The 68,767-nt window shown below is 45.7% G+C and overlaps 1 protein-coding gene and 1 long non-coding RNA gene across 2 annotated transcripts; both read left to right on the forward strand.

Annotated features, from left to right (window-relative positions):
* Positions 1–17,260: 17,260 nt before the first annotated feature.
* LOC144672869 (sodium channel protein type 4 subunit alpha-like) lies at positions 17,261–39,840 on the forward strand. The gene is made up of 4 exons (XM_078534858.1): positions 17,261–17,377; positions 30,994–31,314; positions 38,362–38,620; positions 39,713–39,840. Exons 2-4 carry the CDS (start codon positions 31,051–31,053, stop codon positions 39,838–39,840), a joined length of 651 nt encoding a protein of 216 aa, XP_078390984.1. The 5' UTR covers positions 17,261–17,377; positions 30,994–31,050.
* Positions 39,841–42,116: 2,276 nt separating this feature from the next.
* On the forward strand, positions 42,117–48,508 carry LOC144672868 (uncharacterized). Its single transcript, XR_013574197.1, has 3 exons — positions 42,117–42,207; positions 45,456–45,584; positions 48,399–48,508. It is a non-coding gene; the product is annotated as an uncharacterized LOC144672868 (long non-coding RNA).
* The last annotated feature ends 20,259 nt before the right edge of the window (positions 48,509–68,767 follow it).

A 68,767-nucleotide genomic window follows, 5' to 3' on the forward strand; every position in this document is an offset into this window, starting at 1 on the left:
TGGGAAACAAAGCAGCAAGTTAGCGTGTGGGGGGGTGGATTCAGCCCAGGAGAGGCTATTAAAGTCTCCAGAACAAGTTTGGAAAGGGCTAGGAATCTAACTTCAAGCACATCAGATAAAGGGACGACAATGAGAAAGGGGACGGGAAATACAGGACTGAAGGTGTTGTATCTGAATGCACGCAGTATACGAAATAAGGTAAATGAGCTTGTGGCGCAGAATGAAATTGGCAGGTATGATGTGGTGGGCATTACGAAGACATGGCTGCAAGGGGATCCGGACTGGGAGCTAAATATCCAAGGATATACATCCTATCGAAAAGATAGGCAGGTTGGCAGAGGGGGTGGGGTTGCTTTGTTAGTAAGAAATGAAATTAAATCGATAGCAAGAAATGATGTAGGGTCAGATGATGTAGAATCTGTGTGGGTAGAGTTGAGGAACCGTAAAGGTAAAAAAACCATAATGGGAGTTATGTACAGGCCTCCGAACAGTAGTCAGGATGCGGGGCACAAGATACACCAGGAGATAGAAAAGGCGTGTAAGAAAGGCAAGGTTACAGTGATCATGGGGGATTTCAATATGCAGGTAGACTGGGAAAATCAGGTTGGTGGTGGATCCCAAGAAAAGGAATTTGTGGAATGTCTACGAGATGGCTTTTTGGAGCAGCTTGTGGTGGAACCCACTAGGGAACAGGCAATTCTAGATTTAGTGATGTGTAATGAGGCAGATTTGATAAGGGAGCTTAAGGTGAAGGAACCCTTAGGAGGAAGTGACCATACTGTGATAGAATTTACCCTGCAATTTGAGAGCAAAAAGCTGGAATCAGATGTAACGGTATTACAGTTGAATAAAGGCAACTACAGAGGCATGAGGGAGGAGCTGACCAGAATTGACTGGGAGATGAGCCTAGCAGGAAAGTCAGTGGAACAGCAATGGCAGGAGTTTCTGGGAGTAATTTGGGAGACACAGCAAAAATTCATCCCTAGGAAGAAGAAGCATACTAAAGGGAGGACGAGGCAACCATGGCTGACAAGGGAAGTCAGGGACAGCATAAAAACTAAAGAGAAAGCATACAATGCAGTGAAGAGCAGTGGGAAACCAGGGGATTGGGAAACCTACAAAGACCAACAGAGGACAACTAAAAAAGAAATAAGGAGAAAGAAGATTAAATATGAGGGTAAACTAGTCAGTAATATAAAAGAAGATTGCAAGATTATTTTTAGATATATAAAGGGTAAGAGAGAGGCAAAAGTGGACATTGGGCCGCTGGAAAATGATGCTGGAGAAGTAGTAGTGGGGAACAAAGAAATGGCGGAGGAACTGAATAGGTACTTTGCGTCAGTCTTCACAGTGGAAGACACGAGTGACATCCCCAAAGTTCAAGAGAGTCGGGGGGCATGGTGATTATGGTGACCATTACCAAGGAGAAGGTGTTAGGAAAACTGAAAGGTCTGAAGGTGGATAATTCACCTGGACCAGATGGATTACACCCCAGAGTTCTGAAGGAGATAGCTGAAGAGATAGTGGAGGTGTTAGTGGTGATCTTTCAGGAATCACTGGAGTCAGGGAGGGTCCCAGAGGACTGGAAAATCGCTAATGTAACCCCCCTGTTTAACAAGGGAGTGAGGCAAAAGACGGGAAATTACAGGCCGATTAGCCTGACCTCGGTCGTTGGTAAGATTTTAGAGTCCATTATTAAGGATGAGATTTCAGAATACTTGGAAGTGCATGGCAAAATCGGGCAAAGTCAGCATTGTTTCATCAAGGGGAGGTCATGCCTGACAAATCTGTTAGAATTCTTTGAGGAGGTAACGAGTAGGTTAGACAAAGGAGAGCCAATGGATGTTATCTACTTGGACTTCCAGAAGGCCTTTGACAAGGTGCTGCACAGGAGGCTGCTCAGTAAGATAAGAGCCCATGGTGTTAGAGGCAAGGCACTAGCATGGATAGAAGATTGGCTGTCTGGAAGGAGGCAGAGAGTGGGGATAAGGGGGTCCTTCTCAGGATGGCGGCCGGTGACTAGTGGAGTTCCGTAGGGATAAGTGTTGGGATCACAAATTTTCACTTTATACATTAATGATCTAGATGAAGGAACTGAGGGCATCCTGGCTAAGTTTGCAGATGATACAAAGATAGGTGGAGGGACAGGTAGTATTGAGGAGGCGGGGAGGCAGAAGGATTTGGACAGGTTAGGAGAATGGGCAAAGAAGTGGCAGATGGAATACAACGTGGGGAAGTGTGAGGTCATGCACTTTGGTAGGAAGAATAGAGGCATAGACTATTTTCTAAATGGTGAGAGAATTCAGAAATCTGGAGTGCAAAGGGACTTGGGAGTCCTAGTCCAGGATTCTCTTAAGGTTAACTTGCAGGTTGACGCGGTAGTTAGGAAGGCAAATGCAATGTTGGCATTTATTTTGAGAGGACTAGAATAGAAAAGCAGGGATGTGCTGCTGAGGCTTTATAAGGCTCTGGTCAGACCACATTTAGAATATTGTGAGCAATTTTGGGCCCCGTATCTCAGGAAGGATGTGCTGGCCCTGGAGAGGGTCCAGAGGAGGTTCACGAGAATGATCCCAGGAATGAAAAGCTTAACATATGAGGAATGTTTGAGGACTCTGGGTCTATATTCGATAGAGTTTAGAAGGATGAGGGAGGATCTGATTGAAACTTACAGAATACTGAAAGGCCTGGATAGAGTGGACGTGGGGAAGATGTTTCCATTAGTAGGAGAGACTAGGACCCGAGGGCACAGCCTCAGAGTGAAAGGAAGAGCTTTTAGAACAGAGATGAGGAGAAACTTCTTTAGCCAGAGAGTGGTGAATCTATGGAATTCATTGCCACAGAAGGCTGTGGAGGCCAGGTCATTGAGTGTATTTAAGACCGAGATGGATAGGTTCATGATTGGTAAGGGGATCAAAGGTTACGGGGAGAAGGCGGGAGAATGGGGTTGAGAAACTTATCAGCCATGATTGAATGGCGGAGCAGACTCAATGGGCCGAATGGCCTAATTTCTGCTCCTATGTCTTACGATCTTATGGTCTTATAATTCAGAGTTGCACCCCAATTCAGAGTATGTTCTCAATTCCAGAGTTTTCACTCTAGTTCAGAGTGTTCGCTCTAATCCACAGTGTCAGCTCATATTCAGAATATTTGCTCTAATTCAGATTATGCTCATTTCCAGAGTATTCGCTCTAGTTCAGGGTGAGGGCTCTAATTCAGAGTATGGAATCTAATTCAGATTGTGCACTTTGATTTAGAATGTGCACCCTAATTCAGAGTGTATGCTCAATTCTAGAGTCTTCGCTCTAATTCAGAGTATGAACTCTAATTCAGAGTGTGTGTTATAATTCAGGTTTTTCGTTCAATCTAAAGCATGGGCTCTAATTCAGAGTGTGTGTTCAATTCCAGAGTGTTCGCTTTTGTTCAGCATGTGGGCTCCAGTTGAGAGTGTGCGCTCTAATTCAGAGTGCCTGTTCATATTCAGGGTATTTGCTCTAATTCAGAGTGTGCAATCCAATGCAGATTGTGCACTCTAATTCAAAATTTGGCCACTAGTTCAGTGTACGCTCTAATTCAGAGTGTATGGTCTCATTCAGATTTTTCACTCAATATAAAGTGAGTGCTCTAATTCAGAGTAAGTGCTCCATTACAGAGTGTTCGCTCTAGTTCAGCGTGTGTTCCCAATTCAGTCTATGTGCTATAATTCAGAGTATCCACTCCAATTCAGCGTGGGTGCTCAATTCCAGAGTGTTCACTCTGGTTCAGAGTGTGTGCTAATTCAGAGTGTGGAATCTAATTCAGAGTGTGAACTCTAATTCAAGGTGTCCGCTCAAATCCAGAGTGTTCGCTCTAGTTCAGGGTGTGGGCTCTAATTCAGAGTGTGTGATATAATTCAGAGTGTGTGATATAATTCAGAGTGTGTGCTCTAATTCAGAGTCTGCGATATAATTCAGAGTGTGTGCTCCAATTCAGAGTGTGGACTTTAAATCAGGTTGTGCGCTCTGATTCAGAATGTGCACGTTAAATCAGAGTGTATGACCTAATTCTGAGTGTGTGCTCAATTATAGAGTGTTCACTTGAGTTCAGGGTGTGGGATCCAATTCAGAGTGTGCGTTCTAATTCAGAGTTTGTGCTCAATTCGAGGTTGTTCGCTCTAGTTCAGCATGATGGCTATAATTCAAAGTATGTGCTATAATTCAGAGTGTGCACCCCAATTCAGAGTGTGTTCTCAATTCCGGAGTCTTCGCTCTAGTTCAGAGTTTACGCTCTAATTCAGAGTGTCTGTTCATATTCAGAATATTTGCTCTAATTCAGAGTGTGTGCTCTAATTCAGTTTGTTCTCATTTAAGAGTGTTTGCTCTAGTTCAGAGTGTGGGCTCTAATTCAGAGTGTGGGCTTTAAATCAGATTGTGCGCTCTGATTCAGAATGTGCACACTAATTCAGAGTGTGGGCTCCAATTCAGAGTGTTCCCTCTCTAATTCTGTATGTGGGCTCTCATTCAGAGTGTGTGCTCAATTCCAGAGTGTTCACTTGAGTTCAGGGTGTTGGCTCTAATTCAGAGTGTGCCCTCTAAATCAGAGTGTGCAATCTACTTCAGGGTGTGGGCTCCAATTCAGAGTGTGCACTCTAATTCAGTGTGTGCTCAAATTCAGTGTGTGGACTTTAAATCAGATTGTGCACTCTGATTCAGAATGTGCACACTAATTCAGAGTGTGTGATCTAATTCAGAGTGTGTGCTCAATTATAGAGTGTTCACTCTAGTTCATATTGTGGGCTCTAATTCAGAGTGTTTCCTCTCTAATTCTGTATGTGGGCTCTCATTCAATTCAAGAGTGTTCACATGAGTTCAGGGTGTTGGCTCTAATTCAGAGTGGGCCCTCTAAATCAGAGTGTGCAATCTACTTCAGAGTGTGGGCTCCAATTCAGAGTGTGCACTCTATTTCAGAGTTTGTGCTCAATTCAAGGGTGTTGGCTCTAGTTCAGCATGTGGGCTATAATTCAAATTATGCGCTATAATTCAGAGTGTGCACCCCAATTCAGAGTGTGTACCCAATTCCAGACTGCTTGCTCTAGTTCAGAGTGTGCATTGTAATTCAGAGTGTCAGCTCATATTCAGAATATTTGCTCTAATTCAGAGTGTTCTCTCTAATTCAGAGTGTTCACTCCAATTCAGGGTGTGTGCTCAATTCCAGAGTGTTCACTCTAGTTCAGAGTGTGGGCCCCAATTCAGAGTGTGGTTTCTAATTCAGAGTGTGTGCTCTAATTCAGAATGTGCACTTTAATTCAAAGTGTGGGCTCTATTTCAGAGTGTGTGCTCTAATTCAGTTTGTGCTCATTTCCAGAGCATTCAGTCTAGTTCAAAGCATGGGCTCTAATTCATATTGTGCGCTCTAATTCAGGTGTGTGATCTAATTCAGAGTGGTTGCTCAATTCTAGAGTGTTTACTCTAGTTCAGAGTGCGGGCTCTAATTCAAAGTGTGTGCTCAATGCTAGAGTGTTCACTTGAGTTCAGAGTGCGGGCTCTAATTCAAAGTGTGTGCTCAATGCTAGAGTGTTCACTTGAGTTCAGAGTGCGGGCTCTAATTCAGAGTATGCCCTCTAAATCAGAATGTGCACTCTACTTCAAAGTGTGGGCTCCAATTCTGAGTGTGTGGTCTATTTCAGAGTGTCTGCTCAATTCCAGAGTGTTCACTTTAGTTCAGTGTGTGATCTCTAATTCAGAGTGAGGCTCTAATCCCAGGTATGTGCTCCATTCCAGAGTATTCGCTCCAGTTCAGAGTTTGGGCTCTAATTCAGAGAATGCGCTCTAATTCAGAGTGTGCGCTCTAATTCAGAGTGTGTGCTCAATTCCAGAGCGTTCACTCTAGTAAAATGTGTGCGCTCTAATCCAGAGTGTGCATTCTAATTCAAGGTGTGTGCTCAATTCCAGTGTGTTCACTTGTGTTCAGAGTGTGGGCTCTAATGCAGGGCATTTGCTTTAATTCAGAGTGTGAAATCCAGTGCACATCATGAGCTTTAATTCAATTTGTGGCCACTAATTCAGAGTGTGCTCTCTAATTCGCAGTGTCTGCTCATGTTCAGAACGTTTGCTCTAATTCGGAGTGTGCGCTCTAATTCACAGTGTCTGCTCATGTTCAAAATGTTTGCTCTAATTCGGAGTGTGCGCTCTAATTCACAGGGTGCTCTCTAATTCAGTGTGTGCTCTCTAATTCAGAGTGTGTGCTCTAATTCAGAGTGTGTGCTCTAATTCAGAGTGTGTGCTCTAATTCAGAGTGAGTGCTCGAATTCAGAGTGTGCGCTCTAATTCAGAGTGTGTGCTCTAATTCAGAGTGTGTGTTCTAATTCAGAGTGTGTTCTCTAATTCAGAGTGTGTTCTAATTCAGAGTGAGTGCTCGAATTCAGAGTGTGTGCTCTAATTCAGAGTGTGTGCTCTAATTCAGAGTGTGTGTTCTAATTCAGAGTGAGTGCTCGAATTCAGAGTGTGTGCTCTAATTCAGAGTGTGTGCTCTAATTCAGAGTGTGAGCGCTAATTCAGATTTTCTGCTCAATATGAAATGTTTGCTCTAGGTCAGAGAATGGGCTCTACATCAGAGTGTGCGCTATAATTCAGACTGCGCGTTAATTCTAGAGTGCTCACCGTATTTCAGCATCTGGGCTCTAATTCAGACTATGCGATAACATTCAGAAAATGCACTCCAATTCAGCGTGGGTGCTCAATTCCAGAGTGTGGGCTCTAATTCGGAGTGTAGGTTCTAATCCAGAGTATGGGCTCTAATTCAAAATGTGTGCGCTCAACTGCAGAGTATTCAACCCAAACCAGAGTGTGCACTCCAATTCAGCATGTGTGCTCAATTCCAGAGTGTTCACTTGGGTTCAGAGTGTGGGCTCTAATACAGAGCATTCACTTTAATTCAGAGTGTGAAATCCAATGCAGATCGTGAGCTCAAATTCAAATTGTGGCCACTAATTCAGAGTGTGCTCTCTAATTCACAGTGTCTGCTCATGTTCAGAATGTTTGCTCCAATTCACAGTATGCTCTCTAATTCAGTGCGTGTGCTTTAATTCAGAGTGTGGGCTCTAATTCAGAGTGTGGCTCTAGTCTAGAGTGTTCGCTCTAGTTCAGTGTGGGCTCTAATGCAGAGTGTACGCTCTAACTCAAAGAGTCGGCTCTAATTCGTTTTGTGCTCATTTCCAGTGTGTTCACTCTAGTTCAGTGTGTGAGCTCGACTTCAGAGTGAGGCTCTAATCCCAGGTATGTGCCCAATTCCAGAGTGTTCACTCAAGTTCAGAGTTTGCGCCCTAATTCAGAGTGTGTGCTTAATTCCAGAGTGTTCGGTCTAGTAAAGTGTGTGTGCTCTAATCCAGAGTGTGCACTCTAATTCAAGGTGTGTGCTCAATTCCAGAGTGTTCACTCGGGTTCAGGGTGTGGGCTGTAATGCAGAGTGTGCGCTTTAATTCAGTGTGAAACCCAATGCAGAGTGTGCACACTAATTCAAATTGTGGCCACTAATTCAGAGTGTGGGCTCTAATTCAGAGTGTGGGCTCTAATTCAGAATGTGGGCTCTAATTCAGAATGTGGGCTCTAATTCAGAGTGTGGGCTCTCATTCAGAATGTGGGCTCTAATTCAGAGTGTGTGCTGTAATTCAGAGTGTGGTCTCTAATTCAGAGTGTGGTCTCTAATTCAGAGTGTGGGCTCTAATTCAGAGTGTGTGCTGTAATTCAGAGTGTCTACTCTAATTCAAAGTGTGAGCGCGAATTCAGATTTTTTGCTCAATATAAAATGTTCACTCTAGATCAGAGAATGGGTCGACATCAGAGTGTGCGCTATAATTCAGACTGTGCGTGAATTCCAGAGTGCTCGCTATAGTTCTGCCTGCGGGCTGTAATTCAGACTATGCTCTATAATCCAGAAAATGCGCTCCAATTTATCTTACATTCTCAATTCCAGAGTGTTTGCTCTAATTCAGAGTGTGGGCTCTAATTCAGAGTGCGGGCACTAATTCAGGTTATGCGATATAATTCAGAGTGTGCGCTCGAATTCAAACTGTGGACTCTCATTCAGTTTGTGCTCATTTCCAGAGTGTTTGCTGTAGTTCAGAGTGTGCGATATAATTCAGAATGTGGGCTCTCATTCAGAGTGTGGGCTCTAATTCAGAAAATGTGCTCTAATTCAGACTATGTGCTGAATTCCAGAGTGTTTGCTCCAATTAAGCATGTGGGCTCTAATTAAGACTATGCGCTATAATTCAGACTATGTGCTATAATTAAGACTATGCGCTATAATTCAGACTATGTGCTATGATTCAGACTATGTGCTATAATTCAGAGTATGTGCTCCAATTCAAAAGTCGTAGCTCAATTCCAGAGTGTTCGTTCTAGTTCAGAGTGTGAACTCTAATTCAGATTGTGCGCTCTAATTCAGAGAGTTGGCTCTAATTCACTTTGTGCTCATTTCCAGAGTGTTCACTTTAGTTCAGTGTGTGAGCTCGAATTCAGAGTGAGGCTCTAATCCCAGATTTGTGCTCCATTCCAGAGTTTTCGCTCGAGTTCAGAGTTTGGGCTCTAATTCGGAGCGCGCGCTCTAATTCAGAGTGTGCACTCTAAATCAAGATGTGTGCTCAATGCCAGAGTGTTCACTCAGGTTCAGAGTGTTGACTCTAATACAGAGTGTGCACTCTAATTCAGAATGTGCAATCCAATGTAGATCGTGCGCTCTCATTCAAATTGCAGCCACTAATTTAGAGTGTGGTCTCTAATTTGGAATGTGGGCTCTAACTTGGAGTGTGAGCTCTAATTCGGAGTGTGGGTTCTAATTCAGAGTGTGTACTCTAATTCAGAGTGTGCGCTCTCATTCAGAGTGTGTACTCTAATTCAGAGTGTGTGCTCTCATTCAGAGTGTGCGCTCTAATTCAAAGTGTGCGCTCTAATTCAGAATGTGTACTCTAATTCAGAGTGTGCGCTCTAATTCAGAGTGTGTGCTCTAATTCAGAGTGTGGGCTCTAATTCAGAGTGTGTGCTCTAATTCAGAGTGTGGGCTCCAATTCAGAGTTTGTGCTCAATTCAAGGGTGCTTGCTCTAGTTCAGCATGATGGCTATAATTCAAATTATGCGCTATAATTCAGAGTGTGCACCCCAATTCAGAGTGTGTTCTCAATTCCAGAGTCATCGCTCTACTTCAGAGTGTGCGCTCTAATTCAGAGTGTCTATTCATATTCAGAGTATTTGCTCTAATTCAGAGTGTGTGCTCTAATTCAGTTTGTACTTATTTCACGAGTGTTCACTCTAGTTCAGAGTGCAGGCTCAAGTTCAGACCGTTCACTCCAGTTTAGTCCGTGGGCTCCAATTCAGAGTGTGCACTCTATTTCAGAGTTTGTGCTAAATTCAAGGGTGTTTGCTCTAGTTCAGCATGTGGGCTATAATTCAAAGTGTGCCCTATAATTCAGAGTGTGCACCCCAATTCAGAGTGTGTACTCAATTCCAGAGTGCTTGATCTAGGTCAGAGTGTGCGTTGTAATTCAGAGTGTCTGCTCATATTCAGAATATTTTCTCTAATTCAGAGTGTTCTCTCTAATTCAGAGTGTTCACTCCAATTCAGGGTGTGTGCTCAATTCCAGAGTGTTCACTCTAGTTCAGAGTGTGGGCTCCAATTTAGAGTGTGGTTTCTAATTCAGTGTGTGCGCTCTGATTCAGAACGTGCTCATTTCCAGAGCATTCAGTATAGTTCAAAGCATGGGCTCTAATTCGGATTGTGCGCTCTAATTCAGGTGTGTGATCTAATTCAGAGTGGGTGCACAATTCTAGAGTATTTACTCTAGTTCAGAGTGCGGGCTCTACATCAGAGTGTGGGCTCTAATTCAGAGTGTGGGCTCTACATCAGAATGTGGCCTCTAATTCAGGGTGTGTACTCTAATTCAGAGTGTGACTGTTAATTCGGATTTTTGGCTCAATATAAAATGTTCGCTCTAGATCAGAAAATGGGCTCTACATCAGAGTGTGTGCTATAATTCAGACTGTGAGTGAATTCCAGAGTGCTCGCTGTAGTTCAGCATGTGGGATGTAATTCAGACTATGTGCTATAATTCAGAATATGCGCTCCAATTCAACATGCGTTCTCAATTCCAGAGCATGTGATCTAATTCAGAGTGTGGGCTCTAATTCAGAGCGTGGCTCTAGTCCAGAGTGTTCGCTCTAGTTCAGTGTGGGCTCTAATGCAGAGTGTACGCTCTAACTCAGAGTTTCGGCTCTAATTCGTTTTGTGCTCATTTCCAGAGTGTTGACTCTAGTTGTGTGTGAGCTCTAATTCAGAGTGAGGCTCTAATCCCAGGTATGTGCCCAATTCCAGAGTGTTCACTCGAGTTCAGAGTTTGTGCTCTAATTCAGAGTGTGTGCTTAATTCCAGAGTGTTCGGTCTAGTAAAGTGTGTGTGCTCTAATCCAGAGTGTGCACTCTAATTCAAGGTGTGTGCTCAATTCCAGAGTGTTCACTCGGGTTCAGAGTGTGGGCTGTAATGCAGAGTGTGCGCTTTAATTCAGTGTGAAACCCAATGCAGAGTGTGCGCTCTAATTCAAATTGTGGCCACTAATTCAGAGTATGCACTCTAATTCAGAGTGTCAGGCCATATTCGGAATGTTTGCTCTAATCCAGAGTGTGCGCTCTAAATCAAGGTTTGTGCTCAATTCCAGTGTGTTCACTCAGGTTCAGAGTGTGGGCTGTAATGCAGAGTGTGCACTTTAATTTAGTGTGAAACCCAATGCAGAGTGTGCGCTCTAATTCAAATTGTGGCCACTAATTCAGAGTATGCACTCTAATTCAGAGTGTCAGGCCATATTCAGAATGTTTGCTCTAATCCAGAGTGTGCACTCTAAATCAAGGTTTGTGCTCAATTCCAGTGTGTTCACTCGGGTTCAGAGTGTGGAGTCTAATACAGAGTGTGCACTCTAAGTCAGAGTGTGCAATCCAATGTTGATCATGCACTCTCATTCAAATTGTAGCCACTAAGTCAGAGTGTGGGCTCTAATTCAGAGTGTGGTCTCTAATTCAGAGTGTGGTCTCTAATTCAGAGTGTGGGCTCTAATTCAGAGTGTGTGCTGTAATTCAGAGTGTCTACTCTAATTCAAAGTGTGAGCGCGAATTCAGATTTTTTGCTCAATATAAAATGTTCACTCTAGATCAGAGAATGGGTCGACATCAGAGTGTGCGCTATAATTCAGACTGTGCGTGAATTCCAGAGTGCTCGCTATAGTTCTGCCTGCGGGCTGTAATTCAGACTATGCTCTATAATCCAGAAAATGCACTCCAATTTAGCTTGCATTCTCAATTCCAGAGTGTTCACTCTAATTCAGAGTGTGGGCTCTAATTCAGTTTATGTGATATAATTTAGAGTGTGCGCTCTAATTCAAACTGTGGACTCTAATTCAGTTTGTGCTCATTTCCAGAGTGTTCACTGTAGTTCAGAGTGTGCGATATAATTCAGAGTGTGGGCTCTCATTCAGAGTGTGGGCTCTATTTCAGAGTGTGGGCTGTAATTCAGAATATGTGCTCTAATTCAGACTGTGTGCTGAATTCCAGAGTGTTTGCTCCAATTAAGCATGTGGGCTCTAATTCAGACTATGCGCTATAATTCAGACTATGCGCTATAATTCAGAGTATGCGCTATAATTCAGACTATGTGCTCTAATTCAGAGTATGCGCTCCAATTCAAAGTCGTTGCCTAATTCCAAGGTGTTCGTTCTAGTTCAGAGTGTGGACTCTAATTCAGATTGTGCACTCCAATTCAGACAGTCGGCTCTAATTCACTTTGTACTCATTTCCAGAGTGTTCGCTCTAGTTCAGAGTGTGTACTCAATTCCAGAGTGTTCGCTCGAGTTCAGAGTTTGGGCTCCAATTAAGCGTGTGCAATCCAATGCAGGTCACGCACTCTAATTCAAACTGTGCCTACTAAACAAGAGTGTGCACCCCAATTCAGAATGTGGGCTCTAATTCAGTGTGTGTGCTCTAATTCAGAGTGTGTGCTCTAATCCACAGTGTGTGCTCTAATTCACAATGTGAGATTTAATTCAGAGCATGAGCTCTAATGCAGAGTGTGTGCTCTAATTCAGTGTATGCGCTCTAATTCAGAGTGTGTACTCTAATTCAGAGTGTGCGCTGTAATTCAGTGTATGTGCTCTATTTCAGATTATGTGTTCTGAATCAGTGTGTGCACACTAAATCAGTATGTGCTCCAATTTAGCGTGTGTGCTCCAATTCAGAGTGCGGAATCTAACTTAGAATGCGTGACCTAATTCACAATGCATGCTCAAATTCAGAGTGTGTGCTGTAGCCCAGACTGCAGGTTCTAATTCAGAGTGCATGCTCTAATTCAGAGCTTGGACTCTAATTCAGAGTGAGGAGTCTAATTTAGAATGTGTGCCCTAATTAACAATCCATGCCCAACAACAGAGTGTGTGCTCAAATTCAGTGCGCTTGCTCTAATTCCGATTTTTCACTCAATATAGAGCGCGCGGTCTAATTCAGAGTGTTCACTCTAGTTCAGAGTGTGTGCTCTAATCCAGAGTGTTCACTCTAGTAAAGTGTGTGTGCTCTAAGCCAGAGTGTGTGCTCTAATTCAATGTGTGTGCCCAATTCCAGAGTGTTCACTCGGGTTCAGAGTGTGGGCTGTAATGCATAGCATGCACTTTAATTCAGAGTGTGAAATCCAATGCAGAGTGTGCGCTCTAATTCAGAGTGTCTGGCCATATTCGGAATGTTTGTTCTAATCCAGAGTGTGCACTCTAAAGCAAGGTTTGTGCTCAATTCCAGAGTGTTCACTCGGGTTCAGAGTGTGGAGTCTAATACAGAGTGTGCACTCTAAGTCAGAGTGTGCAATCCAATGTTGATCGTGCACTGTAATTCAAATTGTAGCCACTAATTTAGAGTTTGAGCTCTAATTCACAGTGTCTGCTCATGTTCAAAATGTTTGCTCTAATTCACAGTGTCTGCTCATGTTCAGAATGTTTGCTCTAATTCGGAGTGTGATCTCTAATTCACAGGGTGCTCTCTAATTCATTGTGTGCTCTCTAATTCAGAGTGTGTGCTCTAATTCAGAGTGTGCGCTCTAATTCAGAGTGTGCGCTCTAATTCAGAGTGTGCTCTAATTCAGAGTGTGTGCTCTAATTCAGAGTGTGTGCTCTAATTCAGAGTGTGTGCTCTAATTCAGAGTGTGCACTCTAATTCGGAGTGTTCACTCTAGTTTAACATATGGGCTGTAATTCAGAGTGCGCACTCTATTTTAGAGTGTGTGTTCAATTCAAGACTGTTCACTCTAGTTCAGTGTGGACTCTACTTCAGATTGTGGGTGCCAATTCAGAGTGTGTGCTCAAATTCAGGATGTGTGCTCAAATTCAGAGTGTATGCTCAATTCAAGACTGTTTGCTCTAAGCATGTGGGCTATAATTCAGACTATGTGCTATAATTCAGAGTGTGCGCGCCAATTCAAAGCCAGTGCTCAATTCCAGAGTGTTCGCTCTAGTTCACAGTGTGCACTCTAATTCAGAGTGTTTACTCTGAATCAGTGTGTGGATTCTAATTCAAGAGTGTTTGCTCTAGTTCAGTATGTGGACTCTAATTCAGACTAGGCGCTATAATTCACAGTGTGCGCTCCAATTCAGAGTGTGTGCTCAATTCCAGAGTGTTCACTCTAGTTCAGCATGTGGGCTCTAATTCAGAGCATGTGCTCTAAATCAGAGTGTGCCCTCTAATTCAAGAGTGTTCACTCTAGTTCAGCATGTGGGCTGCAATTCAAAGTATGCTGTATAATTCACATTGTGCACCTTACTTCAGAGTGTGTACTTAATTCCAGAATGTTCACTCTAGTTCAGAGCGTACACCCTAATTCAGAGCATCTGCTCATTTTCACAACATTTGCTCTAATTCAGAGTGTGTGCTCTATTTCAGATTTTTCACTCAATATGAAGTGTGTGCTCTAATTCAGCATGGGTGCTCAATTCCAGAGTGTTCGTTCTAGTTCAGAGTGTGTACTCAATTCGAGAGTATTCACTCTAGTTCAGCATGTGGGCTCTAAATCAGAGTATGCACTATAATTCAGACTGTGCGCTCCAATTCAGAGTGTGTGCTCAATTCCGGAGTGTTCGCTCGAGTTCAGCATGTGAACTCTAATTCAGATTGTGCGCTGTAATTCAAGGTGTGTGCTCAATTCCAGAGTGTACGCTCGAGCTCAGGGTTTGGGCTCTAATTCAGAGTGTGCAATCCAATGCAGATCATGCGCTCTAATTCAAAGTGTGGCAACTAATTCAGAGTGTGCGCTCTAATTCAGTGCGTGCTCATATTCAGAATATTTGCTCTAATTCAGAGTATGTGCTCTAATTCAGATTTTTCGCTCAATATAGAGTGTGGGCTCTAATTCAGGGTGTTCGCTCTAGTTCAGCATTTGGGCTCTAATTCAGAGTGCTTTCTCATAGTCACAATATTTTCTCGAATTCAGAATGTGTGCTTTAATTCTGATTTTTTGCTCAGTATAAAGTGTTCGCTCTAGATCAGAGAGTGTGCTCTAATTCAGGGTGTGTGCTCCAAGTCAGAATGTATGCTCGAATACAGACTGTGCGCTTTAATTTAGGGTGTGTGCTCTAAGTCAGAGTGTGTGTTCTGATTCTGAGTGTGCCTTATAGTTCTTGTGCATGCTCTAGGTCATAGGGTGTACTTTTTGTTTATTTATTCATTCAAAGAATGTGGACATCAATGGCTAGGCTGCTGTTTATTGAGAAGGTGGTGGTGAGCTGTCTCCTTGAACCGCTGCAGCCCATGTGGCGTAGGTACACCCACAGTGCTGTTAGGGAGGGAGTTCCAGGATTTTGACCCAGTGATAGTGAAGGAACGGCGATATATTTCCAAGTCAGGATGGTGTGTGTGTTACAGTGGAACTTGCAGGTGCTAGTGTTCCTATATCTATGCTGCCCTTGTCCTTCAAGGTGGTGGAGATTGCTGCTTTCAAATGTGCTGTCGAAGGAGCCTTGGTGAATTCCTGCAGTGCACCTTGTAGATGGTACACACTGCTGCTACTGTGTGTTGGTGGTGGAGGGAGTGAATGTTTGTGGATGTGGTGCCAATCAAGCGGGCTGCTTTGTCCTGGATAGTGTTGAGCTTCTTGAGTATTGTGGGAGCTGCACTCATCCAGGCAAGTGAGGAGAATTCCATCACACTCCTGACTTGTGCCTTGTAGATGTTGGACAGGCTTTGGGGAGTCAGGAGGTGAGTTACCTCCACAGAATTGCCAGCTTTGACCTGCTCTTGTAGCCACAGCATTAATATTGCTGGCCCAATTCAGTTTCTGATCAATAGCACTGCTCAATTCCGGAGTGGTCACTCTAGCTCAGAGTGTGTGCTCTAATTCAGAGTGTGCGCTCTAATTCAGCGTCTGCTCATATTCACAATATTTGCTCTAATTCAGATTGTGCGCTGTAATTCAAGGTGTGTGCTCAATTCCAGAGTGTACACTCGAGTTCAGGGTTTGGGCTCTAATAGTAAACCCCAGGATGTTGGTAGTGACCGATTCAGCAACGCTAATGCCATTGAATCTGGAATTCAAATTCAAGATCAGACTGTGCACTCTAGTAAAAATTGTGCATTCAACTTCAGTGTATGCATGCTATTTGAGACTCTAATTCAGTGTTTCGGTTAATTTTTGCTCCAGTTCAGAGAGTGTCCTTTATTTCAGTGTGTGCTCTATTTCAGATTGTGCTCTATATTAGTGGGCACTCTATTTCAGAATGTACTCTATTTCGATGCATTCTCTGTTTTAGTGTGTACTCTATTTCAGTATGTACTCTATATCAGTGTGTACTCTACTTCAGGGTGTACTCTATTTCAGTCTGTACTCTATTTCAGCGTGTACTCTATTTCAGTGTGTACTCCATTTCAGTGTGTACTCTATATCAGTGTGTACTCTATTTCAGTGGGCACCCTATTTCAGTGTGCACTCTATTTCAGGGGTTACACTATTTCAGTGTGTGGTCTATTTCAGCATGTGCTCTATTTCAGTGTGTACCCCATTTCAGCGCATGCTCTATTTCAGTGTGTACTCTGTTTCAGTGCGTGCTCTTTATCAGTGTGTACTCTACTTCAGTGTGCACTCTACTTCAGTGGGTACTCTTTTTCAGTGTGTACTCTATTTCAGTGTGTGCTCTATCTCAGTGTGTTCTCTATTGCAGTGTGTGCTCTATTTCAGTGTGTGCTCTATTTCAGTGTGTGCTCTATTTCATTGTGTACTCTACTTCAGTGTGTACTCTATTTCAGTATGTACTCTACTTCAGGTGGGTACTCTTTTTCAGTGTGTACTCTATTTCAGTGTGTGCTCTATTTCAGTGTGTTCTCTACTTCAGTAGGTGCTCTTTTTCAGTGTGTACTCTATTTCAGTGTGTTCGCTATTTCAGTGTGTACTCTATGTCACTGTATGCTCTATTTCAGTGTATACTCTATTTCAGTGTGCGCTCTATTTCAGTGTGTGCTCTATTTCAGTGCATACTCTGTATCAGTGTGCGCTCTATTTCAGTGTGTACTGTATTGCAGTGTGTGCTCTATTTCAGTGTGTGCTCTATTTCAGTGTGCGCTCTATTTCAGTGCGTACTCTGTATCAGTGTGTGCTCTATTTCAGTGTGTACTCTATTGCAGTGGGTACTCTATGTCAGTGGGTACTCTATTTCAGTGCGTACTCTGTATCAGTGTGCGCTCTATTTCAGTGCGTACTCTGTATCAGTGTGCGCTCTATTTCAGTGCGTACTCTGTATCAGTGTGCGCTCTATTTCAGTGTGTACTCTATTGCAGTGGGTACTCTATGTCAGTGTGCGCTCTATTTCAGTGTGCGCTCTATTTTAGTGTGTGCTCTATTTCAGTGTGTGCGCTATTTCAGTGTGTTTTCTGTATTTCTGTGTGCAGCCTGATGCAGAGCCCATGCTCCAGTTCATTGTGCCCTGTTCTAGTTCAGTGTTTACACCCTATTTCAGTGTGTCTCCTGTGTCCAGGATGTCTCATCGCGCTTTACAGCCAATTATTTATTTTTGAAACGCAGTCACTGTTGTAAGGTAGGAAACGCAATCATCTAAATTGCGCACAGCTAGAATAAAAAAGCTTCTGTGTCCCCCGGAGAATTGCTGTATTCCTCTTTGACTAGTATCAAGCCTCCCTTCTTTACCTATGAGAGGCTGAAGATTTGTTAGGATTTGAATGGAAATTGAATGTAGCCTCCAATAATAAATCTGCTTCTTTCTAGTTCCAATGATGAGTCAAGATGGCTGGTTTAGCATCAATAATGTCCAGCAGTGGTGTCGACCTGCTTTTTGCAGGGAGGAGCTGACAATGGTATGAATGAGATCCACAACAGCAAGGTGAATATAGTTTCTAATCTGGATCATTTCTGCATTAACTGCTGGTATAATCACACTGCTTCGAAACTCAGGTGCCTGGCTCATTTTATCGAACAGCTTGCCTGTTCAGAATGTCCCTGTTCAAAGAAAAGGAGGCACGAGCATAATTTCCTTTGTGTCCCCTCCGCATTTCACATCAATGAATTACTGTGGAAGTGTAGACACTCTTTTGTCCTGAGCAACATGACTGTCAATTTTCACACAGCAAGATTTCAATAGCAGCGATTGGAGTGAATCAGCTTTCTGGCGATATTGCTTTGCGGGGTAACACTGGCCAGGGCACTCCCCTGCTCCTCTACAAAAAAAAAACAAGGAATCTTTCCCATCCCCTGATAGCAAAGATGGGACTTTGGCTGCACATCTCCTCTGGCGAGCTCCTCTGGAGCTTAAGTAGAAGGTGACGAACTGAATGTGCGCTGAGATCACTCTGCATTCATCCAAATTTGTGAGACTTGGCTTTTGCCGCTATGATATTCAGGAATGCTTGAATCTAATACAGGCTTCCACAACTCACAGGGGCTGCATACAATCAGGGTGAATTTTCACACTGCACACGAAGTACTAATATGTTCTCCTCCTATCCCATTGCACACGTCCAGTTCTGTGATGCCTCTGACACCAATAGTGATTGCACTGGGTGTACATGAAGCTGATAAAAATCTCATCCCAGTTATGTTTCTTGGAGGGAAGGGGAACAAGTGTCATTTATCACTCATCTGGGCTAGCAGGTCTCCCATTGGTCAGGAGTTAGAGGGATGCTGCTTTCTAACAATCAACAAAACGTGACAGGAAAAATGTTACTGGAAGCAAGTGTGTAACTCGTAAGAAATGCAAGCTAGAATCAAGACTCGTCCCATCTTGTTTCATCGCAACCTATCAAACATAATCCTCTATTCCTGTTCCCACGCTGCTTATCTCTTCCTCTTCCTCTTAAATGTATCTATGCTACTTGCCTCACCCACTCATTGTGATAGTGCATTCCACATTCTAACCACCCTGTGGATAAAGAGGTTTCTCTTGAATTCCCTATTAGATTTAGGAGTGACTATTTAACATACCTCACAAGTTTGAAAGATCCTCCTTTGGTCAAATCTATCCAACCACATTGTCATCTTGAGGCTATCTAGCAGGTCACCTCTCAGCCCCCTCTTTTCCATAGGGGAGTGTCTTATCCTGTTCAATCTTTCCTGATGTTTGAATGCCCTCCTTTCCGGTATCATCCTTATAAATCTTTCTTTGTACTTTCTGCAGCAGTTTTGTATCTTATATAATACGGAGAGAACTGTTTGCAGCACCCTGTGTGGTCTGACCAAGGCCCTCTGCAACTTCAACATGCATTTGGCTCTCCAATCCTACCCCTCTACGCTTTGAATGAACCCCAATGCTTTGTTTGCATTTGTTATGGGTAACTGTTGTTGCTATATCCCTCAATCCTACCCCATTGAGGCTCTTACTTTCCAGGGAACACACATCCACTTTATTCCTCCCGTGACCTCAGGCTTGAAACACACTATCTGGAAATTCATTGGCGTTGACGTGTTCATTCACAAACCCTACCGAACTGAGGAACCACCCTCCTGGTCAGTTGGGCATGAAAGGTTCCGTTATATTACTTGTAGAGGATCTGAAGGTTCTCCCCTTGCATTCATTCCTCAAGGGCAGGATTTTTACCTCAGTGGGCGGGCGGGCACACGCCCGACCCACTCGAGCGTAAGATGACCAGCGCTGACGTCGGGCGAGCGTCCTGACATCGACGCGCGGCTGTGCGATATTTCAGTCAGTGGGGGGCACGCAGGATTCGGCAGCACACCTGCCGCCAAGTCAAAGGTCTATTAGGGTCATTCAAAAGATAATTAACCTAAATCTTTCATTGACCGTCCAACCTTACGGTTGGCGGGCAGGCGAAAAGGCCGCCTTTGCATTTTTTGGAAACCTCATGCATGGGCGGGATGAGGTTTCCAACATCAAAAACATACATTTTATAAAAATGTATTTATAACATGTCCCTACTCGTGTGGCTGAATAGGGACATGCTTTGTTACATTTTTAAAATCTTGATTTGTCATTTTTAAAACTCTTCATCTCCCTGAGGTAGCTCAGCGTGAAGTTCCCCGCTCGCTTCCCTCCCCCGCCCGCACAGGCAGCACTGCCGCTCGCATTTCCTGCTTTTTGTGGACAGGACATACCTGGGCAATTTTCCACATAGCCAGGTAGATGCCAGTGTTGTAGCTACACTGGAACAGCTTGGCTAGGGGCGCGGCAAGTTCTGGAGCACAAGTCTTCAGTCCTATTGCTGGAATATTGTCAGGGCCCATAGACTTTGCCGTATCCAGTGCCTTCAGCCGTTTCTTGATATCACATGATATGAGTGAATCAAAATTGGCTGAAGACTGGCATCTGTGATGCTGGGAACATCCAGAGGAGGCCGAGATGGATTATACACTCAGCACTTCTGGCTGAAGGTTGTAGCAAATGCTTCAGCCTTATCTTTTGCACTGATGTTCTGGGCTCCTCCATCATTGAGGATGGGGATATTTGTGAAGCGTCCTCCTCCAGTGAGTTGTTCAAATGTCCACCACCATTCACGACTGGATGTGGCAGGACTGCAGAGCTTAGATCTGATCCATTGACTTTGGGATCACTTACTCTGTCTATCACTTGCTGCTTATGCTGTTTGGCATGCAAGCAGTCCTTTCTTATAGATTGCCATGGTCACCATCATTGAGTCGAGTTTCATATTCCAGGTTTTATTAATTGAATTTAAATTCCCCCAGCTGCTGTGGTGGGATTTGAACCCATGTCCCCCAGAGCATTACCCTGGGCCTATGGATTACTAGTCCAGTGACATTACCACTACTCCACCCTTTGCCCAAGCACCAGACAGGCAGCTCCCTGGTTGCCTCTTAGAAGCACTTGGCGCCACTAATTGGGCACCGAGCTTGCCTCCTGGCCAATCAGGCCATTCACATTTAACAAAACCGTGTAGAGATAGCGATGCAGTTCAGGCGCAGGTTCAGGACCCAGGATTCATTTGGGGACCGTGTTCCCCTCCCCGCATTAAAAATCCAGCCCTCAATTTGCACCGAATGGAACCTGAACTTACAATTTTGTGATCTTCTGTGCCACTTGCTCTGATTTTGAGGGCACAAAGCAAGTGTCCCTTATGCTGCTGTGCAATGAGTAAATCTCTTTTCCTTTCCCTCACTCATCACTCCGGTTGGGTTAGAATACGACAGATATAATTACTTCAGTGATGCGTTCACTTCACCTGCCCTCCTCAAAGTGCTGTTAGAAGCCAAGTATCTGAGTACTGATGATTCATACTTGTTATAACATTCATGGCTGTCGTAATAATCGATATCATTAAAACCCTAAGCAGTAATCTATTGCAATGCATTATTAATAGTGTACAACACAAAATAGATAATCAATGCCCAGCCAGAAATTACATTCATTTACAAGTTCTCAAGATAGAAGGGCAGCCTTTGACTCTAAAGCATTGTGACATGTACGGTATCTTATCTTACACTACCTGGAATCTTTGCTACATAAATCGATCTGTTTAAGTTCTCTGTGCCGAGGCTAAGTGCAAAAGATTTTGTCTGGACGCAAATAGTTCGGAAGGGGGTGAATTTGAATGTAGCTGCTCAGTCCTGAATGGCAGCCACTCAGGCAGAGAAGGGGAGTTCTCTCCGCATGTCCTGGCCAATATGTATCCCTCAAGCAGCCACGCTTTTGATAAAAGAGCTAATCTCGTTATTATCACTCTGCTGCTTGTGGGGTCTTGCTGTGCTCAAATGAAAGGGGGAATGAAAGAAAGACGTGCCCATCTACGTAGCGCCTTTCCTGACCACATGGCCTCCTAACGTGCTTGACAGCCAATGAAGGACCCTGGCTGCTGCATTCCCACAGTGACCGCACACCAAGAGAGCCTTTCATTGGCTGCAAGGGGCTTGGGGAGGTTCTCGGGGCTGTGAGAGGGGCTATATATAGATACGAGTTTCCCTCTCTCCTCAGCCATTGGCATGGTCAGCTGAGGTGACAGGTGGCTTCAGGTGTTCCTATTGGAGGAACCTGAACAACTCGAAGCCACGGAATTAACAGCTGCTGATCCGGCAGAATAAAATTCCAGAAAGAAAGGAAGACTTCATTGGATTTTGCTCTGATCTGCGGCATCCACACCATTTTGGCTTTGGTTTGTTCATTTTCTTCGTGCTTCACTCCCTCCCCCCCCCCCCCCCCCGCCTACGAGAGGCTCCTTTCGAAATACGGTTATGGAGTGCGACCACATGGGACAGGCAAACAAAAGCAAAATACCGCAGGTGCTGGGAATCTGAAACACGAATGGAAAACGCTGGCAAGCCACTCAGCAGGTCAGGCAGCATCTGCGGAGAATGAGAAACAGAGTTAAAGTCTCGGGGTCACTTGAATAGGACCTTATTGCTGTAATGAAACGCCCCAACTCACTTCACAGGAACAGGTTTGACACTGAACCACAAAAGGAGATACCTCAGGGCAGGTTTTCTTTTTTTATATTCTTATCACGGGATGTGGGCTTCGCTGGCCGGGCCAGCATTTATTGTCCATCCCTAATTGCCCTTGAGAAGGTGGTGGTGAGCTGCCTTCTTGAACCGCTGCAGTCCCTGTGGTGTAGGTACACCCACAGTGCTGTTAGGGAGGCAGTTCCAGGATTTTGACCCAGCGACAGTGAAGGAACGGCGATATATTTCCAAGTCAGGATGGTGAGCGACTTGGAGGGGAACTTCCAGGCGGTGATGCTCCCATGCACCTGCTGTCCTTGTCCTTCTAGATGGTAGTGGTCGTGGGTTTGGAAGGTGCTGTCGAAGGATCCTTGGTGAGTTGCTGCAGCGCATCTTCTAGATGGTACACACTGCTGCTACTGTGCATCGGTGGTAGAGGAAGTGAATGTTTAAGGTGGTGGATGTGGTGCCGATCAAGTGGGCTGCTCCATCTTGGATTTTGTCCCTTCTTGAGTGATGTAGGAGCTGCACTCATCCAGGCAAGTGGGGAGTATTCCATCACACTCCTGACTTGTGCCTTGTAGATGGTGGACAGGCTTTGTCTAGATGAAGGAACTGAGGGCATCCTGGCTAAGTTTGCAGATGATACAAAGATAGGTGGAGGGGCAGGTAGTATTGAGGAGGCAGGGAGGCTGCAGAAGGATTTGGACAGGTTAGGAGAATGGGCAAAGAAGTGGCAGATGGAATACAACGTGGGGAAGTGTTAGGTCATGCATTTTGGTAGGAAGAATAGAGGCATAGACTATTTTCTAAGTGGGGAGAGAATTCAGAAATCTGGAGTGCAAAGGGACTTGGGAGTCCTAGTCCAGGATTCTCTTAAGGTTAATTTGCAGGTTGAGTTGGTAGTTAGGAAGGCAAATGCAATGTTGGCATTTATTTCAAAAGGATTAGAATATAAAAGCAGGGATGTGCTGCTGTGGCTTTATAAGGCTCTGGTCAGACCACATTTAGAATATTGTGAGCAATTTTGGGCCCCGTATCTCAGGAAAGATGTGCTGGCCCTGGAGAGGGTCCAGAGGAGGTTCACGAGAATGATCCCAGGAATGAAAGGCTTAACATATGAGGAACGTTTGAGTCTATACTTGATGGAGTTTAGAAGGATGAGGGGGGATCTGATTGAAACTTACAGAACACTGAAAGGCCTGGATAGAGTGGATGTGAGGAAGATGTTTCCATTAGTAGGAGAGACTAGGACCCGAGGGCACAGCCTCAGAGTAAAGAGAAGACCTTTTAGAACAGAGATGAGGAGAAACTTCTTTAGCCAGAGAGTGGTGAATCTATGGAATTCATTGCCACAGAAGGCTGTGGAGGCCAGTTCATTGAGTGCATTTAAGACCAAGATAGATAGGTTCTTGATTGGTAAGGGGGTCAAAGGTTACAGGGAGAAGGCGGGAGAATGGGGTTGAGAAACCTATCAGCCGTGATTGAATGGTGGAGCAGACTTGATGGGCCGAATGGCCTAATTTCTGCTCCTGTGTCTTATGGTCTTATGGTCTTATCTCAGAGATAGGGAGGGTTGAGGACATGGAGGCATTTGATAATGAGTCTGCCAGACCGAGTGGCAGACAGAGGCAAATGTAACTATCAAGAACAGGATTTGGCCTGAGTTAGAATATGGGCAGCAGAGTTCTGGATGGGATCAAGCTTGAGGATGTGGGAGACCAGCCTGAGTGTGTTGGAATAGTCAAATAACAAAGGCAGGGATGAGTGCTTCACCAGAAGGCGAGCTTAAAAAGGGTAGAGAGAAATCCAAGTCTTTCTTCTTTCATGTAGAATTCATTAGCAAGCAAAGACATTACAAAGAACAGAAGTGCCAACGATCAATCAGCAGATCGATAAAAATTATTTTGCAGTTATTCCATTGGGTGAAAAACCCACAGCTGGCTGACAGAGTTCAAAATACCCAATTTTAACCACTACTTTTAGTCAGGATTCAGTAAAACTGATCAAAAGGAGGAAGCAGATTTGCAAGGGCACAGGGATCCAGGTAAGATGCTACATGTCAATTGGAAAGACATAGCGCTGGGTGCAGAATGAGCCCATGATCAAAGGAAGCATCATAAAAGATCGAGGAGGAGGACTGACTCGCCATGACCACCTCAACGTCCTTGATTCAACTGCAGAACTCCGAAAGTCGGAATGAAAGTTATGTGAAGAGACTTGCGTTGTCCTCCTTAAGAGTAGAGAAGGTTAAGAGCAGATTTAATAGGTGCGTTCAAATTCCTGAATGGTCCTGATAGAATCACAGAATTTTAACAGCACAGAAGGAGGCCATTCGGCCCATCGTGTCTACTCCGGCTCTCCCAATGAGCATTATGACCTAGTGCCATTTCCCTGCCTTTTCCCTGCCCCCACCCCTGTACATCATTTCTATCCAAATAATCATCTAATGCCCTCTTGAATGCCTCGATTGAACCTGCCTCCACCACACTTCCAGGCAGCGCATTCCAGACCCGAACCGCTCGTTGTGTGAAAGAGGGTTTTTTCTCCCGTCGCATTTGCTTCTCCTGCTTTAAATCGCTTTAAACCTGTGCCCCCTCGTTCTCGAGAGAGCGAATGGGGGAAACAGTTTTCATTGGTGGAAGAGCCAGCAGCCGAAGGGAACGGTTTGAAGTTGATCGGCAGAAGCACCAGAGGCGGTGAGGCGTGGTGATCTGGAAGCTGCTGCCTGCGAGGGGAGGGCGGAAGAAGATTTAATCGTAAAAGTCGAACGGAAGACAAGGTTTTGCAGGGCGACGAGGGAAGAGCGGAGGAGTGGGAGTGGAGCTCCAGCAAAGAGCCAGCACAAGCACGATGGGCCTCCTCCTGCTGCTGTATCATCCTGTGTTTCCACGAAGAACCATCTGGGGTTTCCCTTCTCTCTCCCCTCACTGACACTTTGCAGCATGGGCGGGTTTGAGCTCTGTGGAAAAAGTTTCAGAAGGGAAGCATTATTTAAACCAACACGACTCCGGCCCCATTTTGTAATTTAGTGACTTGGTTATTACATTACGTTGGCAGTGGAGGAAAGCCCAGAGGCTGATTTATAGGCGAATGGACGTTGTTCTGTCATGACAGGTCGGCAGTCACTGTTACAGGGGCCTTGCTCGGTGCTATTGGAAACTGTACAGGCCACGTGGAAGATGTGTTGAAGCAAAGTGTTTGTTTACAAGTCTTCTTCTGGGAAAGAGGTGCAGGATCAGAATCACTGGGCTGGAATCCAGGATCACTGGGCTGTGAGGTAACAGGCTCACTAATGTGTTATTTTGGTACTAAGCCATTTAAATATTTGTCACTGACAATATTTAGACAAGCCTTATGTCACAAGTTGCAGTATATAGCCAGCATGTTAACTGAGGTAGGTCCACCTTAAGGGGAATGGGGGCTCTGAAGAATGATTTTAACCCTCCCTGCCTGTCAAGGAAAGGACTTCATATTGCCAGGGCTCACTGTTTTGTTCACAATTTATTGGTTTTGCACTATTTTAAACGATTGCTTCAATTTAATGTGATTCTGTGAGATTGAATAGAGAGGAATTCTCTCTCTCTCTCTCTCTCTCTCTGGCTCCTCCTCCCAATTAATCAAGCCCATGAAAAAAGTGAAAAGTCAGCAAACTGTGAAGGCGTTAATTGCCCCTGAGGAGGTAGCGAGGAGGTAGCGCAGCCCCTGCGAGGAAGGTGCGCCACCTCACAGTGCTGCCAGAGTATTGACCAATGACGAGGAAGGAACAGAGAGATGTGTTCGGGTTGGGATGGAGTGGGGCTTGGAGGCGATGGTTTGCCCACACACACCCGCTGACCTTGTCCACCTGGCCGGCCGGAGGCCGTAGGGCTGGGAGGTACCGCCTTATGACGGGAAGGTTAAGCAGGTTGGCTCTGTCGCCATTGGAGTTTAGAAGAATGAGAGGTGACCTTATTGAAACATATAAGATTCTGAGGTAGGGCTGCCAATTCGGGCTGATGTATATTCCGGGAAGCGTCGGCGGAAGTGATGTCACAGGAAGCCAGCGGCGGGGCGCAAGCGGGTGAATTTCCCCCCAGGCACAATTTCTCACCCATCCCACCGCCTCACCCCGCTTCCCGTGGCCACTCTCCCGGGTTCAGCTTTTTGACGTTTATTCCTCTTTTTTTGGTTTCTCCTTCCTCTCCCCCTACATCAGCCACCTGCGGGACTTTTCGATGTTTAACTCTGGCTCCCAACGCAAGCGGGGTTCAAATTCCCAAGATTAGGAGAAAACCAATTAAAACAGCACTGCGCTGACTGAGTTAATACTGCATCAAATTTTGCAACAACTGCAACCGATGCGATGCTAAACACTATAAAAGTTCTCGGACTACCCTACCAATCCAGTGATATGAATAATTAAACCAACGCCATTGACTGGCAGACAGATGGATAAGGAAATAGCCGTCTGTCTATCTTGCCTCCAGCAGATCTACTCGAGCTGGGATGTGTACTGAAATATCGATATTCAACTGTTTTCCTCTCGCGCCCGCGCTTAGGGCACGAACTGCCAGAGCCGGGCACTCCACCCTAATGCCCACTTGCGGAACCCAGGAGTGTCCGGCACACGAACCGAGTCCCCGGCGCGACAGCAGCTTAGGATTGTGGTGTCGCCCTGTCAGCCTGGCCTGAGTCTGTCTCTGTTGGTGAGCTCGCTCGGGTCACATTTACTGATCGGAGATGTTTTGAGCACTGAGTGCGCAGAATTATATTCTTTGAGCAATGAGTATCGTTCCCAAGATAATGTAGGGAAACAATCCTGTCAACCGGGGTTAATGTTTATGTCATCGATTTGTCCGTTCCTTTCCCGGTGACAGGTGCAAGGCGTGGTAAGAGTGAGCCTTTGGCCTCGGAAAATCTCCCGGATTGCTTTTGAAAGCCACTTGGAGTTTGATGCCGATTCCAGGAGACTCCCGGCCATTCTGGGAGGAGGAGTGACCCTCTTCTGAGGGCGCTTGACTGGGTAGATGCTGAAGAGGATGTTTCCCCTCATGGGCAAACCCAGAACTAAGGGGCACAGTTTTAGGAGAAGGGGACTCCCATTTAAGGTGGAGACGAGGAGGAAATTTCTTCTCTCAGAAGATTTGTAGGGCGTGGAATCCTCTTCCCCAGAGACCAGTAGCAGCTGGGTCACTGCATATATTCAAGGCTGAGTCAGACAGACTTTTGGTTGACAAGGGAGTCAAGGGTTATGAGGGACAGCGAGGAACAACGTAAGAACATGCAAACAAGGAGCAGGAGCAGGCTATTCAGCCCCTCGAGCCTGCTCCGCCATTTAACAAGAGTTAAGGCCACATCGGATCAGCCATGGTCTTATTGACTGGCGAAGCAGGCTTGAGGGGCTGAATGGCCTACTCCTCCTCTTATTTCTTATGTTCCTATGTGATTAAATGTTCCTTACGCCCCTTCACTCATTCTGCCTGGGGGGGAAATGGCCAGTCACTGTCACCTCCCCCCGCCTCCTCACTATGGTAGCCTGACCGATATGGAGGATTAACTGTTGAGAAGTGGTCCACAGTATCACACGTAGTTTCCCTTTACAGGTAGCGTGTGTAGAATCTGCCCCATCGCCTGATTGTATCTGTGGAGCCCAAGCTATTAGCACTTCTGGTAGATTATCTGCAGCTTGGAGAATCCCTCTGTCGAGTCATTGCCACTTGCTAAATGGCAATCTGTTAATCTTACTGCTGCTCACCTGAAGAAGCCAGTTCCACATCTCATTTAATTTAGCTCAGAACATATTCCCTCTAAGAGCCATTTCTAATTATGTTTTAAGGGAGATTCTCACCGCTTGCAGTCCCTTATAAATATGATTTCATTACAAAGGATACAAGACATGCAGTCATTTATTTCTTTTTCAGATCTTATTTTAACTATGTCATATATATTTAGAGTAAAAATATTATTTTTTTGAAACATGTGCCCCCTCAATAACCTTACAGGCCAATGTGACAGGGCTGATTGTGACCCCATGTGTCAGAAGGTTGTAGATTTGGGCCTCACTCCAAAGACTGGAGGTTCTTGATTAATGCTCCCAGTGCAGCGCTAAGAGGGTGCTGCCCTGTTGGGGGGTGCCATTTTTTGGGGTCAACCTTTAAACCAAGGCCTCACCTGTCCTCTCGGGTGGATGTAAAAAGTTGTATGTCCCTAATTCAAAGAGAAACAGGGCGCTCTCCTTGGTGCCTTGGCCAACATTTGACCCTCAGCCAGCTCCTGAAAAATACAGACTATCTGGTCATCACCACGTTAACGTTTGTGGGAGCTTGCTGTGCAGAAATTGACTGCCGCATCTCCTGTAATAATAAGTGGCTACACTTCAAAAAGTGCTGTACTTCATTGGCTGTACAGCACTTTGGGATGCCCTGAGGTTGTGAAAGGTGCTATATAAATGCAAGTGCTTTTTTTTTTTCTTCGTCACACCTCAGGAATCTCCTCTAGCCGTTCCGATTTTCTCCGCACAGGTTCTCTTCTCAATGACTCCATATTACTGCTCACCCTCAATCTGTCCAGTGCATCATTGGAGACCTTTCAGTCACTAGACCTTTGGAAGTGTCTCCTAAAACCATTTTGGCTTGCTACCTCAGCCCCAAAATTCAAAATCCGGCGAATACTTAGGTTCACCTTTCTACATGTTCCTCCTTAATCCTCCTCGTCTCCTGCGCACAGCCTCACCTGTAAAACTTTATGAGGTGCTGTTTGAAATGCTGGACGTTCTATAAGTGGAAGGCTGGAAAGAAATTGGCCGAATTTTCTCATGGATCACATGTGGGCCCCGAGAACCACGCTTGCCTTCAAGGTGCCTGTCGGCCTAACTTTATGTGAGGCGGGGCTCCTGATTAGCCACCTCCATGTTTGCCATCTAATTAAGGACGGCCGGGCAGGTTACTAGGCAGGAGGCCCAAAGGGAAGGCCCACAGCACAGGCCAGTTGGCAGCCAGCCGCAGGATAGGTGGGCGCTGCAGAGATGGAAAGGCGAACGCAAGGGTGCCTCAAAATGGAGTCACTCTTGAGAAGTCCGCTGAAAAGTTGAAGCTAGGGGAGGCCCACAGTTGCGAGGGCCATCGGTTTGGTGGAGAAGCCCCCTCCACAATAAGTCTTGTGGCTGTGCCCGCAGCCTTTCCACACTTGTGGCTTATTCACTGGGTCAGTGAGAGGACGCGGCACTGACCCTCCAGCTGGCCGCCGGGAGGTCACCTCCAAGTTGCTGCTGGCCCTTGAGCTCAGCAGGGGTGGCTGATCTGATGCTGGGAAAATGCTGCCAGGCTCTGAAACTGGCCCCTGGATGGGGCCTTAATTGGCCAAATTGGCTGCCCTCCCCCACCCCCACTCCGTGGATCAGGTTACCAATTCCAGTGGAAGCCAGCCCCCAGGAAACTCGCTCTGAGGTGGGACAGCGTCCGGGAGCCATCCGGACACGCAGCCGTTCGAATTTCTACCCCCCCTCCAACCCCCACCTCTGAAACCACCTCCGCCTTGGCCAACCTCCTTCGACAGCCCCTTCCAAGCCCACGAGCGCTACCACCTAGAAGGACAAGGGCAGCAGATAGATGGGAACTCCACCACCTCCAAGTTCCCCTCCAAGCCACTCACCATCCTGACTTGGAAATATATCACCGTTCCTTCACTGTCGCTGGGTCAAAATCCTGGAACTGCCTCCCTAACAGCACAGTGGGTGTACCTACACCACATGGACTGCAGCGGTTCAAGAAGGCAGCTCACCACCCCCTTTCTCAAGGGCAATTAGGGATGGGCAATAAATGCTGGCCCAGCCAGCGACGCCCACATCCCGTGAACGAATAAAAAAAAATTCGACTCACTGCCTTCAGGACTAAATGTTTGGTTGGGTACCTTCAATTAGTTTGAGGGAGAAGTACAGCTGGGACTGGCAATGCACCATTTGCACCACCAGGTCATTGTAGACAATTAATACAGTGTGCTTTATGGCATGTTTCTTTTTGGCCAGTGTTATTCCCTCTGGTCGAAAGAAGGCTGAGGTTGAAACTAAATGGGCCTTTTAAATAATAGAAGATCTTGATAACGCTGGAGTGAGCAAGCTTTTTAACTCAGACAAACAGCATTGAACTGAAGCAGAAAATTCAAAACTATCAGCCAGAGATTTAAGACATGGCTCAGAGGAGGTAGTTGATTCAGGATCTCCTGGCACTTTTAAAGCAAACTGGGTTATTATCAATTGGGGGTGGCTAAGGGTGACAGAATCAGTGGCGCTTGAGGGTGTGTTTTTTTTTTAATGGGGGAATATGGAAAGTGGGTTGGCAGATAGAATGTGAGGGAGTGTGTTGAAAGATCTTGGTGCACAATGTTGGGTTTTGGGGAGGGACCCTGATGTCGGAGTCTAATGGGGGTCGTGACCCCGCAGCAGGGGTGAAGGAAACAGTCACCCAGCACTGATTTTTCCCAATGAGTGACCAGGGGGCCACGCTCACCATCCAATGAAGGGCGGTGTGCCAGCTCTCAAAACTGGAGGCTGCCTTTTCAATTAAGAGGGGGAGAGAAAGAGAGAGAGCACGTCCATCTTGAGACACCCTCCTCAGCAACTTTTGAAACTATTAAATTAAAATTTAGCACAGCAGTCACGCCGCCATTGTGAAGGCAAAACCCCTCCACAGGATGGCCTGTGACCAAAGCTATGGGAAGCCCACCGGCCTGCCTCTTGGAGATGGCCCCCCCGCCCACTCTAGGAGACGGCCTAGCGCCCAACACCACAAGGGGCCTGGACAATCCCAATCAGATCCTGATAAATGGCCTTCATTGGCTTGTCCCTTCCATCAATTGACTGACCGTCGTTGGCGTCCTCCCTCCCCAACCCCACCTCTGGGAAAATGGCTCAGTGGGCGATAGTGCCGGCAAACCGGAAACCTGGCCGATTTTTGCACCCGCCCGCCTCCAATTTGGAGAGGTGAAAATTCCACCCATTGACTCTGGATGGTGCCCACTTGATGCGTCTAATGAGCTCGTTCTCGGCTTGGACTTTTGTACGATGACATTGTGTTAGCTATCTACTGACGTTTCTCGTTTTGCTTTTGTTTTGTACAGATAATCAATTCCATTACTCAGGAGTAAAAACTAGTCAAGAAGTTGCAGGATGAAAAGATGGCACTCCTGTTTGTACCGTCAGGCCATCACTGCTTGCGTCGGTTCACCCGTGAGTCCCTGGCTGCCATTGAGAGGCGGATCGCTGAGGAACAGGCAAGCAGCGCTCAGAAAGATTGCAAAGAGGAAAGTGAGGAGGAAAAGCCCAGTCCTCATGCTGACCTGGAGGCAGGAAAACAGCTGCCGCTCATCTATGGTGATGTCCCACCACAGCTCATCGGGCAGCCTCTGGAGGATCTCGATTCCTTCTACAACAACAAGAAGGTAGGCAGCGAAAAGCAAAGACAAACCACACAATAAGTATTGAAAACACCATGTCAGCTAGTGAGACTTAAGGCAGAGTCTATTTTACAGCAAACCAAGTCTATTTTACAACAAACCGAGTCTATTTTACAGCAAACCAAGTCTATTTTACAACAAACAGAGTCTATTTTACAGCAAACCGAGTCTATTTTACAGCAAACAGAGTCTATTTTACAGCAAACCGAGTCTATTTTACAGCAAACAGAGTCTATTTTACAGCAGAGTCTATTTTACAGCAAACCAAGTCTATTTTACAGCAGAGTCTATTTTACAGCAAACCGGGTCTATTTTACAGCAAACCGAGTCTATTTTACAACAAACCAAGTCTATTTTAAAGCAGAGTCTATTTTACAGCAAACCAAGTCTATTTTACAGCAGACAGATTTTATTTTACGGCAAACCGTGTCTATTTTACAGCAAACCGAGTCTATTTTACAGCAGACAGATTTTATTTTACGGCAAATCGAGTCTATTTTACAGCAGTCTATTTTACAACAGAGTCTATTTTACAGCAGGCAGAGTCCATTTTACAGCAGTCTATTTTACAGCAAACGGTCTATTTTACAGCGAATAGAGTCTATTTTACCGCAAAGTTCATTTACTAAACAGAGTCCAGTTAAACTAAGTTTCAATGAACTACGGTCACCAAAGCTCATGACAATAGCAGAGTCTCCATCAAAATGCAGTGAGTGGAGGCTAGTCATATAATACAAATTGATTATTTCTCCAGGAGATGTATTGAGTGAAGGGTAGATGCAAAATGATTATTTCTCTCGCAAAAATACAATAAGTGGAGCATGTTTGCATAACGCGAATGAATTATTTCTCTAGAAATATTGCAATGAGCAAGCATAGTTGCGTAATGCAAATGGATTATTTGTCCAGAAAAATGTAGCGAGTGGAGGATAGTTGCATAATGCAAATTATGAACTTAAAATCAGTCCCAGTCACATACAGCAATGTGGTCTTTGGGTGTGATTGACAGGGAAATGACTCAACCATCTCCACCTTGTCTGGACTGGCAGTGTCACCATGTGTGTAGTGAACAAAAAAATGATGCTTTTTTTGGGAAACCACCATGGGGATAGCCAGTGTGTGACCTGTGTAAAGCTCAGATTAGTAATGGGCAGCCCTTACAACACAGCAGCAGAACAATGATTCTCACTTCACCAAATCAATTGCTCTATTTAATGTGGTTGCTCATTTCATTTAAACCCTTTCACCATTCTCTTCGGAGTTTTTTTTTTGCGGGGGTTGTGGGGAATCAAACATTTCAGGCATGATCCAGAACTCAATGATCACTTTTCTCACATTTAAATTGAATTAAACTGAAGGAGAGTTGGCTCTGTGCTGGGAAGAGCTTAAAGTTTCCTAGACTCACAGCTAGAATTGCAAACCTCGAAGGGGTTTTATTACATGGCATCCCACCTCTCACTGTCCCACCATTACCCAAACAATTGAATCCCCCACTATCAACATCCTGGAGGTGACCATTGACCAGAAACTGAACTGAACTAGTCATATAAATACTGTGGCTACAAGAGCAGGTCAGAGGCTTGGAATCCTACGACGAGTCATCTCCTGACTCCCCAAAGCCTGTCCACCATTTACAAGGCACAAGTCAGGAGTGTGATGGAATACTCCCCACTTGCCTGGATGAGTGCAGCTTCCACAACACTCAAGAAGCTGGATACCATCCAGGACAAAGCAGCCCACTTGATTGGCACCACATCCACAAACATTCACTCCCTCCACCACCGACGCACAGTAGCAGCAGTGTGCACTATCTACAAGACGCACTGCAGGAATTCAGCAAGGGTCCTTGGACAGCACCTTCCAATCCCATGACCACTACCACCTAGAAGGACAAGGGCAGCAGATACATGGGAACACCACCACCTGGAAGTTCCCATCCAAGTCACTCACCATCCTGACTTGGAAATATATCACCGTTCCTTCACTGTCACTGGGTCAAAATCCTGGAACTCCCTCCCTAACAGCACTGTGGGTGTACCTACACCACATGGACTGCAGCGGTTCAAGAAGGCAGCTCACCACCATCTTCTCAAGGGCAATTAGGGATGGGCAATAAATGCTGGCCCAGCCAGCGATTCTCACATCCCGTAAATTAATTTTAGAAATGTGTGATGCACACTCACTTTGAATAGACCCACCCCACTGCACCCACCCTTCCATCCTCCTGTAACAGGAGTGCAACGAGTAACCTTCCTCACTTCATCACCCATGAACATTTTGAGATGATTGTCTTCTCTCTTTGTGTCCCTACATGTGCTGGACTGCTTGCTAAAATGGATTCTAGTGTTTTGACAAGAGCAAGAATAAAAAAGCGCTGAACACCAGAGGACATCTGGTGGGGCTAACCTGCTTAGTGCCTCATAGTGAGCATCAATAGCGCCCACCAGCACTTTCCCTTATATAATCAGAGATCAAAAAAATGCACCTGTCTGAGCACCCTGCCACGGAATTCTGACTTTCCCTTGGTCTTTCCAGTCTTCCGGAATCTGACTTCCATGGGAACCAACCACATGGGAGCACTGGAAATTTGAAACCCCACCAGCAAGGCCTCATAGCCATATAATGCGATGGGTTTGTGGTTTGTTTCCTATTTCGAGGCTGACAAAGTACCTCAGCACCTGGGTGCTCACGCGAAGGCCTGATAAGTATCAGATTTAATCACTGTGCTGCGCTCTGTCAAAGTCCACCCCCTGCTTTCAATTTGCCTTCTGCTCCCCGTTCCCAACACTGATGTATAAGAAGCTGCCGCTTGCCGATGTTTAAAGTAATGACCGGGCAACACTGTAGACACAGCGTGCATGCGTTCCCGGACAGTGTCACATCTGATAAGGCCTTTTGCGTTTAGAGACCGCAGCCTTCACAGTCCACAATCAGAAATGTGACTCCATAGAACGCCCACAGTGACAAAGCCCTGACAGTGAGTGGAGATGTTAGCTGAGATAAGGCAGTCCGGCACTGAGGTCAGTGTAGGCAATAGGCAGTAGACTATACATGCAAGCAACGTGCAGACACTGGTCGCTCGCTCATGAACACCATCGCCCCCCATCCCATGCCCACACCCCCACTCCTTTTATGGAAACAGCAGAATAACACGGTGTTATATTCTATTTGAAATAGTAGCAAAGGAAATGCAGCTAATCAGACGTTAGATCTGGTACTCAGGTTTCCTTTGAGCGTTTGGAGATCAGCTTTTGGTTACTACTCGCGGTAAGGTGAAGTAACGGCCTGGTTACTGAATGACAATCAGGTTCGCATGGCTGACTCTCCTCAACGGCAGGCTTAGGAAGACCATCCTGCCCCCCCCTTTCCGAATCAATGGGTCGCTGTGCCGCAAAGTATTTCAAAGTGCTGGAGTGCCCTCACCCTGTCCATACTCGGGGTGATAAGAAACAGTCTTTGGCAAGATCTTGCAAAGCCCTGTCCTCTGACACGTCAGCCCTTTCCAAAGGGAATTGATATTGTGGTTCATCTACCTGTTCTAGAAATGCTAGGGTTACTGTTCCACACACCCCAGAAACGGCAACCAACACCAAGTGACACAGCCTGCTATAATCTAGCTCCTTCCATCACCTACAGAATCTGAGTATTGCTGAAAAAAGAGAATGTTTTGTCGAAGCTTTTCACCTGGCACTCATCCGGACAAGAATACCAAATGTAAAGTGAACAACAATTTATGCCGTGCGAGAAGAGAGCGGTGATTGGTTGGCAAGTGGAATCTGGTTGGTAGAGGCGTTGCCATGGAGAATGGGCCAGTTGATGATTTTAACTCTGATTGGCCTGAGGAATGAACCATCGAATGGCTGCCACTTACTTTGTTTAGCTGAAACAGGCGCAATGTGTGTACGTGTTCTTTCTGTCTGCAAAGAACAGGGTCCTGTGTATTAATATATGTAGCTTCCAGTACACGCATATTGCAAGCCCAACTGACAATCTTAAATTGGTTGTCAGCGTAATTCTTAGCACACAGGACTTTTTAGCAATTTTTTTCCAATTGAGGAATCACATCGAATGTTGGACACTCTTTTGAGTTTTGCAAGCACGGGCTGGTTGGGTACGGTCTGTACCCTGCCTGTTGTGAACAGCAGAAGTTTGATACAACCCGCCAGTCTTTGGGACGTACGGCCTACATACCTAGCATCACACCGGCACTGAAATTCATATAGCACATTGTTAATTTGTGTGATAGGCAGAATGTCTTTTTGGTTTGATGGCAGCATCCTATTAGTGGTGAATCCCACTCGTGTTGCTACTGCATAGTAGCAGCGTGAAACAGCTAACTTCACCTGTTGGTCAAATCTTTGAGATACCTTGCCCTTCCAGGGTAATCGGAGGTAGACTGGGCACTTTTCAGGGCTGAAAGTGACGGCCTTAGACCCGTTCATGAGTTTACGTGATATACAGTTTGAAATGACCTGATCAGGGAAGCCATTATCCCGCAGAATGTCTTTGATGTGTCCTATTTCAGCATCAAGCTTGCATGGTGAGCAAATGGCCCGGGCCCTATTTATGAGATTGGCGATAAAGCCAACCTTACAGGACATGGAACTGTAAGAATCCCAAAGCCTATATTGACCAGTGAAGGTAGGCTTGCGGTAGACTGTGGTAGAGAGCCCCCGGCAGATTTCTCAACTAGTATAACAAGGAAAGGAAGTTCATTTGACTGCTCCATTTCAAAGGTGAATTTGAGCACAGGATGGAGCCCATTAAGACATGCAAGGAAATTATTACATGCAACTGTAGGTTAAAATATATCAAACGTATCGTCCACATATCGAAAATATGGTAGGAGGTTGGGTGTCATTCCATCCAAGACACATTTCTCATGGATATTAACAAAGGTGTGTGCGAGAGCTGGGCCAAGAGGGGACCCCATGGCAACACCATCTATTTGGATATACATGGTATCATTAAAACTGAACTCAACTGCGCAAGTAGCCAAGTTCATAAGCTAGCTGTTTCACGCTGCCACTATGTAATAGCAACACGAGTGTATTCACCACTAACAGGATGCTGCCATCAAGTCAAAAAGACGTTGTGCCATCACGTGAGTAATGTGGTATATGAATTTCAGTGCCAGCATGATGCTAGGTAAGCAGGCTGTACATCCCAAAGACTGGCAGAGCATATCAAACAGCATGCCCCGCCCACTGTCTGCAACGGGCAAGGTACAGACCATACCCAACCAGCCCGTGCTTGCAAAATTCTAAACACAATGTCCAACATTAGATGTGATTCCTCAACTGGACAACATTTGCCAAATAATCCTCAGTGTGCTAAGAATTACGCTGACAACCAATTTAAGATTGTCAGTTGGGTTCGCAGTGCGGTGCATTTGCATGTACTGGAAGCTACATATATACACAGGGCCCTGTTCTTTGTAGACAGAAAGAACATGCACACACATTGTGCCTGTTTCAGCTAAACAAATTAAATAACAACCATTTGATAGTTCATACCTCAGGGCAATGCCTTGACCAATCAGAGTTAAGCTGCCTGATTTAAATTTCAAACAATGCTTGGCAGTTAACTGCCAGTTGCCATCAACTGGTACCTTCTCCATGGCAATGCCTCTACCAACCAGAGTTCACTTGCCAACCAATCAGCACTCTCTTCTCATATAGTGTAAATTGTTGTTCCCTTTACATTTGGTATTCTTGCCAATTATCCTGATGAGCGCAAGACAAAAAGCTTCGACAAGACATGCTGAACTCAAGTTCTGCACTACCAAACAACTATTTACCTATAGATTAAGACATACTTACTGAAAACAGATTTAGGAGCTGGATTCAGTAGGATATATCTCCCTGCTTTTTCACCTCTGGAACTGTGTTTTTTATTCATTCTCGAAATGTTGCATGGCACTGGCAATTCCAGTATTTATTGCCCTTGCCCTTCCATAGTTGCCTGGAGAAGGTGGTAGTGGCCCAGTTTTGGTGCTATTGAGTAGCTTGTCAGGCCACTTCAGAGGGCATTTAGATGCCCAACTACACTGGTGTGGGACCGGAATCACTTATAGTCTGGACTGGCTAAGGATGGAAAGCTTGATAACGGAGTTGAGTTTTTATGACATCCCGACAACTTCCTGCTCCCCGGTGCCAGCTTTTCATTTCCAGATCTTTTCTTAAACCAAATTCAAATTCTCAAACCTCCATGGCGCGATTTGAATTCATGTCCCTTGCATCATTAGCCCAAGCCTTGGGATTACTAGCCTACACTGCATCAGCCTCCCTGCTCAGGCTGATAGAACCCAAAGGACTCTTTTCCCTGTTGCCTGTAGATGTGGGAGGTGAAATGGGCCCATGCAGCCTCACTCACTATCACAAAATTGCCCAAAAGCATTGGCACAAATTGGAACCCAGAAAGGGCACAAGGTGATGTTGGAACCAGGGAGGTAAAGTATGTGGTCTTGGGGTTTGAGTGTGGAGATCTTGTGGGACACAGTAAGGAGAGTGTTGCTTTGCTTGTGGACTGTGCTATATTGATGTGAGCAATGGGGTCACCTGGCTTTGGCTTGGAAACCTGACTCTGAAAACTTTGAATAATTTGTCCTGATGTGCTTAGCACGAGCCTGATTTCCTGTGGTTCCTGCAAACTGAATATAGGGTGGGAGCAGAGTAGGGGTGATTGGGGGTGGGGTGGAGGGAAGCACAGTTGGGGGGCAGGGGGAACTAGCTAAGTTGCCCTTGTAGAGAGCCAGCACAGAGGCGATGGGCTGAATAGCCTCTCTCTGCGCTTTAACCATCCTGTGATTCCATGAATATAAACACTCAGTAACTCACAATCTCAGAGTTTTACACAATGTCACTTGATATCAATGTCACACACTATCCCGGTGACACACTGTCAGAGAATATCATGCCATGAGATAGTCGGTTAAGTTGGTAAAGCTCCTGTTGTATTTAATTCTGTGTGGAGCGTGCTAATTACACTGTTGTTTGCTGACCCCAATGTCTCTCTCTCTCTCTCTTCCAGACATTTATAGTGATCAACAAAGGGAAGACCATCTTCCGTTTCAGTGCCACACCCGCATTGTACCTACTGACTCCTTTTCACCGTGTTAGAAGGATAGCTATTAAAATTTTAGTACATTCATATCCTTTTGACGATTTGATGTTGGGGCAAATGAGGCTAACCTCATCAAAACCCCCTGTACATCTCAGTTCTGCAACGGTGATGTTCTTCCATAGATGTGTCAAATGGATGGGAGAGGGAGCTGTGTTGATTGTCCAGGGTCAGTATAAGTGACATCCTGCTTATTGTGGTTTATATTAGCAGGCGATGATGACCTAAATGGTAAGGTGCTCAAAGGAATAAAGGGACAGTGTAATCCCAGGATTGCCAAATGCTGCAGTGCGGGCAGCAAAGAAAACCCCCATCAGAGGGTGAAAGGGATTGCATGTTTATTCCTTGAGGAAAACCAAAGCTGTTGTTCATTAGGAGCAAGGAGCTTAAGGAGATCAGATAACAAGCATTCAAAATTTCAAGCCAAATGTTTGGACTCTGCATGATTGCTCCCATTAGTCGGTGAATGGTTTAGGAGAGGAAGCATCGATTCAGGATCAATACCAGAAAGACGAGGTTAGAGGGACATAATTTCATGAATATGAAACATCTTAACACAATACCCAGGAGCGAAAAGACAGTTTGGACCAGTATTCTTATTTCCCAGTTTTTACTGTTCTTTTTTCCTTCTGGGAAGCATTTACGAGACAATCTGATAAATATTTAAAAGGGGCCGGAGGTGGGGTGGGGGTGGATGAGATTAGGGTGAACAGTTGTGACTAGCACACTGGGCCGAATGGCCTCCTCTTGGTTGGAATTCCTACCATTCTGTGCACCATGGCATTCTGTGCACCATGGAAGCTAATCATTTCCACCCCAATGAACAATTGCCTCGGCTCTTCTTCTGTATGTCGGAGGGTTGATGAAATAAAGTATTGAGCTCTCAGTTGTTTTAGTGTGCTGAGCTCAGTGTGAGACCAGAGGTTTACTTCTCTGTTTGTTTACGGGATGTGGGTGTCACTGGCTTGGCCAGCATTTATTGTCCATCCCTAATTGCCCCTTGTTTAGAGGGGATTTAAGAGTCAATCACATTGTTTTGGGTCTGAAGTCTCATGTAGGCCCAGACCAGACTTCCTTCCCTAAAGGGCATTAGTGAACCAGATGTGTGTTTTTACAACAATTGACAATGGTTTCGTGGTCACCATTAAATTTTAAATTCCAGATTTTTTTTTATTGAATTCAAATTTCACCATCTTCGGTGGTGGGATTTGAGCCTGGGTCCCCAGAGCATTACCTTCGCTCTCCTGGTTTACTGGCCCAGGGACAATACCACTACGCCATCACCTCCAGGGCGATACAGCTTTAAGAGAACGTGAGCACACTGACCACGTGACTACGGTCCAGTCGCTGTGTGGCACGGGCTACAACGTTAATGTTCGTCCCGAGTAGGGTCTGGTTGGAGAAGCACACATCATGTTAGCGCTCTGTTGGCCGTGTGAATAAATGGCATGTGCTTTGTTTCATATTGGTCTCTGCGTCTGCCGTATATTGTTATCGACTCAGCCACTGACAGATAAGCGCGCAATCAGTTCACGAGCAAAGTAACCCCGCAGTGGAACTGAACAATGGGCAAGAAGATGGGAGATGGGATATAATGTGAATAAGTGCGAAGTGGTAGGAAAAGCAGAAAGGCAGAGTATTTCTTAATTGGGGAGAGATTGGAAAGTGTTGATGTCCAAAGGGACCTGGGTGTCCTTGTTCATGAGTCACTGACAGCTAATTTTAAAAGAATCGCTGTGTTAACTATAAAATCAGACTAATCAGTGAAACAAAACATAATTTTCAAAGTTGTCAACTACAATGGGTCTTGTCAAAAAAGCCCCACACATTCCTTTGTTAAACTGCCTACAACGCTGACCATTTTATCTGAAATTTGTGTTATTCTCTCAAATTTGCAACCTGTTGCTGCAACTTTCAATTTCATGAGTTGGAAATCTGAATGTTTAAGAGCAGGTTTGTTCGTTTCCAGAGGTCAAGTTTATTGTTTAATCAAGGGCTAATTTTAAACAATGGCATTTAAGAATGTATCTCGGGTAGTTCCACTGGGCTGTGGGGATGGGGAGGGAGAGAGGTCCATGGGAACAGGGAGAGGGAGGTCAGTGGGAATAGGGAGACAGGGATCATTGGGGACAGGGAGAAAGAGGTCATCGGGAACAGGGGAAAAGAGAGAGAGCGGCGGGAATGGGGAGTGACAGATCAGTGGGGAAGGAGAGAGGTCAGTTTTAAGTGGCTTGTTTACCAGCACCCCCTCTGGGTTTAGAGAGGGCTGTGCAGCCCTGGTGTGGCAGCCAGCGAGTGGGTCTGAAGCCAGCTTTGGCACCTCACTGACTTCCCTGAATCACATTGCACATTGTCATTGTCAGGAGTTTCTGTGTCACCTTAAGAGGCTGCTAATCAAATCGATGGTGTCTTTGAGAGCCAGAGAACAGATTCAGCGTGGGCGGGCGCTGGTTTGGGGGCAATGTTCCAAATTGCTAAACCAGTGGTGTCGCAAGAGGTCAGAAGCGTGATTTGTGGCCTGATCCTCGTCAGGTCCTTATCCTGTTCCTCTCAGGGAGGAAGGTTAATAAACCCTTCCACAAATTCCAGCTCAGTTCCGTGAGAGGTGGCTTTCAGAGTGATGACACACACCACGTGAATGTAGCACTCCTGCTTCTCTGGTACATACGGGATATAATGATCACTACATTCAATTCTCTAACTTAATACCCCAACTGACAGAAGCCCCAAAACTGCAAACAGTTACCCCCATGATATATTCATAAATAGCCACAAGGTTGATTTTATTAGTCATTTATTGCTAAGATCCCCTTCGTTGGCTGATAATTATTCCAGAACAATTTCCAGTCTGTGTGATTTGAGTTAAAGCTGTGATCCACTGGAATGAGACCAGAAACTCAGCAGCTCTTCAGTAGCGTGTTCAATGCAGGCAGTGAAGCCAGAGTTAAGGGAAGATTGAATAAAAGTGTTCAATGTCAGGAAGGGCTTTGATAGAGTAAATAAGGAGGAATTGTTTCCAATGGCAGGGGGTGGGGGGTCAGTAACCAAGGGGCACGTATTTAAGGTAATTGGCAAAAGAACCAGAGGTGGGTGAAAATTGGATAGATACTTGAAAAGGAAAAAAAAAAATATGCAGGGTAATGAAGAAAGAGTAGGGGGAATGGGATGAACTGTCCTCCTCTTTCAAAGAGGCAGCACAGACACAATGGGCTGAATGGCCTTCTTCAGTGCTGCAAGATTCCGTGGTTCCATAAATTACCGCCGTGGGATTTTTGGATGAACACGGAGCTGCCCAACCAGAGACACTGCTCAGTGTCAGGGCCTCTTTTCAATTTGAGAATGATTTTCGTTGACATGGTGGGGGCGGGGATGGTGGTGGGGTGGGGTGGGGTGTTGAGGGGGTGGGGAGATGGTAGGTTTGGGGGCAGGGGCGTGGGTGAACACTGTCCCGTATCCCGGTCAGATGGACGTACAACAGATGGGAGAGACCTGCAGGATCAATGATGCAACTGCAGTAGTCTTAGCTTGCCTGTTGGAATCATGCTCACTAATTAGCCAATTAAGTAGAAAAATTAGATTAAGTCTCTCTACTTCCTTACTTCAAAGAAAAATGTGTTGAAAAGCTGTCAACCTGCTGCAAAAATTTCTCCTTGACTCTTATTTCACATTGTTCAATCTGTTGATTATGTGCACTATTTTGACCAACTGCGTGTTCATGACTATGTCTGACCCGGCTCCTTGGACAAAGAATGTCGAGTGAGTATGAAACCCGCACTGCTTTCGAGTCTATTGTAATGTTTTCTGTGAACAAACCTTTTAAAACTCTGCTCTTTCTCTTTTGCTCCTGCCCAAATTCCCTAAATAATGTTGACCTTTGAACTGTGCCCTTATCTGTCCCGATTAACTGCTTTGCCAGGTCTATCTTGCCCTGTGAGCCCCAGTTGGCAAGTAAGTTAATATTTTTAAGTACGCCCGGCTCATAATTTGCTATCCGCATTATGTTCATGCTGCATCCTATTGAAATCATGATGCGACCAAAAGTTTTACTTCATTGTCAAAGGTGGTTTGCTCTTTTCCTGAATTTTCATTAAAGGAACTGAACAAGAAAGGCTTTCAATTCCATAGTTAGATGGGACAGAAGCTCTCAGTTAATATAATTCACTGTTGTCGTCCATTCTAATTGCCACTTGATTATAGCAACAGTGCGAGCGTTTCTATAAATTCCACTTCGATAAGATAACACGGTGATAATTGTATCATTTAAAAAAGGTTTTTGGACCGGACACTGAATGTTGAACAATTGCAAATTGCCCTTTTTTCCTTTAATGAAGAGGCCTGATTATTATGTAATTCTCGCCACCAAAGGACTTCTGAAAATGATTTCTCTCCAAAAAAACAGGGGCTCATTGATATTTAGCATGAAATGAACCCTGGGAGCCATTTCCCATCCTGATAAGAGTCCAGAACATACCTCTCAACTTTAGGCCTTCAGGACTTGGGTACACAAAAAGTAGCAGCGAATAGAAATGGGACCAGGAGCATCCGAGAGAGGCCCATTCAAGAAGTGGAGGCGTGACACAAATTTCATCCAGTGTGGACAATTGTGATTCAGCTTTAAAAAGATAGGTAGACTCGGCTCTCTGCCTTTAGGGAGTCCCTGTGACAATGATTATGGCTTTCTTGTGTGTCCATAGATCTCTGAAGGCGGAGGGGCATGTTAGTGGGGCGGTGAAAAAGGCATATGGGACACTTGCCTTTATCAGTCGAGGCATAGATTACAAAAGTAGGGAGGTCATGTTGGAGTTGTATAGAACCTCGGTGAGGCCACAGCTGGAGTACTGTGTGCAGTTCTGGTCGCCACATTATAGGAAGGATGTGATTGCACTGGAGGGGGTGCAGAGGAGATTCACCCAGGACGTTGCCTGGGATGAAACATTTAAGTTATGAAGAGAGGTTGGATAGATTTGGGTTGTTTTCGTTGGAGCAGAGAAGACTGAGGAGCGACCTGATCGAGGTGTACAAGATTATGAGGGGCATGGACAGGGTGGATAGAGAGCAGCTGTTCCCCTTAGTTGAAGGGTCAGTCACAAGGGGACATAAGTTCAAGGTGAGGGGCAGGAGGTTTAGGGGGGATGTGAGGAAAAACTTTTTTACCCAGAGGGTGGTGACAGTCTGGAATGCACTGCCTGGGAGGGTGGTGGAGGCGGGTTGCCTCACATCCTTTAAAAAGTACCTGGATGAGCACTTGGCACATCATAACATTCAAGGCTATGGGCCAAGTGCTGGTAAATGGGGTTAGGTAGGTAGGTCAGGTGTTTCTCACATGTCGGTGCAGACTCGATGGGCCGAAGAGCCTCTTCTGCACTGTGATTCTGTGACTCTTGTTTATCAAGCTCATTAAGGCAAAGCCTGTGGATATTAAAAGGTGGTCCTAAAGAAAGAAATTGGATTCTAGAGCAATGCACAGTTTCCACATGCTTTCAATTTATACATGGTGCCCCAAATCTCCCAACGAGAGACTATGTATTTGCGTTGTCAACTATTCTGACATAGTTTGATCAAAACTGGCAGAATGAACCACAAATGCAAACTGTATAACTGAAAGCGTCTGCATCGTTGGTCGAAATAATCCACCAGCCATGGCAGATAAGAAAACTCGTGAATGTGAGATTGTTTGAAAAGCATTTTTAATAACACAAAAACGCTCATGGGTGCTAAAGCAACAGTAGCATGTTTTGAAGGTCACAGGAATGATCGGTGGTACATAGGGATTGATATCCCTTGACACTGCCTTTGGAGTCCTTTGGTCAAGCCTGAACATGGGGTTCACATCCTCATCTCAGAACTTGGACTCACCGAGGCCCAGCTTAAATGCTGAAACGTTGAGGTTTGGGGACCATTAAAATTTTCAAGACTGCGATTGGCCAATATTTTTTATTAGGCAAGGGTATTAAGGTTTCCTTAACCAAGATAGGTAAATGGAGGTAGGCTACAAATCAGCCATGAGCTAAGTGAATGGTGGAACAGGATCGAGGGGCTGAATGGCCTCCTCCTGTTTCGATGTCTCCAGCCTTGGGCCTCTTTCAGCCTCAGGACTGCTTCACCCCTGCTCATGCCTCAAATGTGCTTTCAGCCCAACCACTTTCTCTAGGTCCCAGGGTAGTTTTGTTGGGAAGGAGCACGTCCTGGGTAGGAACAGAGTTAAGTGATAGGATTGTTTTAATATGTTGTGAGCTGGAGTGACACCATTGGTCAAATGCATTCTGCCACAGATATACAAGTTAGGATTAAGATGACCAGTCTAACAATACATTTTCACCCAAAGGTTAATAGATTCATAGGTTAATTCAGCAGGAAACTTTAAAAAATAAGTTAAATGCGTTTCTAGAGAGAATGGGGTTTGAGATGTATGATGACAATCCAGGGAGATGGAGTTAATCTATCAAAATGGAGGAGTTTATAGGGTATAGCCATCTCTCCATGTTCCTCAAAATTCTAATGTTCTGGCCTACATGTCTGTTTTTTGACAGGGTGTGATAGACTAATTAAGCCGACAGATTGGGCTGTTGTTCCACAGTTACAATGTGTGTACCATCTCCTGAACTAAAGTCTAAGAGAACAAGAATAGTGACGTACAGAATGATTGGAAAGTGAGCCTCATTTTAGATGGTTGAGAGGTATGGTGTACAGTCACTCAAATATCAGCCAGGATAATATTGAATGCTTCATAATCTCATCCCTTTTCATTGACTTGTCAGAAGATACGCTCTTTGGTTCGAAATGACTTGTGAAATGTTGTTCATTCCTGACTTGATGGCCGCCAACTCATTGAGAATCTGTATTGAAGCTTGCAATCATTGTAAGGCTGACAATCTCACCTGCTTCTCCACCTCACTCTTTGCCACCTTGTATCCTGAGGTACCATGCGAGGGGGCTCATGTTGTGCATGTACCTCGATCCCTTCATCGCCAGCTAACACTGTCCATTTCCAAATGCTTTACCAGGTACACTTTCACTGGCATTTACACTTTTGAATCAATGATAAAAATATTGGCAAGAGGATTCTGCATTGATGGATTCACCTTCCTTCGAGATCCATGGAACTGGCTGGATTTCAGTGTTATTTTAATGGCGTAAGTATAAAATAAATCTGTCAAGACCAACAATTGACCTTTCTTTCTCCTCCTGCTTGCACTGTGCTCTAAGTCTTCATTAGGGAATGGTTTGTTAAGCAGTGCTTTTAATGATATAACAGTACTTTCTGTCTCTTGCTCCACCTTCTCTGTCTCTCTAGCATGGCTGATTTTTGAACTCCATTCACCCCTCTTCTGGAAATAAGCATTCCCCTGTTCCGTTTTAAATAGTGTTGGGACGTTTCTTCACTGATAATCCACCAGGGTATTAAAAGTTTGTCTCTGTTTGAAACCATGGTTTGGCAGAGTCATTCCAGTGTATAGATGGTGTTCCACACATGCAGTGGACTCAAGTCCTGTTGTAAACTTCTTCACTAAAAAACAGAATGCGCATCATATGTGTTTTGACCCAGGAAGAGATGTTGGAAGTTTGAAATGATTTGTGGTGAATAAATCAGGGCATTGATCCTCCCTCGCATTTTTTTTTTTTGGACTTTGGTTTGTGTATAGCACTAAGAAGAGAATTGAAATTCTTCCCCCTGTCAATAGTGCGCATCAGCAAAATGAGTTCTCCAAATACACCCGGAGAGGCCAAATGCCCATAGACCAGAATTCCATTTCAGAGCAATGCTACTCTCTCGTGAGCCAGAAATAGGAACTGGCAGGGCCGGCACTGTGTGCCTGGAAATCGAGATGCCTTTCCAATGAGGCCAGCAGAGCAGATGAGTCTCCTGTGGTATACCTGAGATTAGCCGATGTGTCCCCGTTCTCCGTCTTTCCTGTATCTTTGCTTTGATGATTCTTATCAACCGTTCAAATCAGTCAATAAGCCACATCATAACATCAGTCCCATCCCACATTTTTCGCCGGGAAGGAGTTTCAGGGGCAGTTGGAGTTTATTGGTTAAGGAGAAACTCAATGAGTGTGATTGCATTAGAGAGAATGCAGAGGAGATTTACCAGGATGTTGCCTGGGCTGGAGAGTTTTAGTTATGAGGAGAGATTGGATAGACAGGGGTTATTTTCCCTGGAGCAGAGGAGATTGAGGGGGGACATGATTGAGGTGTATAAAATTATGAGGGGCACAGATAGGGTAGACAGGAAAGAACTTATCCCCTTGGTGGAGGGGTCAATAACCAGGGGGTATAGATTTAAGGTAAGGGGCAGGAGGTTTAGAGGGGATGTAAGGAAGAATTTTTTCACCCAGAGGATGGTGGGAATCTGGAACTCACTGCCTGAAAGGGTGGTAGAGACAGATACCCTCATAACATTTAAAAAGTATTTGGATGTGCACTTGCAATGCCATGGCATACAAGACTATGGGCCTAGTGCTGGAAAATGGGATTAGAATAGTTAGGTACTTGTTTGACCGGTGCCGAAGGGCCTTTTTCTGTGCTGTAGATCTCTACGACTCTATGACTCAGGATCTCCCCCATGAGCTCCAAAGATTCAGATGTATATATGGTTTGAAGATAAGCTCACCACGTGACCTTGCTGGTCAAAGTTGATTGGATTTTCTATCTTTTTCATTGTGCTTTCCTGTACTAAGGCACTCCACTATTATTTTTCCCATTCATGAGTAACGATTGTTACACGTCTAAATAACCAGGTCTACGTGGATAAAACACAGCAGCCCTTAGTCCTTAAAAGTATCTGCTGGGTTGTAATAACAGTTTAGCAGCCATCTCGCTCTTTAACAGACATTGACCAGAATGATTCATTTTCGCGCAGCCTTGATGTGGATGTACAATTCTGTTAACAATTGTCAGCTTCTTAGAAGACAGGAATTTTTAATAACGTTACACGTCATTAAGCCCAACAAGCCTGTCCCAATTTTGATAGCTCAATCTCATCTACTAACCTTCTCAACGTATTCACACAATTCCAATTCTTTCCAGATACGTAGCTAATTGTCATTTGGATTATTTAAGGGAATGACTTGCCTCGATACACTATTGCTTGCTGAGTGAAAGCGTTTTCCCAAATTCCTGTTCTTACTCTTAACCCCTTGATGTGTAACATCTGCCCCCCTGGCACTTAAACCTCACAGCACTGTGGGGTGTACCTACGCCACATGGACTACAGCGCCTCACGAAGGCAGCTCACCACCACCTTCTCGAGGGCAATGGTGATGGGCAATAAATGCTGGCCCAGCCAGTGACGCCCACATTCCATGGGTGAATAGAAAAAAACAACCTATCAGCTTTGTCAAGCACTGTCCATAATTCTGGAAGGTGTCAGTAGGCCACCTTTTCCATGGGCTGAATCTTACATTGGTCAGGCACATGCGATCGGCAGGTCCGGAAGCGGACATGAAATGGGCCTTACGGTTGGCGGGCAGGTGAAAAGGCCAAGCGGGCCTTTGCATTTTTTTTGGAAACCTCAACCATGGGCGGGATGAGGTTTCCAACATCAAATAAAAATACAATAAAGTTTTTTTCAGATTTCACTTATAAACATGTCCCTACTCATCTGACAGAGTCATGCGCGGGGACATGTTTTATAACATTTTTCTAATCTTTATTTTTCTTTGAAATACTCTTCACCTGCCTGAGGCAGCTCTGTGCCGAGCCCGCCCGACAGGGGCTAAATTCTGCCCATGAAGGAGAGAGGATAGAAGGATACAACGATGTTATTGGGTGAAGTGGGGGGGTGGGAGGAGGTTCATGTGAGACACGGGCCTGTTGGGCTAAATGGCCTGTTTCTGTGCTGAAAATGCTTTGTAACACTTTGTAAAACTAGTGAAGGAGAAAAGGGGAAATAAATTGTCTTGAATTGTGACGCTATTCCAAATAACTGCGATTTGATTCTACAGGTATATAACAGAATTCGTACACCTAGGCAACGTTTCGGCTCTTCGAACTTTCAGGGTGTTGAGAGCGTTGAAAACTATTTCAGTCATCCCAGGTAAGAATCCCTGTGGGGTTAGCTGTAAAATATCAGCCAGTGTCCCTGGCTCTTCCCGATTCCCTCCTTCCTGCTGCGCCCGCACAGCTGTCGATGATGTGCGTCCCTTGCTTGTTAGATTTATGAGCGAATTCGTTGAACTGGGTTACGTCTCAGCATTATGAATGCTTAGAGCATTTCAAGTGCTGAAAACTATTTCAGTCATCCCAGGGTGAGATGTTAAACACCAAGGCTTGCACTGTACTGACACATCCAAATTAGCATAATGCAGAACTGCTGCATGAGGGTAAGGCAATAAAGACACCTCATTGGAACGTTAGTTTAAAAATAAATTTATTAAGCGATGGATTTAAGTGATTTTCCTTGAGGTGCCTAATGCAGCACCTCGTCTACTGAATGATTTGAGGTTGTTAATCTCAGATTCGTTAACAACGGAACAGGGTTTTTGTCATTTTCAATGGTACATTCCAATCTAATCCTGGCCCCATTAGTAAAGTAATGAAACAACCAGTGTCCATGGTATCAGTAACCTGGCTCGATAGGACTGAACATGTTCCCAAGGCTATTTATAGAGGAACAAATGGATTGGACACCTCCAGCACCAAGCTGAAAATCTTTGTCAGGATTTGCACTTTAATTCGCAGTCACTGAAAGTTTCCTGTCTTCTTTCGATCTGTTGCGGTGTTAAGTGGTTTTTGAGGACTGCTGTTCAGACCATGCAGGCGCCTGAAGCATATTCCAGTGCACGACAGAGGAGAGCTACACTCCATGGGCCTAGTTGTTTGAGTACACAGAATGAACTTACCCCCTCAATGCTGGTGTCGTGCGGAATTAAAGGTCTTTTTAGGCAACAGGGCAGTCAGTCGATGTTTCAAAGATTGGGAAAGGATATTGAATTCTCCAACACTGAGCTTTAGGCTGTGACTCAACCCTTATGGGTTTCGCCCATGTTGCACTCTAGAAGTGCGTTATTTCAAGTTTTTTTCAGATTGATGCCCTTGCAACAAAATGTGGAAGTTTCATTCTCCTTAGTGGTTTATATTTCTGATCTGCATAGTAGATTAGTGACGTCCGCTTTGTCTTCATGCTGACCCGCACTGGTAGTCATTCAAAATGGATACCAGCAAGGAAAACGTTGCTTTTTTTTTCAGACATTGCTTCATGTTAAATGAAATGAATGGATACCACCTGCTGGAGAAGGCTGAGGGCACTGCATACACAGCTCTGGGTTACATTCCCTTTAACCCCTAAAGATTGCAAGTTACTGTTGGCCCAACAGATGACTGCTTCATGCTTTTCTGTGCCACTCCCTTCTCTGCTGTCTTAACACAAGAGCTCCAACCTGTTTGTCTCAAATGGGCCAATGAGGATGATATTGGCAACAAAGGCAGAGTGTGTTTGTCTGGTATCCAACGGCCATTTGCAGCCTCTGTTGTTTAAGCCAATTGTGACCTGTTACATGCGATGCCGTTCAGACCCAGAGGCCTGACAGGTATACAGCAAGCCACCTGGTGAGAGATCATTGCACTGCAATAGGAATTACAACAGTTGTAAATTCAACAACTGTTGGTTTGATTCAGTGCCCCAATTTTTGCTGTCAGGTCAGCAAATTAGCTTCACCACACCTTCCCTTTCAGATATGCTGATCATTTAGTGCCAGGCAATGTTCCTGCCCCACGCTCTCCAACGCCGGAGATAACCGCGGAGTTAATTCTTCCAACAGGATGCTCCTACCGACAGTGACTACTTTCATTTTTCCTGCAGTGAGTGGTTAGGATCAGGAATGCACTGCCTGAGAGTGCGGTGGAGGCAGAGTCAGTCGATGCATTCAGACGGGAATTAGACTATTATCTGTAAAGGAAAGGATGTGCAGGGTTATGGGGAGAAGTGAATCTCTCACTTGGGCAGCTGGTGCAGACACAATGGGGCCAAAGTGCCCTCCTTATGCGCTGTAACCATTCTGCAATTCTGTGAATTGTTCACAATTATATCACCCCATGTGTGGCCAGCCCATTCACAGGAAAGCCTATCTAAGTGAGAGTCACCTTGCAATGGCCTGTCCTTGTCCTGTGTATATCTATGATTGTTAGCACAACTGCAAGCTTGAGGACATTTTACACTGCCAGGCATGGTCATAAAAAACCGAACATCTTTGTAAGCATTCAACTCTCTTGTGCTTCACAAGATCACAAGACAATAATGGATGAGGAAGAAAACCAGTGCGAGGACCACTGCTTTTCTGATATATGCAAATAGCTTGGATATTCAAATACAGTGCAAAATTTCAAAACTTGCCGATCGTACCAAACTTGGAGGTGTGGCAAGCAGTGAGGATGATATTAATCGACTACAACAGGACATGGACTAGCAGGATGGGCAGACAAGTGGCAGATGGAATTTAATACAGAGAAGCATGAGGCGACATATTTTGGCAGAAGGGATAGGGCGAGGGCTCAGAGACTTAATGGCACAGTCCTAGGGACCTTGTGGGTTTAGCGTGCATCGCCCTCTGAAGGAGGCAGGACACACTGAGAGAGTAGCTAGCAAAGCAATTAGGACCTTGGGCTTCATAAATAGAGGCTATTAAGTACAAAATAAGTTATCTTGAATATATATAAAACTCTGGTTAAGCCACAACTAGAGTCCACTCCTACTCATCACAAACTAGGAAGGTTTTGAGGCTCCTTGAGCGGTGGGGAGGAGATTTACCAGAACAGTTCCAGGGATGAGGGATTTTGTCTACAAGGTTAAACAGAAACATTTCTTTAACTTTATTTCCAATTTCCACCCCCTCTGATCTTTTTCTTCTCAATCTCTGACTCGTCTGTTTCCTTCCGTGACTCCTCTGTTTCCATTTCTGGGGATAGGCTATCAACTAATATCCACGCCAAGTCAACAGACTCCCACAGTGACCTCAACTACACGGCCTCACACTTCATTTCCTGTAAGGACTCTATTCCATTCTCCCAGTTTCTCTGTCTCCGTCATATCTGTTCTAATGATGTAACCTTTGATATAACGCTTCTGATATGTTTTCCTTTTTCCTCAAGCGAGGTCCCCCCACCATCACCCCTCCCCCTCCCCCTCCCCCGGCCCCGGCCCCTCATGTGGTTGACAGGGCTCTTGGTCATGTCCATTCTATTTCAGGCACTTTTGCTCTCACCTCTTCCCCTGCTACCAAAGCCACAATGGAGGTTCCACACGTCCTCACCTTCCACCCCACCAGCCTCTGTATTCAACAGATCAGCCCCCCACCATTCTGCCACCTCCAGCGCGATGCCAATGCCAAAGACATCTTCCCCTCCCCTTTCAACGTTATGAACGGACCGTTCCCTCGGTGACACCCTGGTCCACTCCTCAGTCACCCCAAACATCCCCCTCCCTTTCTCCCCTTTCCATACAAGCGCGGGAGACGCAGCACCCGTCCTTGTGCTTTCTCACTCCTCACCATTCAAGACCCCAAACACTCCTTCCAAGTGAAACAGTGATACACTTGTACTGCTTTCAATTTAGAATACCTCATTCGTTGCTCACGATGTGATCTCCTCGACATTAGGAGGGATCAAACGCAGCCAGGGTGTCCACTTTGCTGAACACCTCCGGTCTGTCCGCAAGCAGGACCCCGAGTGTCCGGCTACTCGTCGTTTTAATTCTCCACCTTGCTCCCGCTCTAACCTTTCTGCCTAAGGCCTGCCAGTGCTCTACTGAATCTCAACACAAACTCAAGGAACAGCACCCGAGTGCTGTGCCATGAAATCTTTTGTCATTCAATCTCTCCTGCCCTCCTCCCTATCACAGACCTTCCCTTTTGTTCTTCCTCCCCTCTTCTTCCTTTCACTTGCTCCTAACTGATTGCAGTTCTCCCTTCCCCCAGTTCTAATGAAAGGTTGTCGATCTGAAACGTTAACTCTGTTCCTCTCCCTCCATAAATGCTTCCTGACCTGCTGAGTATTTGCAGCATCTTCTGTTTTCATTGAAGGAATAACCTTGTCCAGCAATACAGGCACCATGTAGCCATGCCCATTCAAATATACACATAGTGCTAACGTTTTAGTTGTTTGCTATCACAGAATTTTAACAGCATAGAAGGAGGCCATTCGGCCCATCGTGTCTGCACCAGCTCTCCAAATGAGCATTATGATCTAGTGCCATTGCCCTGCCTTTTCCCTGTGCCCCCGCACATTGTTTCTATTCAAATAATCAGCTAATGCCCTCTTGAATGCCTCAGTTGAACCTGCCTCCACCACACTTCCAGTCAGTGCATTCCAGACCTGAACCACTCGCTGTGTGAAAATATTTTCTCTCACGTCACATTTGCTTCTTTACTTTAAACCTGTGCCTTCTTGTTCTTGATCCTTTTCTGAACAGGAACAGCTTCTCCCTATCTGCTCTGTCCAGCCCCCTCATGATTTTGAACATCTCTATCAAATCTCCTCTTAGCCTACTTCTCCCCAAGGAGAACAGTCCCAACCTCTCCAATCTATCCTCATAGCTGAAGTTTCTCATCCCTGGAACCATTCTTGTAAACCTCTTCTGCACTCTCTCCAATGCGTTTACATCCTTCCTATAATGTGGTGCCCAGAACTGTACACAATATTCCAGCTGAGGTCTAATGAGTGTCTTGCTACCTTGTGTAAAATATACTAGTTAGGCTTCATCTGGAGTACTGCGTCCATACTTGAGGAAGGGCAAGATTCAAAATAATTGACAAAAGAAGTATAAGTGATGTGCGGACAGGTTTTTTCACCCAGAGGGCGGTTGAAGTCTGAAGCAAACTTCCTGAGAGGGTGGTGGAGGCAGGTTCGATCAAGGTATTCAAAAGGAATTGGATCACTATATGAAAAGGAAGAATGTGCAAGGTTATGGGGATAAGCAGGGGAATGGGGCTTGGTAGAATGAACTTTCAGGGAGCCAGTGCAGACTCTATGTGCTGAATGGCCTCCTTCTATAGTGTAAAGATTGTGTGATTCTGTGATCTTGTTCTCTCACCCACACCAGTATCTGCCCACACATACACTGACTCATTTGTATTTACCCTGTGGGGTGGGAATGCTTTTTTAATTAAAAAAAAGGTCACTGTCTGCTTGTGTCTGGAATTATTAATTTGTAGACCAAAATCTTCACAGTCCTCCAGTTCTCAATGCCACAGTTTTGTTAGTGGGCCATTAACGATGAAGAGAAAGATAAGGCTGAAGCATTTGCTACAATCTTCAGCCAGAAGTGCTGAGTGGATGATCCATCTTGGCCTCTTCGTCAGGTCCCCAGCATCACAGATGCCAGTCTTCAGCCAATTCGATTCACTCCAAGTGATATCAAGAAACGGCTGAAGGCACTGGATACTGCAAAGGCTATGGGCCCCGACAATATTCCGGCAATAGTACTAAAGACTTGTGCTCCAGAACTTGCTGCGCCCCTAGCCAAGCTGTTCCAGTACAGCTATACCACTGGCATCTACCCTGCTATGTGGAAAATTGCCCAGGTATGTCCTGTACCCAAAAAAAAGCAGGACAAATCCAACCCAGCCAATTACCACCCCATGAGTCTACTCTCAATCATCAGTAAAGTAATGGAAGGGGTCATCAACAGTGCTATCAAGCGGCATCTGCTTAGCAATAACCTGCTCACTGACGCTCAGTTTGGGTTCCGCCAGGGCCACTCAGCTCCTGACCTCATTACAGCCTTGGTTCAAACATGGACAAAAGATCTGAACTCCTGAGGTGAGGTGAGAGTGACTGCCCTTGACATCAAGGCCACATTTGAATAAATGTGGCATCTAGGAGCCCTAGCAAAACTGGAGTCAATGGGAATCTGAAGGAAAGCTCCACTGGTTGGGGTCATACCTAGCACAAAGGAAGATAGTTGTGTTTATTCGAGGTCAGTCATCTCAGCTCCAGGACATCACTGCAGGAGTTCCTCAGGGTAGTGTCCTCGGCCCAACCATCTTCAGCTGCTTCATCAATGACCTTCCTTCCATCATAAGGTCAGAAGTGGGGATGTTCGCTGATTATTGCACAATGTTCAGCACCATTCACAACTCCTCAGATACTGAAGCAGTCCATGTCCAAATGCAGCAAGACCCGGACAATATCCAGGCTTGGGCTGACAAATGGCAAGTAACATTCGATCCACATAAGTGTCAGGCAATGACCATCTCCAACAAGAGAGAATCCAGCCATCTCCCCTTGACATTTAATGGCATTACTCTCACTGGATCCTCCACTATCAACATCCTGAGGGCTACCATTGACCAGAAACTGAACTGGACTAACCATATAAATGCTGTGGCTACAAAAGCAGGTCAGAGGCTAGGAATAGTGCAACGAGTAACTCACCTCCTGACACCCCAAAGCCTGTCCACCATCTATAAGGCACAAGTCAGGAGTGTGATGGAACACTCCCCACTTGCCTGGATGAGTGCAGCTCCCACAACACTCAAGAAGCTTGACACCATCCAGGACAAAGCAGCCCGCTTGATTGGCACCACATCCATAAACATTCACTCCCTCCACCACCGACGCACAGTAGCAGCAGTGTGTACCATCTACAAGATGCACTGCAGGAATTCAGCAAGGCTCCTTCGACAGCACCTTCCAAACCCACGACCTCTACCATCTAGAAGGACAAGGGTAGCAAATAGATGGGAACACCACCACCTGGTAGCTCCCCTCCAAGTCACTCACCACCCTAACTTGGAAATATATCGCCATTCCTTCACTGTCACTGGGTCAAAATGCTGGAACTCCCTCCCTAGCCGCATGAACTGCAGCAGTTCAAGAAGGCAGCTCACCATCACCTTCTCAAAGGTAACAAGGGAGGGGCAATAAATGCTGGCCCAGCCAAAGCCCACATCCCGTGAATAAATTTAAAAAAAGAAACAGGAGCTCTCGATTTTTGTTGAAAAAAGGAACATTCACTTGCTAAGTTTCTCCCACCTACGTAGACCTATGCCCTCACACATAGTCCCACCAGTTCATCAAGAAATATTTTAAGTTAGTTGAATTTAACTCCACTGCCCTGCACCCTGATATGACATTGGCATACAAAGGTTTAAAGCGTTGGTTTGAAATTCCTCTCTCTGATGCTTTAACAATGGCATAACCTCAATTACAATAAATTGGTTTCCCTCTGCCCCATTTTCCCCTGAATGGTACAGGGGGGAACCATGTTCATTGTTCATATATTGCTATTCCTTGACCCCAACTTAGGGTCATGTCCACTTTCTATCTTTCTTTCCTATACACACAAATATTCAATGGGGTATTGCAAACGTTATACCTTTGTTCAAAAAAGGTTGTAAAGGTAAACTCAGCAATGGTACGCCATTCAGTTTAACCTTGGTGGTGGGGAACCATAGAGAGACAATAATCCAGGACAATACTGACAGCCACATGGTCAAGTGCGGATTAATTAAGGAAAGCCAACACAGATTTGGTAAAGGCAAATCTTGTTTAACTAACGTGATTGAGTTTTTTGAAAATGTAATGGAGAGGGTCGATGAGGGTAACGTGGTTGTTGTGGTGTACGTAGACATCCAGAAGGCTTTTGATAATGTGCCATATAATAGGCTTGTCAGCAAAGCTGCTGCTAATAAAGTAAAAGGGCCAGTGGCAGCATAGATATAAAGTTGGCTGAGCGACAGGAAGCAGAGAGCAGTGGTGAACGGTTACTTTTTCAGCCTGGTGGAAGGTGCATAGTAAGGTTCTCCAGGGGCCTGAACTAGGACCATTAGTTTGTTGGTATATATTAATGACCCAAACTTGTACGAACAGGACACCATTTCAAAATTTGCAGTTAACGCCAAACTGGGAAGTATTGTGAACTGTGAGGAGGATAGTGATAGACTTCAAGAGGACATGGACAGTTGGTGGAATGGGCAGACAGGCGGCAGGTGAAAATGAATGAACAGGAGAGTGAAGTGATACATTTAGCAAGAATGAGGAGAAGCAATATAAAATAAACAGTAACATTCTAAAAGGGGTGTGGGAGCAGAGGGACCTGGGGATACACGCACAAGCCGCTAAAGATGGCAAGGCAGGTTGAGAAAGTGGTTCAAAATGCTGATGAGAGCCTAGGCTTTATTAAATAGAGGCATAGGATACTAAAGCAAGTATGAAACACTAGGTTGGGCTCAAATGGAACCTTGTGTCCATGTCCAGACACCACACTTTAGGAAGGATGTGAATTCTTCAGAGGTGAAGAAAAAGTTTCGAAGAATGTTTTCAAGGATGAGAGACTTCATTTACATTGTTACTAGAGGAGCTGGAGTTGTCCTCTGTGTGAAAAGAAGGCTGAGGGGAGATTTCATAGGGATGTTCAAAATCACGGGAGGTCTGGACAGAGTAGATAACGAGAAACTATTCCCATTGATGGAAGGGTCAAGGACCAAAGGGCACAGATTTAAGGCATTTGGCAAGGGAAGCAATGCTCATGTGAAGAAGAGGTTTTTTTTTGTGCAGCGAGAGGTTAGGATCTGGAATGCACTGCCTGAGAGTGTGGTGGAGACAGATTCAGTTGTGGCTTTCAAAAGCGAATTGGATAAGCACCTGAAGCAAAAATATTTGCAGGGCTACGGGGAAAGGGTAGGCGAGTGTGGGACTAGCAGAGCTACTCTTACAGAGGGCCAGCATAGGCACGATGGGCCAAATGTAACCATTCTATGATCCTGTAATGGTTCTCATTTGTGTGTAGGTTCAGTAATAATTACCCAGTTCCTCTCACTCGCTCATATGGGGATAGATGGTGACATTGTACAAAAGTTTAAAGTGAGCAATAGGGAGTCAGTTATGTGTTATTACATTTTCCCAAGCTGTTGACCCTATGACCTGTTTTAGGCTATCATACACCGTCGCGAACTATCCCATAGCATCACAAGAGACACCTCCCTTCCTACTCTTCTCCTGTAGGAAAATTTGAACTAGGTAGCCTTTCTTTGTGAAAAGGAATCTGATTCCAAATTTAGGAATGAATTTTTTTTTAAAAATTACTCAAATCTTCTTCACAAATGTTGGCTGCCCCCCTGGCTAGAATCTCTTGACTCTCGAAAGCTGATGTATCTAGAGAAAAACAAACTGCTCAGAAACTTCGATTGGAAAGAATGGCATTGTTTATTTTTGTTCGGTTACAGTTGCCCTGATGGCTCAAGTGGGCTTGTGCAATGATGTTATGACGCACTGCGTTAGCAGAGGAGAGTCGTGTGATACAGTTGTTGTCCATTACTCTCGCTGAAGGTGATATACTGTCACTCAATATAATAGCAGCTGAAGCAACTGGAGCAAATGTACACAGAATGTAATGAAAGTCAGAATGAGACCATAGCACAAGCTGAATGCTATTGGCTTGCGCATTATGGATTGTTTCTGAAATTTACATCCTTTGATTTGAAAATCATGTGCAAAAAATAGTTGGTCAACCCAAGAGCCCATAATCACAGCAATACCAGCTCAGCTGACAGCTCTCTTGGCTCTAGATCAGAAGGTTTATGAACCTGAATCACAGATCAACAAAGGGCCGTACAATCAAGGCTGACCTCCCGACTTGTTGGAGAATATCAATAATTTGTGCACATTGATTTAATTCATGAATAGCCATTCTATCCAGTTACTAGTTAAATTAATTGCAGCTCATCTTCCATTTTGTACTGTGATTATCTAGGAGAGATGTGAGGCCTAATGGCATCACAATTATTCTCTATTAAGAGACAACTATTGCAGCAGCAGCAGCAGTTTCTAAATATGCAGCCTGTACCCCAACTACATAGAAACATAGAAACGAGGAGCAGGAGTAGGCCATTCGGCCCTTTGAGCCTGCTCCGCCATTCATTATGATCATGGCTGATCATCCAACTCAATTGCCTGCTCCCACTTTCTCCCCATACCCTTTGATCCCTTTCGCCCAAGAGCTATATCTAACTCCTTCTTGAAAACATACAATGTTTTGGTCTCAACTACTTTCTGTGGTAATGAATTCCACAGGCTCACCACTCTCTGGGTGAAGAAATTTCTCCTCATCTCAGTCCTAAATGGTCTACCCCGGATCCTCAGACTGTGACCCCTGGTTCTGGGCTCCCCCAACATCAGGAACATCCTTCCTGCATCTATCCTGTCTAGTCCTGTTAGAATTTTATAGGTTTCTATGAGATCCCCCCTCATTCTTCTGAACTCCAGAGAATATAATCCTAATCGACTCAATCTGTCCTCATATGTCAGTCCCGCCATCCCAGGAATCAGTCGGGTAAACCTTCGCTGCAATCCCTCTATAGCAAGTACATCCTTTCTCAGATAAGGAGACCAAAACTGCACACAATATTCCAGGTGTGGTCTCACCAAGGCCCTGTACAATTGCAGCAAGACATCCCTGCTCCTGTACTCGAATCCTCTGGCTATGAAGGCCAACATACCATTTGCCTTCTTTACCGCCTGCTGCACCTGCATGCTTACCTTCAGCGACTGGTGTACAAGGACACCCAGGTCTCGTTGCACATTCCCCTCTCTCAATTTATAGTCATTCAGATAATAATCTGCCTTCCTGTTTTTGCTACCAAAATGGATAACCTCACATTTATCCACATTATACTGCATCTGCCATGCATTTGCCCACTTACTCAGCCTGTCCAAATCACACTGAAGCATCTCTGCATCCTCCTCACAGCTCACCCTCCCACCCAGCTTTGTGTCATCTGCAAATTTGGAGATATTACATTTATTTCCCTCATCTAAATCATTAATATATATTGTGAATAACTGGGGTCCCAGCACCGATCCCTGCGGTACCCCACTAGTCACTGCCTGCCATTCGGAAAAAGACCCATTTATTCCTACTCTTTGTTTCCTGTCTGCCAACCAGTTTTCTATCCATATCAATACACTACCCCCAATCCCATGCGCTTTAATTTTACACGCCAATCTCTTATGTGGGACTTTGTCGAAAGCCTTCTGAAAGTCCAAATAAACCACATCCACTGGCTCCCCCTCATCAACTCTACTAGTTACATCCTCGAAAAATTCCAGTAGATTTGTCAAGCATGATTTCCCTTTCATAAATCCATGCTAAACTCTGTCCGATTCTGCCACTGTTTTCCAAGTGCTCAGCTATTAAATCTTTTATAATGGACTCTAGAATTTTCCCCACTACCGACGTCAGGCTGACTGGTCTATAATTCCCTGTTTTCTCTCTGCCTCCCTTTTTAAATAGTGGGGTTACATTAGCTACCCTCCAATCTGTAGGAATTGTTCCAGACTCTGTAGAACCTCGGAAGATGACCACCAATGCATCCACTATTTCTAGGGCCACTTCCTTAAGTGCTCTGGGATGTAGATTATCAGGCCCTGGGGATTTATCGGCCTTTAATCTCATCAATTTCCCCAACACCATTTCCCTACTAATACTGATTTCTCTCAGTTCCTCCCTCTCGCTAAATCCTGTGTTCCCCAACATTTCTGGTATGTTATTAGTGTCCTCCTTTGTGAAGACAGGACCAAAGTATGTATTTAGTGGGTCAGCCATTTCTTTGCTCCCCACTATAAATTCCCCTGTTTCTGACTGTAAGGGACCTCTTAACACCATGACAGAGGGAGAAATGCATTGCTATGGAGCGTTGCTAGTGGCAGAGCTGGCTACTCCTTACCTCTAAGAATGACAAGAAAATTGCTGTGGGTCATCACACTGATCAAACTCTTAGAAGCCTTATGCCTTCCATCTTCAGAACCATTCATCACCGCCATTCAGTATTGGAAATGCTGCACGATTATTATATAGGAGTACCTCATTCAACCCCCTGAGCCTGTTCCCCGGTTCAGTTAGATCACAGCTGACCTGTACCTTAACTCCATGTCCCTGCCTTCACTTCATATTCCTCGATACTGTACCTTTCGATCTTAGTCATGAAAATGTCAGTTAACCCCCAGCATTCGCAACTTTTTAGAGTTTGTGGGAAAAAGTGCTTCCTGATTTCACTTTTAGCCAGCCTAACTCTAAATTACGATACTGTTTTTTTAAGATTACTCTGCTCTGGGTCCCCCACCAGAAGAAATAGTTCCTCTGTATCTACCCTATCAAATCCCTTAATCATTTTATACACCTCGATTAGAATATTCGTCAAATGAACAAAGTGCTGCAGATAGGGTCTGACCAAGGTTCTGTACAAGTGTAGCATCACTTCTCACTTTTGTATTCAAAACCCCTTGAGAGAAAGGCCAACATTCCATTAGCTTTTTTGATTGTTTTTTTTTTACCTTTGCACTAGCTTTTAGTGACTATGTACATGAACACCTAAACCCCTTTGCTCTTTATCAGCTACTCATCTCTCACTGTAGGAATATATTTTCATTTGCCTGGCCTTACACTTTCGCACATTGAACATCATCAGCCATCTCACCTACATTGCCTATGTCCCATTATAACTTCCTCTTCCTCCTGCACAACTTACTGTGCCTCCTAACTTAATGTCAAAAACAAACTTGGATATACAACATAGAAACATAGAAATTAGGAGCAGGAGTAGGCCATTTGGCCCTTCGAGCCTGCTCCGCCATTCATTATGATCATGGCTGATCATCCAACTCAAAAGCCTGCTCCCACTTTCTCCCCATACCTTTTGATCCCTTTCGCCCCAAGAGCTATATTTAACTCCTTGAAAACATACAATGTTTGGCCTCAACTACTTTCTGTGGGAGCGAATTCCACAGGCTTGAGACTTGGGATGGTCATTGGTTAGGAGGTAGGAGACAAAGAGTAGGGATAACTTGTTCTCTGATTGGTGGTAGGTGACAATTGGTGTCACTCTCTGGGTGAAGAAATCCTAAATGGTCTAACCCACATCATCAGTCTGTGACCCCTGGTTCTGGACTTCCCCACCATCAGGAACATCCTTCCTGCATCTACCCTGTCTAGTCCTGTTTGAATTTTATAGGTTTCTATGAGATCCCCCCTCATTCTTCTGAACTCCAGTGGATATAATCCTAACCAACTCAATCTCTCCTCATATATCAGTCCCGCCATCCCAGGAATCAGTCGGGTAAACCTTCGCTGCACTCCCTCTATAGCAAGAACATCCTTCCTCAGATGAGGAGACAAAACTGCACACAATATTCCAGGTGTGGTCTCACCAAGACCCTGTATAATTGCAGCAAGACATCCCTGCTCCTGCACTCGAATCCTCTGGCTATGAAGGCCAACATACCATTTGCCTTCTTTACCGCCTGCTGCACCTGCATGCTTACCTTCAGCGACTGGTGTACCCAGGTCTCGTTGCACATTCCCTTCCCTCAATTTATGGTCATTCAGATAATAATCTGCCTTCCTGTTACAACGCTCTACTTGTTCATCCAAGTCATTGATAGATATGATGTAAAACTAAAACCCCATGATAGATCCCTGAAGAACACCACTTGTCACCTACGACCAATCAGAGAACAAGTTATCCCTACTCTTTCTCTCCTACCTCCCAACCAATGACCACCCCAAGTCTCAAGGTTATATCCAATTCCACGTTTTTTTGTAGATGATCTCCTTTGCAGGTTTTTGTCACATTGTTTTTGGAAGTTCATACAGACACAATCCAGGGACAGTCTGCTATCGACCACATAAGTGACCTCCACAGAACTCTCTTTGGTTGACTGGTACTTAAGGGCTCAGTCACTCCGTCTTCTATAGTAGCTTCCAGTAACTTGCACACGATTGATATTAAACTGGCAGGCCTATACTTACCCGATTCCTCTTCCTTTCTGTTCTTAAATAACAGTGATATTTATTTATTTATTTGCAATTTAAAGGTATTGTTCTTGAATCTAGAGAGGCTTGAGAAATTATAATTAATGCATCTGCAATTTTCTCACACATTTCTTTTACTACCCCAGGGTGGAAAACATCTGGTCCTGCACACTTGTCTATCTTAAATCCCATTATTTTCTCCATTACTGCTTCTTTTACCTATATTAAGCTCATTAAGTTCCTACCCAGGGCTTATTATAGGTTCCCTTGTACCGTTAGTATTTTGCCCCCTCTTCCTCCACTGTGTAAACAGATACAAAATATGGCTTTGAACACAGTTACGCCATCCTCTTATCACCCATTGTAGTCTCGTTTGCTTCATCTTTAATGGGCCCCCATTTCCCTTAACAATTTGTCACTTTGGGCGGAATTTCATGGCTCCCATCCGGCGGGAACGGGGCCGTAAAATGCAGCAAACTGTTCTAAATTCCACTGACCTCAGCGGGACTGTAAAATCCCGCCTACGTAAAACTCTGCCCTTAATATATTCACCAGGAGTCTGTCTTTTAGCTTTGTTATCCCTTCCAACTTTATTTTAATATTCCCTTTTAACACCTCTTAACACTTCCGTTATGTCCCTCTCTTGCTGTTTATAACTCTCCCAATCTGTTGGATTTCCACTTTTCTTTGTATTTGTATTTTTTTTTTCAGTTTTCAGCTTTGCTACTGTCAACGACCTCATTTGTTGTCCATGTTTACTTAGAACACAAATTTTTTTTTATTCATTCATGGGGTGTGGGTGTCGCTGGCTGGGCCAGCATTTATTGCCCACCCCTAATTGCCCTTGAGAATGTGGTGGTGAGCTGCCTTCTTGAACCACTGCAGTCCATGTGGTGTAGGTACACCCACAGTGCTGTTAGGGAGGGAGTTCCAGGATTTCAGCCCAGTAACAGTGAAGGAACGGCGATATATTTCCAAGTCAGGATGGTGAGCAACTTGGAGGGGAACTTTCAGGTGGTGGTGTCCCCATCTATCTGCTGCCCTTGTCCTTCTAGATGGTAATGGCCATAGGTTTTGGAAGGTGCTGTTGAGGGAGCCTTGGTGAATAGGAGCAGGAGTAGGCAATATGGCCCTTTGAACTTGCTCTGTCATTCAAGATGATCATGGCTGATCTTTTACCTCAATTCCACCTTCCCTCGCAATCCCCATATCCCTTAATACCCAAAAATCTTTTGATCTCCCTCACAAATATATTCAATGACTGAGCCTCCCCGAGGTAGAGAATTCCAAAGGCTCACAACCCTTTGCATGAAGAGATTTCTTCTCACCTCAATCCTGAATTCCCAACCCCCTTGTTCTGTGCCCTTGTGTTCCAGACACCCCAGCCAACACCTATGCTGTCAAGCCCCTTAAGAATGCTTATATGTTTCAATAACACCTACGCTGTCAAGCCCCTTAAGAATGCTTATATGTTTCAATTAGATCACCTCTCATCCTTCTAAAGGAAATTCAGGCCTAGTCTATTCGATCTCTCTGCACAGAATAATCCCCTCATCCCAGGAATCAATCCGGTGAACCTTTGCTGCGCTCCCTCCACCGCTGGGATAATCTTCCTTGGTTAAGGAGATTTAACTACACATCTTTTCCTTCTAGTATAAGTGATTGTTTTGCGTTATAACAAAAACTTCTTTAAATATTTCCCATTGCTTGTCCGTAAGTTTACATCACGTCGCAGCCCAGTTACCTTCACGCCCTCCAAATTTGCCTTGCTTGAAGTTAAAACTGGGGGTCGGAATTTGACGGTCCTCCTGCTGGTGGGTTTGCCAATGATGGAGGTGTGAAAGGGGGTGGGGGGAGGGCTGTAAAATTCCCTGGGTGGTCTTCTCGCCACCCTCCTGCATGCCCCCAACCTGTCCACAATTTTATTGTGGGGGAGGGGGGGTGGTGGCAGATAAAGCCTAGCGTGGCCTGCCAACCCTCGCCCCAACTGAGGCCCTTGAGTGCCCAGTTACTAGCCTCGTTTCAGCGTCAGAGGCTACAGTGGAGCGGACAGGCAATCCCCAGAGTCAGATAAGCCCCAGCAGAACCAGGAGTAGGTAAGTGTAGGGATCTCAAGGTGGGGGGTGAAGTTGAGGCCCCAGCAAGTGGAGGGGGTGGGGGTGGGGGGGGGGTGAAGTTGAGGCCCCAGCAAGTGGAGGGGGTGGGGGGGTGGGGGGGGGTGGGGGGGGTGTGGGGGAGGGTGGGGAGAGGTAGGGGTGGGGTGTTGGTGGAGAAAGCGGGGGATGGAGGGAGCAGGGGGCATACCTTGTGGGTGGTTGGTGGGGGGAGGTGGGGGGTATGGGGTCAGCCCAATGTTGAAAGGGGGCTGTTTCCGGAGGCACCCCTTCCCTACCTTCCCAGCCGAGGACTGAGCAGGGTCACTTTGAAGGCTCCCCCACCCCCATCGACCCCCCAACCCCCCCTAACCGCTCCCCCTCACTGCCCTGAACTCCACCCGTCAACCTGAAAACTGAGGCCGGGCAGGAAACGGCCCTTAAGTGGTCATTAATTGGGCACAAAGGACCTCAATTGGCTCAAGGACAGGCAGGTGGGCCAGCCTAGGACTCACCCATCCCATTGTGAAATTGGGGGAGCTCGGGGCGGGTGGGAATTTAACAGGCCCAGACCCACCTGCAAACCCGCCAGCGGGACAACGGAACATTCTGGCCCTTGGGAGGCAGGTCCCTTGGTAGCTCTATTCGATCGTCGAATGGTTACAGCATAGAAGGAGACCATTTGGCCCTTTGTCTCCATGCTGGCTCCCTGCAAGAGCGACTGACCGAGTCCCACTCCCTGTAGCCAATGCAAGTTTTTTCCCTTCAGGTAATTATCCAGTTTTCATTGGAAAGGCTCAATTTGAATCCATCTCCACCACATTGAAGTTTCTCCTCACGTCGCTGTTAGTTCTTTTGCCAATCGCCTCAAATAAGCTTCCTCTGCTTCATAATCCCTCTGCCGGCGTAACTCGAAAAGATATCGCCCCAGAAAAAGGTCCCGGACACATTCTAACAACCCGTTGCTGTTCTGACTGCCGAGGTTCTGCTTCACCCGATCTGCCTGAGAATTAAATTCACCCACCCTTGCCGCGTCGTTTCTGCTCCATGCTCCCCCTGATCATGATTGAAACGGGACTCGGCATTAAAATGGCCTGCCCCTGCGCATAATCGTTTTGTTTGTGGAAGAGAAATTGCAATTTCCAAGGGAGAGAAACATGCCAAAGTGCAGCTTAATTCAACGAGAGGTTGGTACTGCAGACAATGGCCAGGGTTATTCGGGTCCTGCCTTGGTGGGACCGGTTGAGGGTGGGGGCGGAAAAGAACCAGCAAAACCACCAACCCCTGAAGCAGAGGGCATCTTTCGTAGCTTCAAAAAAAATAAATGGAGACATGAAGGCTGAGGATAAAGTTTTTTAAAGGGGAACTTCACCTATGGACACAATCAATATTTTCTTGACTCATTTCCCCCCCACCGCTCCAGCAGGGACACAATCTCAGCGGCCGTGTTGATGTCTGTACTCAGACTCTTACCTATCAGCTTACCGCGTGTAATATTTTAAGTGAGACAAGGTTATAATATCTGCTGATAACACTAAACTGTGCACCTGAGGATGAAGTAAATTCTAGTCCCTGGGTTTTAAGCATTACCAAGTGGGGGGCATGGAGAAAGGAAATTATTCTTCAGGAAGGAACTTACATTTAAATGGCAGCCTTTATGGCCACAGGCCATCTTAAAGCATTTTACAGTGAGTTAAGTATTTTGAGGTGCACTTACTGCTGTAATGTAGGAAGTTCTGTAGCTAGTTTATACGCAGCAAGTCCCACAAACTGGAATCTGATAATCTGTTTTAGTGATGTTGGTTGAGCGATACCTATAGTCCCAGGACACCAAGGATAACTCCCCTACTCTTCTGCTGAATAGTGCCACGGGATTAATGTCCACCTGAGAGGGCAGACAAGGCCCCAGTTTGCAGCTTCATCAGGAAGATGGCACCTCTGACAGTGCAGCACTGTCACCGGTACAGCCCCGGACTGCCCGTCGAGATCTTTCTGCTCACATTTCTGGAGTGGGACTGCAAACCTCATCCTTCCGATTCTGAGCTGTTTCCCCCCCAACCCCCACCCCAGTGTAACACTGAGCTGTTTCCCCCACACCCCCACCCCAGTGTAACACTGAGCTGTTTCCCCCACACCCCCACCCCAGTGTAACACTGAGCTGTTTCCCCCCCACACCCACACCCCAGTGTAACACTGAGCTGTTTCCCCCCACACCCCCACCCCAGTGTAACACTGAGCTGTTTCCCCCACACCCCCACCCCAATGTAACACTGAGCTGTTTCCCCCACACCCCCACCCCAGTGTAACACTGAGCAGTTTCCCCCACACCCCCACCCCAGTGTAACACTGAGCTGTTTCCCCCCACACCCCCACCCCAGTGTAACACTGAGCTGTTTCCACACCCCCTACACCCCCACCCCAGTGTAACACTGAGCTGTTTCCACACCCCCTACACCCCCACCCCAGCCCCCACCCCAGTGTAACACTGAGCTGTTTCCACACCCCCTACACCCCCACCCCAGCCCCCACCCCAGTGTAACACTGAGCTGTTTCTCCCCCTACACCCCCACCCCAGTGTAACACTGAGCTGTTTCCCCCACACCCACACCCCCACCCCAGTGTAACACTGAGCTGTTTCCACACCCCCTACACCCCCACCCCAGCCCCCACCCCAGTGTAACACTGAGCTGTTTCCACACCCCCTACACCCCCACCCCAGCCCCCACCCCAGTGTAACACTGAGCTGTTTCCCCCACACCCACACCCCCACCCCAGTGTAACACTGAGCTGTTTCCCCCACACCCACACCCCCACCCCAGTGTAACACTGAGCTGTTTCCCCCACACCCACACCCCCACCCCAGTGTAACACTGAGCTGTTTCCACACCCCCTACACCCCCACCCCAGCCCCCACCCCAGTGTAACACTGAGCTGTTTCCCCCACACCCACACCCCCACCCCAGTGTAACACTGAGCTGTTTCCCCCACACCCACACCCCCACCCCAGTGTAACACTGAGCTGTTTCCACCCCCCCAGCCCCCACCCCAGTGTAACACTGAGCTGTTTCCCCCACACCCCCACCCCAGTGTAACACTGAGCTGTTTCCCCCACACCCACACCCCCACCCCAGTGTAACACTGAGCTGTTTCCCCCACACCCACACCCCCACCCCAGTGTAACACTGAGCTGTTTCCACACCCCCTACACCCCAGTGTAACACTGAACTGTTTCCTCCCCCAGCCCCCACCCCAGTGTAACAGAAGTTCTGGCCTAGCCAACAACGACCATGTCCGTGAAGGAATCAAAAAAAGATTGAAAACTTCAAAAGCCTGATGGACAGTTTTGGTGGTTTTATTAAGGGAGAAGAGACAGTGGAAGGCAGGTGGTGTTAAGATACAAAGCATCCAGGATCAAATCAAACGATGGAACAGTGTCGAGGGGCTGAACGACCTCCTCCTATCCCTCTGTTCCTGCGAAAATGTGTTTGATGGAACCGAGAACCTTTTTGTCCATCAGAGAGCACGAAATAAGCGAAAGGAAAAGCTTTGCATCTGCACATCCCACCTTTCACCCCCCTCAGGCCTCTCTAACGCACTCCACATCCAACGAATTCTTCTTGAAGCATCATGGCTGAAGGCCGGTGGGTCACATTGGCTGAAGTTGCGGATGTCCCATCTGCAGCCCCTCAGTGATCGGACTGGGAGGGTGGCCCTTAAGGTTGGATTTAAGTTTAAGTAAGAATGATGGAGTAATTCCATCGAGCTGAATATTCATTGAACATTGACTTCTGTCTGGTTGCTTCCTCAGTGAGGTTTTTCGTTCATGGGATGTGGGCATCGCTGCCCAGGGCTGGCATTTATTGCCCGTCCCTTGTTGCCCTTGTTCAGCCCTAATTACCCATTGCTGTGGGTCAGGAGTCACCTGTAGGCCAGACCGGGTAAGGACGGCAGATTTCCTTCCCTAAAGGACATTAGTGAACCAGATGGGTTTTTACAACATGGTGATCATCAGACTTTTAATTCCTGATTTTTACCGAATTCAAGTTTCACCCCCTGCCGTGGTGGCGTCCAGACCTGGGTCCCCAGAGCATTACCCTGGCTCTCTGGAATACCAGCCAGTGATAATTCGGATAAAGAAAGCTGGGCACATGGTGACCATGATGGGACATTTTATACAGCAAGTGTGGGAGTAATGGCCTTGCTGCGCTAAACCCTCCTCCTTTTCTATTCTTTACACTTCCTGGGTTGGCATTCTCTCTTTTCCCTGCTACACATTAGTCAGCATTCTTGAACACGGCATAAAACTTCCGCCCTGAATGGTGGCTGTGGGAGTCACAGCAGGCCAGGCTGAGGTGAGGTAACACAGTGGCTACGTCACTGGATTAATATAGAAGCCTTGACTAATGATCCAGACGCATTAGTTCAAATCCCACTGTGACAGCTGGGGGATTTAACTTCGTTTAATTTGAATAAAACC

Source organism: Cetorhinus maximus, unplaced genomic scaffold (assembly GCF_964194155.1).
Source record: "Cetorhinus maximus unplaced genomic scaffold, sCetMax3.hap1.1 HAP1_SCAFFOLD_132, whole genome shotgun sequence".
NCBI classification, from domain to species: domain Eukaryota; kingdom Metazoa; phylum Chordata; class Chondrichthyes; order Lamniformes; family Cetorhinidae; genus Cetorhinus; species Cetorhinus maximus.

Bases quoted from the DNA above. Each gene is read 5' to 3' on its own strand.
- LOC144672869 (XM_078534858.1), top strand. From the start codon at position 31,051: ATGGCACTCCTGTTTGTACCGTCAGGCCATCACTGCTTGCGTCGGTTC. The intron at 31,315-38,361 runs GTAGGCAGCGAA...TCTCTCTTCCAG, and splicing joins CCTTCTACAACAACAAGAAG to ACATTTATAGTGATCAACAA. The intron at 38,621-39,712 runs GTCAGTATAAGT...TTACTGGCCCAG, and splicing joins AGCTGTGTTGATTGTCCAGG to GGACAATACCACTACGCCAT.